This window comes from Panicum virgatum, chromosome 6K, assembly GCF_016808335.1.
Source record: "Panicum virgatum strain AP13 chromosome 6K, P.virgatum_v5, whole genome shotgun sequence".
NCBI lineage: Eukaryota > Viridiplantae > Streptophyta > Magnoliopsida > Poales > Poaceae > Panicum > Panicum virgatum.
Genome location: NC_053141.1, coordinates 34,120,592 through 34,191,439, shown reverse-complemented (window position 1 = coordinate 34,191,439; position 70,848 = coordinate 34,120,592). Strand labels below are relative to the sequence as shown.

The 70,848-nt window shown below is 46.7% G+C and overlaps 3 protein-coding genes and 1 non-coding gene across 4 annotated transcripts; 1 reads left to right on the top strand and 3 right to left on the bottom strand.

Annotated features, from left to right (window-relative positions):
* Window positions 1-22,740: 22,740 nt before the first annotated feature.
* On the top strand, window positions 22,741-24,000 carry LOC120712294. Its single transcript, XM_039998056.1, has 2 exons — window positions 22,741-23,447; window positions 23,593-24,000. Exons 1-2 carry the CDS (start codon window positions 23,035-23,037, stop codon window positions 23,780-23,782), a joined length of 603 nt encoding a protein of 200 aa, XP_039853990.1. The 5' UTR covers window positions 22,741-23,034; the 3' UTR covers window positions 23,783-24,000.
* A 9,176-nt stretch (window positions 24,001-33,176) lies between these two features.
* Window positions 33,177-33,262, bottom strand: TRNAY-GUA. The gene is given in 2 exon segments: window positions 33,177-33,212; window positions 33,226-33,262. It is a non-coding gene; the product is annotated as a tRNA-Tyr (tRNA).
* Window positions 33,263-33,585: 323 nt separating this feature from the next.
* Window positions 33,586-37,592, bottom strand: LOC120712293 (tRNA modification GTPase MnmE-like). Its single transcript, XM_039998055.1, has 9 exons — window positions 37,091-37,592; window positions 36,859-36,997; window positions 36,575-36,696; window positions 35,727-35,930; window positions 35,570-35,629; window positions 35,011-35,149; window positions 34,789-34,907; window positions 34,374-34,598; window positions 33,586-34,237 (listed from the first exon to the last, which is right to left on the bottom strand). The coding sequence occupies exons 1-9, from the start codon at window positions 37,526-37,528 to the stop codon at window positions 34,043-34,045; spliced, it is 1,641 nt and encodes a 546-aa protein (XP_039853989.1). The 5' UTR covers window positions 37,529-37,592; the 3' UTR covers window positions 33,586-34,042.
* Window positions 37,593-38,232: 640 nt separating this feature from the next.
* On the bottom strand, window positions 38,233-43,426 carry LOC120712292 (sulfate transporter 1.2-like). Its single transcript, XM_039998053.1, has 14 exons — window positions 43,097-43,426; window positions 41,407-41,757; window positions 41,284-41,332; window positions 40,971-41,178; window positions 40,730-40,904; window positions 40,571-40,636; window positions 40,364-40,477; window positions 40,120-40,236; window positions 39,910-40,036; window positions 39,532-39,818; window positions 39,263-39,453; window positions 39,104-39,189; window positions 38,944-39,020; window positions 38,233-38,700 (listed from the first exon to the last, which is right to left on the bottom strand). Exons 2-14 carry the CDS (start codon window positions 41,737-41,739, stop codon window positions 38,557-38,559), a joined length of 1,974 nt encoding a protein of 657 aa, XP_039853987.1. The 5' UTR covers window positions 41,740-41,757; window positions 43,097-43,426; the 3' UTR covers window positions 38,233-38,556.
* Window positions 43,427-70,848: the final 27,422 nt, after the last annotated feature.

Below are 70,848 nucleotides of genomic sequence, written 5' to 3'. Positions count from 1 at the left end.
CACTCCTTAGCCTAACAAAAGTACTCTCGTCTAAAGGTTTTGTGAATATATCCGCCAATTGCTCCTCGGATCTCACACCTTGTAGAGATATATCTCCTTTGGCTTCGTGATCACGCAAGAAGTGATGGCGAATATCAATGTGCTTTGTGCGAGAGTGTTGAACCGGATTTTTGGCAATTTTTACGGCACTTTCATTATCACAAAGGAGCGGGATCCTATCTAGTTTCACACCAAAGTCCAAAAGGGTTTGCTTCATATATAGGATTTGGGCACAACATGCACCGGCCGCTATATATTCCGCTTCCGCGGTGGACAAAGCCACGGAATTTTGCTTCTTACTCGACCAAGAAACTAGAGAACGCCCAAGCAAGTGGCAACCCCCGGAGGTACTCTTGCGATCCACACGGCTTCCGGCAAAATCCGAATCCGAGTATCCCAAGAGATCTAAACTAGCGCCTTTGGGGTACCACAAGCCTATGCTAGGGGTGTGCTTGAGATACCGAAGGATCCTATTCACAGCCGAAAGGTGTGACTCCTTTGGGTTAGCTTGAAAGCGGGCACACAAGCACACACTAAACATTATATCGGGCCTAGATGCGGTAAGGTAAAGCAAAGACCCTATCATTGAACGATAGAGGGATTGATCAACCGGTTTACCGTCCACATCCAAGTCGAGATGCCCATTGGTTGCCATGGGTGTCTTGATTGGCTTGCACTCATCCATCTTGAACTTCTTCAAGATATCTTTAGTATATTTTTCTTGATGGATGAATGTCCCTTCCTTCATTTGTTTGACTTGGAAACCAAGGAAGAAGGTCAATTCGCCAATCATGGACATCTCGAATTCCCTAGACATCATGGTAGCAAACTCATGGCTTAGTAAATCATTAGTTGAGCCAAAGATAATATCGTCAACATAAATTTGACAAATGAAAAGATCCCCGTTGACGTCTTTTGTGAACAACGTGGTGTCCACCCTCCCGATCTTGAAGCCTTGCATGATTAGGAAGTCACGAAGCCTCTCATACCAAGCCCTTGGAGCTTGTTTTAGCCCATAGAGTGCCTTGTGCAACCTATAAACATGGTTAGGATTCCTCGGATCTTCAAACCCGGGAGGTTGCTCAACATAAACAAGTTCGTTAATAACGCCATTTAAGAATGCACTTTTCACATCCATTTGATACAACTTAATGTTATGATGTGAAGAGTAAGCAAGAAGGATACGGATAGCTTCAAGTCTTGCGACCGGAGCAAAGGTTTCACCAAAATCCAAACCTTCGACTTGAGAAAACCCTTTTGCCACAAGTCTTGCTTTGTTGCGTATCACCACCCCATGTTCATATTGCTTGTTTCGAAAGACCCACTTGGTGCCGATGATGTTCTTGTCTTTTGGAGGGGCTTCGAGAACCCAAACTTCAATGCGGGTGAAGTTGTTCAATTCTTCTTGCATGGCCATTACCCAATCCGAGTCCTCAAGCGCTTCCTCTATGCTAGTGGGTTCAATACAAGAAACAAACGAGTGATGTTCACAAAATGAAGCATGCTTAGAGCGAGTTCTTACTCCCTTGGAAGGACTACCAATGATTTGACCAATTGGATGATCCTTGGAGATGCGACCATACTTCACTAGCGGTATTTGCGTGGATGGTTGTTGGGGTGGATCTTGTGTGACTTGTACTTGTTGTGGAACACTTTGCTCTTCTTGTTCTTGGACTTGGGGTGTTGGTGTTGGCACATCTTCTTGAGGTAGTGGATCATCTTTTTCTTGATCTTTATCCACTTGGGGTGCCTTGGAGGTGCTTGGTGTAGATGAGGAAGGTCCTCCCCCTTGATCATTGCCTTTATGCACCTCTTCCGGCTTGATATCCCCCAATGGACATATTCTTCAAAGCTTCATCAATCTCTTCATCACCTACATTTTCATAGCCAACAACCTCCTCTTGGGAGCCATTAGATTCATCAAACTCCACATCACATGTTTCTTCAACTAACCCGGAGGTTTGATTGAATACTCTATATGCTTTGGAGTTTGATGCATAACCAAGAAAGAAACCTTCATCACATCTACTTTCAAACTTACCGAGCCTTTTCTTCTTATAGATGAAGCATTTACAACCAAAAACTCGAAAGTAGGATATATTTGGTTTCTTCCCGGTGATGAGCTCATATGGAGTTTTCTTGAGGAGTCGGTGGGGATACACTCGGTTGGATGCATGACACGCCGTGTTGATTGCTTCCGCCCAAAACTTCTCGGACGTGCCATAATCATCCAACATTGCTCTTGCTAGGGTGATGAGTGTCTTGTTCTTTCTTTCCACCACTCCATTTTGTTGAGGCGTGTAGGTGGCGGAAAACTCATGCTTGATGCCCTCTTCATCGCACCATTCTTCAATCTTCATGTTCTTGAACTCGGTGCCGTTGTCACTCCGGATCTTCACAATTGGGGAGTTGTACTCCCTTTGAGCTCTTCTTGCAAATGTCTTGAAGAGTTCCGGAGTTTCACCCTTATCGCCTAGAAACATAACCCAAGTGTAACGTGAAAAATCATCAACGATTACTAGGCAATAGAGGTTACCACCAATGCTCTTGTATGTAGTTGGACCAAAGAGATCCATGTGAAGTAGCTCGAGCGGCTTGGAGGTAGACAACATCGTCTTGATGGGATGATGTGTTGCAACTTGCTTCCCGGCTTGACATGCTTTACATAGCTTGTTCTTGTCAAACGTGACATCCTTCAAGCCGGTGATCATCCCTCTCTTGTGGGCTTTCTTGAGGTTGCTCATGCCAATATGAGCAATTCTTCTATGCCAAAGCCACCCAAGAGAAGACTTGGTGAAGAGGCATGTCATGGTGCTTGTTTGCTTTGAAGAAAAGTCCACTAAATAGATGTTGCCATGCCTAAACCCCGTGAATACCATTGACTTGTCTTCTTCAAGAGTTACTACAACACCATTCTTGTCAAAGGTACACGTTAGTCCAAGATCACACAATTGAGCAATAGAAATAAGATTAAAACTAAGTGCTTCTACAAACAAGACATTAGAAATGGATAAATCTTTAGAGATAGCTATTCTACCCAAACCTAAAACTTTTCCCCTTGAGTTATCACCATAGGTGACATGTTCATGATCGACGGGGTCTTCAAGAGAGGTGAACATGCTATCATTGCCGGTCATGTGTTGAGAGCAACCGCTATCAAGTACCCAATGTTTTCCACCGGCTTTGTAGTTCACCTACACACATGAGAATTCACTTTTGAGTTTTGGGAACCCAAACAAGCTTTGGGCCTTGCACATGTGTGACAAGAGCTTTTGGGACCCAAAGTTGCTTGGGGAGCTTTTTCTTTGACTCCTTAGTGAGTTTGCCAATAAACTTGGCCTTCACCTTGCCCTTCACTTTACTCAAGAGAAAATGGTTATTTTGAAACATTGAAGAGTAATTCTTGGGTAAATTAGGAAGAGGACGTGATGGTAAAGTGCACTTCCTAGTGTGGTGCCCGGTGACTTGGCAATGTTGGCAATATGATCCAACTTCCTTGATGAAGCTAATCTTGATCTCCGGAGAAGGAGTAGTGCCTTGATTTGGCTCCGGAAATGAACCAAGACCTCTCTTGCCATAGTCACGTGCATTGTTGAAGAGAATTTCCTTGTGGATGTATTCTCCTCTTGAGAGCTTCTCCACACTACTCTTGAGGCTTGCCACTTGATCCATCAATTCCTTTTCCCTAGAAGGTACAAGCTTGGGCAAAGCATTAGTGGCATTTGCATTAATGAGTAGGTCATCACATGAAGTAGAAGCATTGACCTTCTCAATAGTTTCATGAGCAAAGTTCTCAAGACTTGGGTCAATTGCTTCATAGGCAAATTCAAGTTCTTGATATTTGTGAGCCAACTCCCTATGCTCTTGTTTAAGCTTTTTGTGGCTCTCTTCAACTTGCTTAGCAAGTACAAGTGACTCATTGTGCTTTTTGAGCAAGTCATTGTACTTGCCAAGCAAGTCGGAGTGGGCAAGCTCTAACTTGGCATGAGTGCTCTCAAGAATCTTGACTTTGCCCTTTTCCCTCTTGATGACGGACGTGTACTCATTAATGAGATTAGTGAATTCATAAGGATCAAGCTCTTCATCACTTTCATCTTCACTATCTACCTCACATACCTTGGTGTTACCTTTTGCCATGAGGCACATTGGAGGTGGAGGTAGTGATGGTTCTTCATTTGTGAGGGCGATGGTGACTATGTCTTCTTCATCACTTGAATCTTCGCTTGATGAGACATCGGTCACCCATTCTTGTTTTTCCACCAAGAAGCTTCTCTTGGTGTGCCCTTTCTTCTTTGGGAAGAGCTTGGTCTTCTTGTCATGGCTCTTCTTCTTCCCAAGCTTCTTGTTCTTGTTCTTCTTCTCATCTTCTTCATCATCACTTGAATCATGGCGATGTTTGCCTTTGTTGTCCTTCTTCCTTTTATCCGGCTTGGGGCAATCGGGAGAGATGTGGCCTTTTTCTCCACAATTATAGCAAGTTTTGTTCTTGACATCTCCCCATGGCCGGAACATTCTTCTTTTGGGGTCAAAGTTGAAACCCTTCTTGTTGATCTTGTCATTCAAGCGTGTGAACTTCCTCATCATGAGAGCAAGTTCTCCATCATCTTCTTCATCGGATGAGCTCTCATGATGATCCTCTTCTTCATTGCTTGAGCTTGATTCTTGCTTGACCATCTTGAGCTTGCGGGATTTGTTAGCCTTGGTTTTGAGAGCAATTGACTTGCTTGTTGTTGGCTCTTCGGTCATACCAAGGATACTCATTTCATGAGCGCGAATTTCGCCCACAAGCTTCTCCCACTTCCATTGTATCAAGATTCTCCTTTTGAAGCATAGCATTGATAATGTTGTCCTTGGGCTTCGGAAGGAGCATGAGAATCTTGCGGTTGATGGAGCCACTGTCAATTTTGGAAACTTCAAGAGCATTAATGTCCTTGACAATGACATTCAAGCGGGAATACATATCATTGCAATTTTCATGAGCAAGCATTTTAAAAGAATCATATTTTGCTCTAAACAAGTGATATTTTTGTTCACGGACTTTTGTGGAGCCTTCATGAATTTCAATTAGCTCTTTCCATATATCACTTGCTAAGTCCATGCCATTTACTCTAGCAAAGACTTCCTCACTAATGGCTTCGAAAATTGCATTTCTAGCCTTTGCATTCCATTTTAATTGCTCCGTGGTGGGAGTTCCGGTGAACCCAGTCTTTGTTGCCAACCACACTTCGGGGGCAATCGCATCAAGGTATGCGGCCATACGAACTTTCCAATAGGCAAAGTTCTTGCCCTCGAAGTGAGGCGGCGAACCTCCCATCTTGGCCATAGCTCTAGGCGGTGAAGCCTAATGATCCAAATGAGCAACGAGGCTTTGATACCAATTGTAAGGATCGATGGACCAAGAGGAGGGGGTGAATTGGGCCTTTTTCAAAATTCTAAAGCAATAAAACAACCTTAACCTATGCAAGGCTAGTAAGGCTCAATTCACCAACCGGCTAAACAAAGCAAACTACACAAGCTAACAAAGATATGAAACTAAGCAAGGTAGAGCTAAGCTATGATCTCTAGGGTCAAGCACATGAAAGAAAGCATGAAAGTAAGTGCTTGAAATGAAAGAGAGTGCAAGAGACAACCGGATTTTTCCCGTGGTGTCGATGTGTTGGCACACACCCCTAATCCACGTTGTGACACTCACTAAGAGTCTTGTCACCTCCCATGTCACCGAGACTTGGGCGCTCACTAAGAGTCTCCGTTCACCATCCCGGCGTGGTGGAGCTCAAGCCACGTACAATCTTCTTCTCCGGGCTCCCACAATCCTTGGCAAGCTCCGCGAGAAACACTTCGATCACCAAGATCGTCTAGGTGCTGCCAAACACCAAGAGTAACAAGTTCCTAAGCCTTCACTTGACCTACACTCAGTTGGCCCTAGCTCAAGCACACTTGCTACACTTGCAATGGATGAGTTCTTCAAGGTTGAAGCACAAACTAAGCACTAGATCTTCTCTCTTTTGCTCAAAGCTCTTTTTCTTCTTCTCAAGGGTGGCCTCAGGTTTTCAAGGTGTCAAAGGCAACTGAAATGAACCAGGGGGTACCCTTATATAGAGTGGAGGAGGTCACATAGCCGTTGGAGGTTTTCTGCAGAAAAACCGTGACCACCGGAAGAACCGACGATATAGAAAATATGGGCATCGGTTCAACCGGTCTCTCTGTGTCAAAGAAGTAGCCGTTGGAGTTCTGACACAGTATCCACGCTTGCGTTATTGCACCGGTGCATGCTCCGTAGGGGCATCGGTTCAACCGGTGCTGAAGAGGTTCACTGATTAACTCAAACAAGCGTTCTGGAACAAAGTACATCCAATGCACCGGTGCTTTGATTCTGAACCGTCGGTTCAATCGGTGCTGAAGAGAAATTGGAGTCAACCAAACATGCTCTCTGGAACAAAAGACTTTCATTGCACCGGTGCTTTGATTCTGAACCGTCGGTTCAACCGGTGCTGAAGAGATGTTTAAATCCATCAAAACATGCTCTCTGGAACAAAGGACTTTCATTGCACCGGTGCTTATCTTCTTGACCATCGGTTCAACCGGTGCTTTACTTGATGTCTGCCTTCATCCAGAGAAGATAGACCGACAGGGCATCGGTCCTTCCGCCATGCATCGGATGCTCCGATGCTAGAGCACCGGTTCAACCGGTGCTACTGATTTTCTTTGTTTTCAGCTGTTTTGACTTGGATTCGAATGTGACTTTGATTGTTTCTTCTTCCAAGAGTTGTGTTGACTTTTATTGACCAACTTTTGCTGTTTTTGAGTGAGTGTGTAATATTTCTAGGGCCAACTCAAGTTTGATCAAGCTACTAACTCATGAACCCCTCTTAATAGTGCGATCACTACAAAACTATAAAACCTATACTAACCTAAGTGTCCTTCTCAACCTTGTGACACTTAGGACTAGAAAGATCCTTAGCCTTGACAAATATAAGTTAAAAGCCGAGGATCGCCTTTTTGAATGACCGAAATTGAGGGGCCTCTTTTGTCATATGACCAAATGAGCGATAATGATTTATTAAGCTGCACAAACTCATTAGTCACAATAATGGTTGTCATTAATCACCGAAACATACCTTGAGAGCCTAGATGCTTACAGCCTCGCTGTTGCGCCGGCTAGAGGCTCGGTGCCATTCTTCGTCGCTTGTTCCTCCCCAAGACAGGGAAAATTGCCACGTAGGTGGCAACGTGTTTGTATCTTTCGATGGCTTCGCGCCGATGACCCTTTGTAATCTTTATTTGCATTGAGCAATAAAGTTCCCTTTCTCCTCTGCGGGGAGGATCACCGAGGGTATAGGGGTGTACATAGAGTCAAGACCCTCGAATATGTGTGAAGTCACCTTCGCAGGGGCGCGTCAGCGCACCCACGGGTGTAGCCCCCGAGGCCTTGGAGGAGAGTTTGTGCTCGTCCAAGGGCTATAAACGCCGTCCCCCTGTGTAGCTTTACTGGGGCGGCTGCCCAGCATCTTTTTTCAGCCGGCATCGGCACTCTTTCAGCCGGCCTCGGCATTCCCAGTGCTGGTACAGTGGCCCGGCGCTTAGCTTAACCATCTGGAGAGCGCACGTTAATAGCGGAGGGTTTGGTTTAAACACGTGGAGTCTTCACGATTGACGGTCGTCGACTTATTCGAGGGTGTGGTTTGAACCGTGGTGCGCGAGGAGCCCCCGAGCCCCGGCCCGTGTAAATGCGTTCAGGGGAACTCTCGACTTCGATTACGACCCTCGTCGCCCTTCCGCAGGGAGGAGGGGTGAAGCGCACCATGGTACCCATGCCCGGGCCGCGAGCTATGGCTTCTTCAGTGAGCTATTAGCGGGTTCTTCAAGCGGACGTTCGTGCCCCGTTCGATAGGGGTCGGCTCGTGGTCCATAGGCACGTCTCATAAAGCGCTCGCGAGGGTTCGCTAGGCGGGGCTCGAACCCATTCGGTAGGGTTCGAGGGCTCGATGCTCTCCCTCGATGGGATCCCCCTCTAGGCACCCTCGCCTGGCCTTGAACACTGCGTAGGATGTCTCGAACTCCGCGTTCGAGGGTAGCTTGTATGGCACATCCCTGCAGTCCCTGACTCTGGTGATCTGGGGCGTCTGTCGAACCCCCTGAAGGGCCAGGCTTTGACCCCCTGATCAGTAAGGTCTCGAAATGCGATTCCTTCGAGGGTAAAGAGACCCCATGAAGGAATATTCCATCGTGATATGAAAGCGTCGCAGAGTCGCGAGCCACGCGCGCGCGGGTCTTCTGCCGGTAGTGGGCGATGTGGCCCGATCTGTGCGGTACGGTGTGGGTGCGCCTTTTCAGGCGTCAGCCTCGGGCAGACGAAGCGGCGTGGGCGGCGGCTGACGGATGGGATAGCACAACAGTCGCGCCGCGCCCGCCGATTACCGTGCCGCATTTATTGCTGCGTGCGTGCGTGGGAGACTCCGCGGTCATGGGGCCCATCCGTCGGTGATAGCAAAATCTAGCGCATTCAATGCGGTAGATTTGGCCATGGCTACGGATGCGCCCGTCATGGTGAATAAATATGAAGAGAAAGGGGATGTTTTGGGTTCACATGGCCATTTGCCTCCATCCTGCTTTGCCTTCTCCGCCTCCGTCGCTTCCTGAACCCGTAGCCAAGAGCGAGAAGGAGGAGGAAGAAGGAGAAAGAGAGAAAGAGAGAGAGACTTAGCCGTTTCGGTGCCTCCTTTCCCGCATCCTCCCTCGACTCGCGGAGATGTCGGACATCCAACAGCCTCTGCCGTGGGGGAAATCCTCCGCCACCGTGGCGGTTCTGGAGCAGCTGGTCGCCGACCGGCTGCTGCCGCAGAACCCCGACTCGGGAGCGTCGGCGTGGATTTCCCCGCACCCAGACGAGACCGAGCCGAAGCCCCCGCAAGGCTACCTCGTAAGCTTCGTGCGCCTCCAAGAGCGAGGCTTCGGCATCCCCGTCAGTACGTTCATGAGGGCCTTGTGCGAGTACTACGGAGTGGAGCTGCACAATTTCAGCCCCAAATCCATCTCGCAGGCGGCGGTCTTCGTCGCCGTCTGCGAGGGGTACCATGGCATCGAAGCCCACTGGGACCTCTGGATCCATCTGTTCCGCGGCGAACTCTTCGTCGAGAACGCGCGGAACCAGCCGAGGCGGTTCGGGCGCGCCGGTGGCCTGACGCTCCACGTCCGCCCGACCCGGAAGAACTTTTATATCTCGAGCAAGATGACGACAAACAACTCCGGGTGGAGCCGAGGGTGGTTCTACCTTCGGAACCACAAGGGTGCGCTCCCGGCGTTCACTAACAAAGTTCTCCGGGAGCGACCGCCGAAGTGGGACTGGGGGGTGTCGCCCCCAGCACAGCAAGCCAGGCTCGAGGGCCTCACCGACGCGCTGGCGCGTTTGGTGAGGAAGGGGCTGACGGCAGTGGCCGTTATCGCGAACTTCTACCGGCAGAGGGTTATCCCTCTCGTGGAAAGGGCCCTGCCGATTTTCGAGCTCACCCCCGGGAGCAAGGTTGAAGGCTCGAGGACATCAAGCAAGCTCCTCTCCCACACCAACGCCGCCCGGAGGGCGAAGTACGCGGTGGCGGAGTTTCCCCAAAATCCCGAGGATCTTTGGAGGATCAAGATGCGCCCTGAGCCGGGGTATATTTCCCTGGTAAGTTTTGGCTTCGAACTCGTCGTGTGTCATGTAGTTCCCTTTTCCTGACCCCATCTCGGGTGTGTTTTACAGGGGTTGAGGTGCAGCATCTCGAGGCCCCCGGTCCTAGAACAGTGCCTGATCAATCGCCTCCACGCGGAGAAGATGAAGAGGCGGAAGGACGCGGCGGAGGCGAAGGTCGAGAGGAAAAGGAAGAGGAAGGCGAGGCACGACAAGGCGTGCAAGCTCGCTCGTGCGGAGGGGAAGCCGCAGCCCGCCACTCCCGAGTCCTCGGAGGAGGACGAGGAGGAGGCCTCGGGTGCCGAGGACCACGCTTTGAGGAGCGACGGGGAAGGTGCGGGCGCGAGCCCCCCTCCGTTCTACCTGTGGGATGAAGAAGAGGGAGCGCCCATGGCGCCAGAGGAGCCGAGGGCCGTGGCGGGGTCATCGGCGAATCCCTCCCTCGAGGGCGCGGCGCGGGAGTCATCCCCGCCGGCGGCCGGCAAGGAGACGCCCGCGCCCCAGGTGCTGATCCGTGGCGACGAGGCGGCGGCGGGAGAGGAGTTGTCCGTGCTGGCAGCCTCGAGCCACCAGGCCGACACGACGGGGGCGCCCTCGGGGCAGTCTTCGAGGGACAGCACCATGCCCCGGGCTCGAAGAAGCGCCGCGAGGAAGCGGAGCATGAGTGCTCGATCTGGGTAAGTATTTTGGATTTCATTTTTGTCACGTGTTTGGTGGATTTCTCGATCCTATTGTCCTCAACTCGCGTCTCTTGATTTCCAGCCCCGGGGCCGTCCCCAAAGATGCAGTACAGCTTGCCCCGGCCAAAGCTCTCAAGACCGGGGCACGCAGCACGCCGCACACGGCGCCGCAGCCCCTGCCTGCCGTGGATCTTGAGGCGGCAGCCGCGAGGCTACGAGAGGCCATGGCTCGAGGGGCCCAGGCGGCGCAGCAAGCTCGGGCACAGGAGGAGGGCGACATCATGCAGAGCGACGCCGGCCAGAGCGGTGCCGAAGCGGCTGCTCAGGCTGCCGATGCCGAGGAGGCCGGTCAGGGCGGCGTGGACGGCGCCACCCTGGCAACCGCAGAAGTTGAGGCCGGTCGGGGTGACACGGCAAGCGCCGCCCGACCGGATACGGAGGGAGAAACTGGCGGGGGCGCGCAGGAGCGCCCTGCCGGCCAAGCAGATGGTAGAAGGAGCCCCCGTCCCGGGGCCCACGGAGGTCCGGGACGAGGGTACTGTCACGGTAGTGCCCGTGCCAACGGCGGTGGTAGAGCTGCCGGACAACAGTGAGGAGTACGGGGACTTGATGGACATCGACCCCGCTACTGGGACAAGAGCCGCCGCGCACATTGCCGAGTTCGCGTCGGCCGGCGTGGGCATGCTCGAGGCGGGGACATCTGAGGGGGGCCATCTCGGGGCGATCGTCCCATCCGGGGTCCCCTCGGCGTTCCTCCGCAAAGAGCAAGAGAAGGAGGAAGCCTGGAACAAGCAGATGGGCGTGGGTCGGGAGATCTTGCAAGCCCTCGACCGCGCCTTCCAGCTCCACCAGGATGCGGATTACCAGGTCAGCCAGGTAAATACTTCTCCCCCGAGGATTGCTCAGATTCGGTTTTAGCTTTTACGCGTCTTCACCCACGTCCTTCCCCTTTGCAGCAGCTGAGGGAAATCTCGCGCGAAAAGAGCACCGAGATGACCCGGTTGTACTCCCAGATGAGCCAGCTCGGGCAACACAACGCCGAGCTGGTGCTCAAGAATATCGACGCCAACACAAAAATGGCCGATCTGGGGGTGCGTCAGCGAGCGCTGGAGGAGGAATTGGCGCGGGTTGCCGATGAGCGGGACGCCCAGAGGGCGGCAGCGGAGTAGAAGGCCCGGGAGGCCGAGGCGCAGGCCTCCGAGCTGCAACGCCTTCGGACGGCGCTCGAGGAGAGTGCTCGCGAGGCTGAGGTGCAGAGCGCTGAGCTGCAGCGCCTCAGCACAACGCTCGAGCAGCAGAAGGCCGAGCTCCTCCATAAAGAGGTGACCATGGTTGCGCTCACCGGGACCCTCCGGGAACAAGGCGAGGACCTCGAGAAGAAGGAGGTGGCCCTCCAGAACATGGGGGCTACCCTTAGAGAGAAGGAAGCCTCCTTGTCCTCGCTCGAAGAGGCCGCCCGAGCCCAGAGGGAGGAGGCGCAAAGGAACATCACGGGTGAGTACCTTCAAGTTTTTCGTTGATTTGTTTCTTTTCGTAGTTGACGTTGATTTCCTTTGCTCAGAGCTGAGTCGGAAGGTGGCGGACGAGACCGCAGCGAAGGAAGCGGTCCACACCGCGCTCACGGCGGCACATATGGAGTTTGCTGAGCTGGAGCAGACCGCCGTGAGCGCGTGTCAAGAGCTCGAGGGGGAGGGTGCCGTCTCGGGCAGTTCGGTGATCAGCCGCCTGCGCGTGCTAGGCGGTCGGATTGCCGAACATGCCAAGAGCACCTTCCGCCTTGGTGTCCTGCGGGCTCTCGCCGTGGCCTCGACGCACTACCTCATGGATCTCCAGAGGGTGTCGTCGGGGTACGTCGGTCCCGATGATGTGGATGCGGACGCCGCATCGGCCATCATGGACGAAGCCGATGCAGCCGCGGAGGAGTTCGCCACGGTCCTCGCCGGCAAGCTTGAAGCAGACATCCCTCCCATCGCCGAATTCGATGCCCCTGAGGGCCCGCAAGGGGGGATGATAGCCTGTAGGAAAACTGGGCCTCGGAGCCCATGTAAATAGATTAGTGTTTACATCATAGTCACGCTTTGTAATCGCATCCTATGAATATAAGAGATTTTATTTCGTTGAATTGACTGTGTGGCCCGTCGAGGCCTTGTGCGTTCGAGCCTATGTTTCTTTACTTTATTTCCGTGTTCTTCGTTTGCGACTTAGATAAACATCTGCGAGGAAGTTTGCGTTCGTAAGCAACGTAGGCATAGGGTGGTGAGGGGGGTGCCGTATCCCGGAGGCGTAGGCGGCCCCACGACTCGGCCGGCCCGTACCGTAGTTGCTTACACCTCGCGTCCATTTTCTCCAAGGATACGAGAAGCTTAGGGTCGAGACGGAAATTTTTCGAAAAACATTCGCGACTTTTTGGGGACGTTCGGGGGTTCCCCCCATAGTAGCCCCCGAGGGAAGCTCGGCTTTGCCGAGGGTAAAGCCGAGCGTACCTCAGTGTCAGCGCACATCCTAGCCCTCGAGGGCCCGGATGGTTCCCAAAAATAAACCAGTAAAGCGTACTTTATTATTTCGGGAAATTGAAGATGTGAGTACAAATGATGTACGAATAGCTTGAAATTTTAAGGATAGAAGTGACGTAGCTGTTGTATATTCCAAGCGTTGGTGAGGACTTCGCCTTTTTCGTTTGCCAGCTTGTATGTGCCGGGTTTGAGCACCTCAGCGATTATGTACGGTCCTTCACATGGAGGTGAGAGCTTGTGGCGGCCCCTGCTGTCCTGTCGAAGCCTCAGCACCAAGTCCCCTTCGTTGAGATCTCGGCGCCGGGCCCTCTGCGCTTGATACCTTCATAAGGACTGCTGGTAGCGCGCAGAGTGGAGGAGCGCCACGTCTCGAGCCTCGTCCACTTGGTCCAGCAAATCTTCGCGAGCTCGCTGGTTTCGTTGCTCTTGGTATGCCTTGAGCCTCGGCGATCCGTACTCCAAGTCAGTGGGGAGGATGGCCTCGGCGCCATAAACGAGGAAGAACGGGGAAAAGCCCGTAGCTCTGCTTGGGGTCGTCCTCAGGCTCCAAATGACCGAGGGCAGCTCCGCTGAGCCACCTCCGGCCGAATTTTTTCAGCTTGTTGAAGATCCTTGGCTTTAGTCCTTGGAGGATCATGCCATTGGCACGCTCCACTTGCCCGTTCGTCTGTGGGTGTGCCACAGCCGACCAGTCCACATGTATGTGGAAGCTGTCGCAGAACGCCAAGAACCACTTGCCTGTGAACTGGGTGCCATTGTCGGTGATGATCGAGTTTGGGACCCCGAACCTGAAGACGATGTCGGTGAAGAACAGAACTGCTTGCTCGGATTTGATATTGCCGATGGGTCGAGCCTCGATCCACTTGGAAAACTTGTCGACCGCCACCAGCAAGTGGGTGAAGCCCCCGGGCACTTTTTTCAGCGGACCGACGAGGTCTAGTCCCCACACGGCGAATGGCCACATGATGGGGATGGTCTGCAGAGCATGGCCCGGGAGGTGTGTTTTTTGAGCATAGAACTGGCAACCCTCGCAGATCCGCACAACGTCGGTGGCGTCGGCGACCGCGGTGGGCCAGTAAAAGCCTTGCCGAAACGCGTTACCCACGAGGGTGCGCGGCGCGGCATGATGGCCGCAGATGCCAGCATGGATGTCGTGGATCAGCTCCTTGCCGTCGGGGATGGGGATGCATCGCTGCAGGACACCCGAGGGGCTGCGCTTGTGTAGCTCGTTGTCGATCAGAACGAAGGACTTGGCCCGCCTGGCGAGGCGCCGCGCCTGAGCGCGGTTCGAGGGTAGGTCCCCTCGAATCATCCAGTCTAGATACTGGACGCGCCAGTCTCGCGAAGTGGGGGCCTCGTCGACTTCCATTGCTTCGGCCTCGTCTGCGGAGGTGGTCTCGAAGTCAATGTCCATGGGCTCGACTTCGTCCACCGGGGAGTTCCCGCCGGAGGGCCCAGCGGACGAAGGGCCTGACTCCGTCGGGTCCTTGAACTCGACGGAGGGCTTGATGATGTCTCGAGCGAAGATGTTCGGGGGGACGGTAGTCCACCCCAACGCGATCTTCGCTAGTTTGTCGGCGTCCTCGTTGTACTTACGCGGGACATGATTGAGCTCTAGGCCATCGAATTTGTCTTCGAGGCGGCGCACTGCATTGCAATACGCCTCCATCTTCGGGTCGCGACAGCTAGACTCCTTCATTACTTGGTCGACGACAAGCTGAGAGTCACCGCGTACGTCGAGGCGTTTGACGCCGAGCTCGATGGCGATGCGAAGGCCACTGAGAAGGGCCTCATACTCCGCCATGTTGTTTGATGCTGGGAAGTGTAGGCGTATCATGTATCGCATATGCTCTCCAAGGGGTGAGATGAAAAGGAGACCGGCACCGGCGCCAGTTTTCATCACCGACCCGTCGAAAAATATGGTCCAGCATTCGCCCTAGATCTATAGTGGGGGCAGCTGAACGTCCGTCCACTCGAACACGAAGTCAGCCAAGATTTGGGACTTGATCGCCTTGCGGGGGGCGTAAGTAAGAGTTTCCCCCATCAGCTCCACAGACCATTTGGCGATTCTACCCTCGGCTTCCCGGTTGCGGGCTATCTCTCCTAAAGGAAAAGATGAGACCACGGTGACGGGATGGGCCTCGAAGTAGTGGCGCAGCTTACGCTGAGCCAGAACCACTGTGTAGAGCAGTTTCTGAATCTGCGGATAGCGTGTCTTAGTTGCAGACAACACCTCGCTGATGTAATACACCGGCCGTTGGACGGGCAATGCATGGCCCTCCTCTTGTCTTTCGACCACGATCACCGCGCTGACCACTTGGGTCATCGCGGCTACGTACAAGTAGAGGGGCTCGCCGTCCGTGGGTGGTGTGAGAATAGGGACACGAGTGAGTGATGCCTTCAGCCTTTCGAGGGCTTCTTGAGCTTCGGGGGTCCACGTGAAGCGCTCGGTTTTTCTCAAGAGCCGATACAGGGGTAAGCCTTTCTCGCCGAGGCGCGAGATGAACCGGCTAAGAGACGCTAGGCATCCCATGACCCTCTGTACCCCCTTTAGGTCTCGGATCGGTCCCATCCGAGTGATGGCCGAGACTTTATCAGGGTTGGGTTCGATGCCCCGCTGGGAGACAATGAAACCCAAGAGCATGCCTCGAGGCACCCCGAACACGCACTTCTCGGGGTTAAGTTTTACCCCTTTGGCCCGTAGGCAATCGAATGCGATCCTGAGATCAGCAACCAGGTCGTCCGCCTTCCTGGATTTTACAACGATGTCATCGACATATGCCTCTACGCTGCGCCCGAGATGGTCTCCAAAAACGTGGAGCATACACCGCTGGTATGTGGGTCCAGCGTTTCTGAGGCTAAAGGGCATCGTAACGTAGCAGTACATGCCAAAAGGTGTGATAAAAGAGGTCGCGAGCTGGTCGGACTCTTTCATCTTGATTTGGTGGTAACCGGAATAGGCATCAAGAAAGGATAGGAGTTCACATCCCGCAGTAGTATCTACAATATGATCAATTCGTGGCAAAGGAAAAGGAACCTTCGAACATGTCTTATTTAAACTAGTGTAATCTACACACATCCTCCAGTTTCCACTCTTTTTCTTCACTAATACTGGATTAGCTAGCCACTCGGGATGGAATACCTCTTTGATGAATCCGGCTGCCAGAAGTTTCTGCAACTCCTCGCCGATCGCCCGGCGTTTGAGCTCATCGAAGCATCGTAGGCGCTGCTTCACCGGCTTGGAGTTGGGTCGGACATCAAGGGAGTGCTCGGCGACCTCCCTCGGTATGCCAGGCATGTCCGAGGGGCTCCACGCAAAGATGTCTGCGTTGGCGCGGAGGAAATCGACGAGCACCACCTCCTATTTGTCGTCGAGGGTGGCGCTGATCTGCAACGCCTTGTCGTCGGAGTGGCTCGGGTCGAGGGACACCTTCTTGATACCCTCGGCGGGTTCGAAGCTCCCGGCGTGTCGGTGCGTGGAGTCCAAGGCCTCGCTAGCCATTTTGTCGAGGGTGGCTGCGAGGGCCTTGTCCTCCGCTTGAGCTTCCGCACGCTCAACGCACTCGACGTCGCACTCGTAGGCGTGCTCGAATGAAGAGCCGATGGTGATGACACCCTTCGGACCTGGCATTTTGAGCTTGAGGTAGGTGTAGTTGGGGACGGCCATGAACCTAGCGTAGCAAGGACGACCAAGGATGGCATGGTAGGATCCTCGAAACCCCACCACCTCAAAAGTGAGTACCTCCTTGCGAAAGTTGGCTGCCGTGCCGAAGCAGACGGGCAGATCAATATGGCCGAGGGTTGGATTTGCTTCCCCGGCGCAATGCCATGGAATGGCGACTTGCTGGGCGGAGCTTGTCCAGTCCGATCCCCATGAGCTCCAAGGTGTGGGCGTACATGATGTTGAGGCTGCTGCCTCCGTCCATGAGCACCTTGGAGAAGCGGGTGTTGCCGATGATGGGGTCGACAATGAGCGGATACCGTCCCGGGTGCGGGACATAATCGGGGTGGTCCTCTCGGCCAAAGGTGATGGTATCCTTCGACCAGTCGAGGTAGGATGGCGTGGCTTTGGTGACGGAGAAGACCTCGCGGCGCTCACGCTTGCGCTGCCGGGAAGTCATATTCGTCGTTGCTCCTCCAAAGATGAAGATGGCGTTCTCCACCGGGGGGAACTCGTCATCTCCACCTTTGTCACCAGTATCCTTCTTCTTGTCTTCGTCGCGATGCGCGACGCGATTGTAGTATTTCTTGAGCATTTCGCACTGCTCGAGGGTATGATTGACCGGGCCCATATGGTAAGGGCATGGCTTCTTAAGCATGTCGTCGAATTGGCCACCACCACCTCGAGGGGGGCCACGAGGTCCTTTGCGGTCTGGGGCGGCGGCGAAGGCCTCCTCGGAGTCCTCTGCCTGCCCCGACCCGCGCTGGTTCGGTGGGACCAGCTTCTTTCCCTTCCTCCCCCGCTTCAGTTTCTTGGCGGGGTTGTTGGGCTTGACGTTGCTGCCCTCCGCGGGCACATCGTCCTTGCGCTTGCTCGACTTGTCGTCGAAGATGGCACCAACGGCCTCCTCTCCGGCTGTGTAGTTGGTGGCAGCGTCGAACAGCTCATTGGTGTTGACGGGTCGGCTTCTCGCGAGCTCATGCACCAGGTTCCTGCACGTCGTACCCTCGAGGAAAGCGCTGATGACCTTGACGTGGGTGACGCTGGGGAGCTCGGTGCACTGCTTGGAGAGCGTCGCACGTAGTCACGCAGGGACTCGCGGGGCTTCTGATGACACCCTTTGAGGTCCCAGGAGTTCCCAGGGCGTACGTACATGCCCTGGAAATTGCCCACGAAGATGTGGACCAAGTCGGCCCAGTTGTGGATCTGATCTGCAGGCAGGTGCTCGAGCCACGTTCGTGTGGCGTCAGCAAGATGAAGAGGAAGGTTGCGGATGATGACCGCGTCCTCCGTCGCGCCGCCTAGCTGGCACGCTAGGCGGTAGTCGTTAAGCCAGACTGCAGGATCAGTCTCGCCCGAGTACTAGACGAGGGTGTTGGGTTGTCGAAAGCGCGGGGGAAAAGATGCTGTTCGAATCTCCCGGCTGAACACCCGGGTGCCCGGAGGCTCCGGTGACTCACCCCTGTCGTGCTCGGGGTCGAAGCGTCCACCCCGTCGAGGGGTGTACCTCCTGCCGTCGATGACGTTGCGGGCGTCGCCGTCGCCGGCGTGCCCGCGAGTGTCGCGGATTCGCTCCCTTACGGGAACTCTTCCGATGCGCTCGTGCACCGAGGGTGCCCTCGCGCCGGGCGCTACGGCTGCCTTGCCCTTCCGTGCTGGTGGTGTGTGCACAGAAATTTCGTGCTCCTGGTGCGCAGTCCCACCAGGCTGCTCCGGGGCCTTCGAGCGCATTCGAGACGCAGAACTCTCGGCCTGCTGCACAGCAGCTTGCTCGATGAGCTCCTGTGCTTCGCGGCGCAGGTGTTACGCATCCCAAAGGGGAAGGGCGACGGCGAGGTCGAGCCCCCCCCCCGAGAGACACTGGTGCCGTAGCAAATGATGTTGCCGGCGCAGATGGCGTTGGGGCACGTGATGACGAAGCGGTGGCCCCGTTGGCCATGATGCTGAGTTGCGACATGCCAGCCTCGACCCACATGGGGGAGCTGTGGCGTGCCACACGACACCGCTCCGCGCGTGCTTGTCCCGAACGTTGGCCCGAGCGCCTGTTGCGCTGGGCTGGCGAAGTCGAGGTGATGGGGTTGCGTCTGGGCGAGAGGAGCCGCATGAGGTAACTGTTGCCGGTTGCTCCGAACTCGAGACTCCCAAACCAGATCACGAATCCCGCTGGGAGCGGATTCGAAGCACCCATAGGGTATGGGTTGGATCTGCCCGCCATCCCTGGAGATCAAATGGGAAAAAGAGAGAAAAATGTCACGCGGCTCCCCTACCTGGCGCGCCAACTGTCGGTGTCCCGACCTGGGGGCCTGGATCCCAACTAGTAAATGCTGCGTGTTTCCTCGTCCCAGATGATGATGCAAGAGGCAATTACAGTAACGCACGGTTTATCCTGGTTTCGGCCGCGAGGCCGTACGTCCAGCAAAGGGGGTGTGCGAGGGCACTGAATTATCTTGCACCCGGAGTGCTTGTAGTAGGGGATACAAGCAAGGCGAGAGAGGGAGGGAAGCTCCCAAGTCTCTGCTAGGAGTGGAGTCGGTTGAGATGAGTGCTCAGTAGTCCCTGAACATCCTCTTGGAAAAGAGAGAACCAGAGAAGGTTTAGCCAGAGTCCAGTGTTTTCGACCCGGCTAAGGGGAGCCCGCCTCCTCCTTTTATAGTCACAAGGAGGGGCGGCGTGCATGAGTGGGGCATGAAAGTCGTTGTTTTCCCCTGAATCGCGGGGTACAGTGGTCGAACACTGTAGGAATACACTGTGGGAAGGTGGCGCGCGTCGCAGTCGTCCTGGATGTTGTCCTTGGCCCTGCGAAGATCGCGCCGGTCGTCCTGCAGTGTCCCTTCAGGCGGCGTGGTGGTGGTGTGCAGTGGGCCCTGCGAACTAGGGTCCTGGACACTCCAGCGGTAGTGGTGGCGCGACGGCCCCGGACCCCCTGGTCGGAGTGCGGGCGTGCACACTAGAAGGTCCGGGGGACACGTGGAAGTCCTGGACCCCTGAAGGGGAAGGTCCAGGACTCCATCCATCTTGTACTGGGCGCCCCTCCCGGAAGGACACGTGACGTTACCGGACCCCTTCCCCAGCGGGAGGTGAGTCCGGATGGTCGGAGTCGGCAGAACAGTAACGGGAGCAGTGCCGAGCCTATCTTGTCCCGCGTTGCAGGTCCCAAGGCGCTGCTACAGCATCCGGGATGGTGGAATGGTGACCGGAGTCAGCGGATGGGACCCCGGTCATATCTACTGGGGGAGTGGCAGCTTGACGCCGCCCGTCCTTTGAGCCGTGGCGGAGTGGCTGGCTTTTAATGCCTTCGTACGGCGCGCGGTTGGGTGGCGGGATTGTTTGTCCCTTGTGCCGAGGGGTGGCCTCGAGCGAGGCGGAGATGAGCCACCCGCTCGAGGGTAGATCCGCTACCCTCGAGCGAGGCGGAGATGAGCCACCCGTTCGAGGGAAGATCCGCTACCCTCGAGCGAGGCGGAGATGAGCTACCCGCTCGAGGGAAGATCCGCTACCCTCGAGCGAGGCGGAGATTGCCCAGCGGACCAAGAGGGACCCTCGAGCGAGGCAGAGATCGTTCCGCGGGTCCGAGGGGAATATGAATGGGCCGTACGATGGGCTTCCTTGAGTCCTTTCCTTTTTCCCAAGTAGGAAGCAGGCCGTGGGCCTTTGTGGGCCCAGTTGTTTTAACAGGTGTTTGCGTTTTTAGGGCGATCTTAGTACCCCGGTTAGGGTGTCCCTAATCGTGGTACCCGACATCTTCCTTTGTAGAAATTGGTCAGATTAGAGTTATGCAACTCCCTATGGAATACTACAGCTTTTAAACTTTTTTTATGGGAAGATTAGAGTAGTTTGGTGAAGTAAGGGGAACAATCTATTTGAGGTCTATCACTATATTTTAAGAGTAATGGATTGTGATTCCTTCACTATCTTTTATGTCATAGCTTGGTTAACTTCTTGCAAATAGTAACATAGGAACATAAGTGTTAAAGCTTTTAGCTGGTTATGGTTTAGAAACTGAAAGAGACTCATGGGTATTGAGCTCCAAATAATTGTACTTCTTTGTTCTATTATGAAAATAATGCTGGTCTAACCACCTGGCAAAGGCAGTTTGCTGAGGCAGTTTACCTATTTTTATAATTATATATTTTTTTCATGTTTGGAATATTTTGTCTATTTTCACCGCAATTGAGATTTCGCTGCTTATTTTCACCCTATATAGTTTCTAAAAATGCTTGTTGCCACTAAAATTTAGTGTGGTTATTTTTTCGCAACATTGTTTTTTAGACACGTGCGATGTCGCACGTGCACTCTACTAGTCACTATTAATTAATCCTAACACTTAGCAATCAGCTGCATGTTTATTCTTCTAACAGAACCTGTACTCGTACAAGCATGCATATTTTTCCAACAGTTAATTCTAGGCTCTGCAACGTCTCCACATGGGTTTTTTTTTCTTTCCCTTTTTGCGAACGCAGGTGCGCCATTGATTTCCTTGCACGAGCCATGCCTCCGCGGAGCCACAGCCAGTACATGAGCTGCCCGTTGCTTAGTGATTTTTGTACAAGACGCACATCACTGTTTTCTTTTTTTTCCTTTCGTCTTATGCTTTTTTCCCAAACATGATATACGACATGCTACAAACTTTTCATTCAGGTTATACTTTCTGTTAGGGACGCGCGCTTAGAGAGGAGCTATTTCAAAACTCAAGTAAAGCTTCTACTGCAGATCCTCATGATTCCCCATTCCAACAATCATATTAGAGAGTGCTTAATGCTGCTTAACAGATTCCATTTAACTTCTCTAATAATTATTGGGACGCAGGGGCGAAGCCAGCCCAGCTGATCATTGGGGTCTTCTTCACAATAAAGCTGGGGTCTAAGCTGGGGTCTGCAGACTCGGTAAACACACCTGGCTCCGCCACTGTTGGGACAAGTCAATGACTATAGTAGGATCAAGATGAGATTATTGGAGAACTGCAAAACAACTTCTCTATCTAATACTAAATAATACCCATGAAAAAATATTAGAACATCCATAACTGAATATTTTGAAAGATTTATCAAGAAACTGTCGGGAGGCTCCCATGCACACACGTGTCGCGCGCGAGTTACTGTAACCAAACCATTAGGAGATAACGGAGCGAGGAGGGTCCAAGCCAATCAGCTTCACATCTGCCGTGGTCGATGCTCATCGGAGACATAGGGTTGATTCCAATTTATTTTTTTATAATCTTGTTCAAGTGCATTGGGTGATGTTGTAATGTGACCTCCCGTTGTTCTGGTGACTAATAAACTGCACCTGAAGTCCTGCTGAACGGTACGCATGTGAGAGGCGTACCAGTACCACCGTACCAGCTTCGATCTGTGGATCCATCGTCGTACAGATCCGAGCTAAAAATATCCACTACTATAAATGGAATAGTGCCACATTCATCAGTGGGCACACACACACCTGAGACGGTAGGTCAAAGGTCGCTTGCTATCTGCAACTTGCATGCAAATAACCTTGATGGACCCAAGAGTCCCAGTCGCATTATTTGGGCTTCTAATACTTATCGTTTTTTTCTTAATTTTAGTAATATATAATGAATTTATTATGGCCACTGCATCGCGCACATAGAGCCACATATTCTTTTCTCTGCTATAAACTAGTAGACTAGAGAAAAAATGGCATCAGATCCGAATAAAGCATATAGAGAAAAAAAGGAAAGACATATAAGAAGCCAATTTTCCTTGCAGCACTTGTTTCCAAAGTTAGATTTAAAAATATTAATGCATCAAAACTCTCAGTTAAGTTGTATGATGATATAGCTGCTAAAAGAATCAATACATCTAATTATGTATACTTTAGAAAAACTATCTTGCACTATATTTAAACTTTCAAATCTCGTCATTGCTGGCTATAAGGTGCGTGCCCTTTACAAGTGTACAAGCAATTGTTTTTTTTCTCACGACTGTACCTGAGCATGTTTTTAGTAAGAGAAAGCAATTGTGCTTTTATCGCTGCTCATTCTCATATTGATAAATACCTCCCAAAACAAAAACTCATATCAATCAATCAATAACGCAATCAGCAAGTCGAAGACAAATAGCGTAGGGGAATAAAAACCCCTGGTGGGTGCTGACGTGGATCCGATGGATCTGGAGATTCCTTTCAACGGCCCCGATTCCTCCGCTCCCCTCGTTTTATGTCACCCCGCCTCTCCCCCGTTCCCACCACCCACACCCCTACTGCTCTTCCTCCGCCTTCACCCACCTCTCTTCCTCAGCTCCTCCCCCTCCCCACGGCCGTAGCAGCCATGGCGACCGCCACCTCCTCCTCGTCTTCCCGGCGCAGCTCCGAACCAAGACACCACCTCCTCTAGCCCTCCTCCAGCCGCTGCCAAGGATCACGTAGCCGTACATAGGTTCGGAGAGGGTGGTGTGCAAGTGTATAGAACTACCATACGAGTTGGAAGATACAAACAGCAGGGGCGGCGGAGTGCTAGCGATGATGCTGGGGAAGAGGTCCGGGAGGCCGGCGCCGGCGCCGGTGCGGCAGAACATGCGGCGGACGACGAGCATGACGGAGTTCGCGCCGCCGGACGCGCTGGCGGGCGTGCCCGAGGAGGAGCTGGAGGACGAGGAGGCGGAGCTGCAGCTGCTGCCGCCGCCGCCGCCGGCGCGCGCCGCGTTGCAGGCGGAGGAGCCCTACACGTGGGCCGTCGGCGGCGGCGGCGGCGCGGCTTCGGCTGGCGGGAGGGCGGACTGGCTGGCGGCGTACCGCGCCCGCGCGGCGCCGGCGCTGGCGGGGCTCCGGCGGAACTCGGCCGACTTCTCGGCCGCCGAGACCGCGGCGTTCCTCCGCTCCTGCGGGCTCTGCAACCGCCGCCTCGGCCCCGGCCGCGACACCTTCATGTACAGGTCTGGTCTCGTGCGCATCCCCATCCATCAACCGATTCAAGAAGAAGAAGAAGAAGAAGAAGAAGAAGAAGAAGAAGAGCTGAAGAAGCTTGTGGGTCTGGGTGTGGGTCTGGTGTCTAACTGAGTTTTCTTGCTCGGCGCGCAGGGGCGACACGGCGTTCTGCAGCCTGGAGTGCCGGCAGCAGCACATGACGATCGAGGAGTGGAAGGAGAAGTGCGCGCTCGCGGTCGCGGCGCCGCCGACGGCGGCGCCCCCGGCGGGGGACCCGGTGGTGGTGGTGCCTCCGGCCGGCGCGGGCTCCGACAAGCCCGGCGAGACGCTCGCCGCGGCCTGATGAGGCGACCGGCCGGCCGGCGGGAGCACGCTGGCTGGCGCGCCACGCACGCACTACTACTACCCATCTACCCGCACAAACCTATGCCCGCAGCCTGGTGGGCTCCGCCATCACCAGCCATGTAATATGCTCTCATCAACGATCAATGCAAAAGCACTACTTGATCTTGATGCTACTGTATTGTTCGTCTGCGCGGATGAATTTCTTTGATCTCATCAATCCGGCGCTCACCACGCGCGCATGATTTTATTTTATTTTGTCGATCGCCGCGAGATCGTGTCAGTTTCTACGGTTTCCACCAGCTGATCGATCTCGAAGTCGGATCGCCGCCCATGGCGCGCGGCCGGTGGATGGAGATCTGGCTAGATTCCCCTCTCGCTCACCAGGATGCGAGGCACAGCTGGCCCACATGCCATGCCATGTAGGAGTATGCTCTTGTTTGTTCGCGCGCGTGACGGAACCGCAGTAGAAAAGGTCTTTCTTTACACATCGATCGACGCGCTTGCTTGCTCTCTTCTTCGTTCCAGTTCCCTGTGTCTTCCTTTCAGAGATCTTGCTCTTCTTCAGCTCCGGAAAAGGTACACGAACATCTTGCGAGAGGTGAACTGATCGATTTCCTATGCTCTTGGGTCATTCCTGGGACATGGTGAGAGGACTCACCCCCACATATTATTGTCAAACAAAAAGAAAGTTTTTTATATACATATATGCGTGTAAGATAATTGTGGGGCATGTGCGGGCACGAATCTTCCACTCGGCTCAGCACCACACTGACGACGGGGGAACGAATCATTTTCTTTTCGCTCATGCGTGCTGCTAGATATTATCTGACCGTTCACGGGCTTAATTACTAGTCGTGCCGCTTTTTTTTCTTCTTCTAATAATCCGGGCAAATAATGGAGCTATTTATTATTTTTGGCGCGCATGCACCAACCGGGGGTTTGCCGTGCCTGTGCTCTCCTCACATGGGCATGCAATTTGGATGTACCAAACGCCAACATACAGTTGTAGTAATATATAGGGGGAGCGAGGCGAGCCGTGCAGATAAAGATCTGATTGAACTGCTGGAGTATTTGTGAGATCTCTGTACGCATGCATATGTGTGGTTGTCAAACTTTAATTAGCCTTAATTACCTTATTTTGGATGTCATCACTATATGTAATGCAGCTTTTTGCCAAGCATTTCAGCCTTTTCCCCCTCCAAGCTTTGGCTTGTTGAAGTTATTGAGTTCTTCTTTATTATCATGCTTTTGGTTGCATTTTCTTTCGGAACATATATATGAACACCTACAAGAAAGACAGGGTCGACAGATGTCTTGATACTGACGAAGTTATCATCACAAACATCTCGTTATCAACTAGCTCATCACCCGCCAATGAATGAAATAGACATAATTTTCTAGTAGTCTTTATAAATGAACACATCTCTCATGATAGGCTAGCATGTGTTGCAAAACTATTGAGTTAGTAGCTCAAGGAGATGTTTGTAATGGTGTCTTGTGAGAGGTGTGCCAATTTTTTTCGTGGTGGTAGATGGTTGTGTATAGTTGCCTAGTTGGCGCGTTGTTTCTTTTTCCCAACTACAGCACCACATCACTATATTCTTGTATTTTTTTGTCCTTGTATATCAATGTTTACGGGCACTGCTTGGTATCCTTTAGGGGGTTAAAAGAAAATATTGATTAAATTATGGTCTTAGATTATGAAATCCCCACAAAAATGCAATAAGACACATCAATTGTATGACAAAACTTCACAAGTTGTTCAAAGTAATGGAAATGATTCTCCATAGTCCCGGCGCACAACACTTGGATGATTAGCTCGGTTGATGGGAGTACTGAGGCGGAAACCACCAGGTCGGGAGTTCGACTCCTGGTTCGTACAAAAAAAAAATCTTCTCGCTTGTCCCATGTCCAAAGCATAATTGGAGTCCGGACCTTCTCACGGGTAACATGCCACTATGTATGGGTGGGATAGGGGTTTCGGAGTTTTCTAGATCTGCGTGAGAAGGATATTCTTTTTAGTGTAATGCCGCAAGGGCGGTCTCCATTGCAGGTCTTGTTTTCTTTATGTATTTATACAAGGTATAAAATAAAACTTCCGTTCTTTCGTCTACAAGGTATAAAATAAAACTTTCGTTCTTTCGTCTACAAGGTATAAAATAATCGTTCATTCTTTCGTCAAGTGTGGAATTGGTGCCTGTGGGATGAAAATTATGTATTGATTAGGACTAGAGAGGATGCAAGTTGGTATCTGGGTCACCGCTCGATCAGTTTATTTTTCGTTCTATTTTTCTTGCTTTGATGGGTTTCGGTCGATTCAATGCTCATATGAACTTTCATCCCTAGTTAAGTTACGTAATTAGCTAGATACCCGTGCATTTGAAATAGGCCATGTGCATGCATGTAGTCGTGCCTGCAGTTCTGCACTCCATGCGCAATGGCCACTTTGCATGCTTCTCTAGGCTTTTGGCTTGGTTTTGAAAATTTTTCATAATTAGGTTAGGTTAGATAAAGTTTAGTGCATCGGGAGTAAGATTCAGGATATAGTGCTAAGACTGTGACACCGAACCTACGAATGTTGGAAGCGTATGACCTCGTAGTAATTAAATGCACAGTTGTATGAGAAGATAGTATCATTTTTCTTTTGAGGAGGGCAATACCAATGTATATGGAGCAAGTAGTCCTTAGTGGTGGGCCCATTCACAATAGATAATACTATTGCAAAATTCACAATGTTCATTGTGAAAGTAGGTAGCAGTGACGAGTGAGGTGACATGGAGAAAGAGAAGAAAAGAGAGAGAGTGGAGGTGGGAGTGAGATAAATTGATATTTTATTTTTTATGAGCAGAGCTTATGGACACCTTTAACTAAGAATTACTCTATAGATCACCTCCATTGACTTAGGTTGAATAAAATATTTTAATTCTTAAGGACTGTTTTTGAAGCACATAATGGTCGCTCTAAGTAGGTGCTCTGTTTGTGCATTAATAGTAGGAGAAGATATCCTAATAAATTCATGATTTCAACTGTGCATCCTCCTGAAGGTTTCAAGGACGAGAGTACGAGGCAAGGAGCTAGACATCCATATCGATCGTGGGGCAGACTGCAAATTACTGTGTACCACCATTTTTTTTTGAAAAAGTTGAAAACTGCTGTATACCACTGGCCATGTCGACACCATGTCCACACTCCCACTCCCAGTCATCACGGTGCTTGCGTGGTTCCGGTCCACAGGACCCCCTCGTGGACCAGCCCGTGTCGTCGTCGTCAACCTGCAGCAAGGCGCCAAGCAGCTTGCTGTCTCGCACGAGCAGGAGCGCCGACATGGCGGGCCGGGGCGGCCAGGCTTCACGCCGTGGGCCCGCGTGCCAGTGGAGCAGCTGCCGCGTTGCAGTCTTGCGACTGGTGGGCGATGGAAGGCGACGGGTAGCGCACTAGCGCTAGCGCCCGCCCCCTCACAACAAGTTCCTGCCATTTTTTGCAAACAGTGGCGGCCTCTTCACGATGATGGTGTTGGCGGCTTGGTTTGTGCACATCCATCGGCTGATTCTCTCGAATCCTATGCGATCGTACCACCCAACAAAAATATTCTGAAAAAAAATTATCCCAGCAAGCGCGTAATAATAAGTTTGTGCTATCTGTTATTTTCTCGGTTCCTCTAACCAGATACTCCAAGAATGCAATTCTTCTTTTTTGATAAGTCAAACAGTATAAAATTTGACTAAAATTATATTAAAGAAATAACAATATTCATGATACAGAATAAGTACCATTTGATTAGTACAAAATAAGTACACTTTAATTAGTATAAAATAAGTACAGTTTGATTAGTTATATATATAATAACATTCATGATACAAAATAATAATATTGTACTTATTTTGTAATAAAGTAATAACATTCATGATACAAAATAACAATAACATTCTGAAATTTGTGCTATTTCGGAGATATAGTGCTGCATGCACGTCCTACAACTAGCCTTGCAATGTTTTTTCTCAGAGATATTGTACTATGAATTATGTTTTCATCATATATATAACTCTTTTGTATTTAAGATAATATGGTTGCGGATGTTTGTACTCAAAAGTTTAAAAGTTTGGTTTACGACAATTCTAGATGAACTTTATATATACAATAAGAGAAAGTAACTTCTGCGAATTGAGCAACTCAATTGGCAGTGGCGGAGGCAGATGTTCAGCTTAGGGGCGGCTGACATCTTCTTCTTCTCCTCCACATTTTCTTCCTCTTTTCTTCTTCTTTTCCCCTCACTTCTCCTCCTCCCTCCTCTGTCTCTAATGGTTTATTCATGCTTGTTGAAGTGATGCACATGCAGTGACTATTATTAATCTTAAAGTTTGTCGGCTCGATCAATTTTCTCTTTGAAGCTTGCATAAGGGAAGGATATATGTGCATATCAGTCTCGCAGAGGGTAATGGTGCGCGTGCGTGTGCATATGGGAGAAAGCAAGTTTGTATCCATATTGTGATTCATTTACGTCTCACTATGGAAAATTTAGTAAATTACTTCTCCAAAACACAAGCAATTGGTGCTTTGGGCATTGCAATTGACATATTGGACAATCTCAACATATATCTAAGATCCTGCAACATGTATTGTTTTCATGTTTTCAACCAACCAATATATATTCATGGACAGTGTTGTAATTCAGCAGTTGACATTATGATGCATATAGCCACTAGAGTATGATCAACAAATGCTGTTTAGAAGCTCTCGTAATTTCTGATCCCAACTAGTATGGCCAGACATGTTTTCAAGGCTAGACCCTTTTGACTTGAAACAGACTAACGAACGAGCTCTGGTTTGATATCAACAAGTCTGAATAGAAAAAGGCATATCTACTGATCTGGCTCAAACGGTAAAACTTCACATCTGATAGAGGATCGGAGCCCTCAACAGAAAACTTGGAATGAAGAGGCAACCTGTCAAGTAGCACAACACAACGCTGATCGATTTTAATTTGACTCAGCGCTAACGTACACAAAGCATAAGAGAAGTACCTCTAGGGCAGTTGGTAGAGCTCCTTAGAAGGAGCATGTCCAATTAAACCCGGGTTTGCATTCATGTGGGCTCAGGACCTCCTTAATGCCTTAAGCTGGAGGATATGAGGAATCACCTTCTCCTTTATTTGTAGAGATCCTGTGATATAAATGGGTAGATCGAAATCAAAGTAGAACCACATCAAAAAATTAAACACACTAATACAGGAACGCTAAATAGTACTTCCGAATGGAAAGGGACAACTAAATCCTTCGTTTTATGAGGATTGTAGACGTTATATTTGACATGAACGAGGGAAGAGGTTATTCAAGACAAAACCTAATTAGTTTTGTGTTTATGTTTAGGGAAAAAAAGGAGAAAAAATTGAGCTCGATGAAGCTTTATATATCTAGTAGCTAGTAAGGAGGATTCACATGGAAACGATTCCGGATATCCGTCTTCTTGTTTCCTTCATTCCCGTTCCCATCCCTAGGATGGAAGCAGATCGTATTCACATGGAAAAAGATTCGAATAATTTCAGATATTTGTCTTCCTGTTTTCTTGCCGTTTCCATTCCTAATAGCTAGGCTTACTTCCTTTTCTACTGTATAAGCCTTTGTTGATATTACTGTGGATTTTTTAAAGCACTTGTGCATTTTAAGTTTTGGATTTGATATACAGTTCTCACTGATAAACATCTACTGATCTGTCTGTCCCTATGACAGCAAAATCTTTCAGGAAGTAGCAAGGTTTCCTGGACGACAACAACAACAGCAGTCAGCTTGAAATTAATATCAACAGTTGATTATTCTTCACTCCAAACGTCACGAAAATATATGCGGGCTTTGATTTTCAGGAAGAAAAAACGCTGGTCGATGCATGAATCATGATAGCCACAACCAACAACGACGCTCAGATCTGCGAGGTCCCTTTCAGCCTCGGCATCTCGACAGCCATGGTGATGCGTATGCCACGGACAGCAACACGCGGGCCTTTCCAACGGAAGAAAGGGCGTGCATCTTTGGATGGAGTGCCGCATTGCTTTCGATCGAGCTTACAGGCTGCTAGCTAGCTTCTTCGTCACTGACCGGAGCTGTGGATGCACTAGCTAGCTGCTGATCGCCGGTGGTGCAGTGGTCCCTCAATTCCTTTGGCTTGCCGGGAGACGACGCGCTCTCCTCCAACCACCGCGCGCTATCGCACTCCTCACTCCAGCACCGTCCACTTGTCCATCTATCCCGCCCCAACACTTTCGACCTCCACTACTCTCTCTCTCTCTCTCTCTCTCTCTCTCTCTCTCTCTCTCTCTCTCTCTCTCTCTCTCTCTCTCTCTCTCTCGTCCCTGTTCAAATTCCATGCCCGTTGGCTTCAGGTAAGAGAAAGGGATAGGAGAGAAAGAACAAGCTACAATTACAGAGACGACGGCTTTCCAAGCGGGCCTTTTTCTGGTTCGCAACTTGCCAACATGCAAGTTGCTTGTGAGTGACTTTGTTTGCTCAGAAAGGGTTTGTTTTCTGAAAGGGGAAAAACAGAGAAAGTTTGCTTGTGACGATTGGCAAGTGGCTGCCTGGTGCCTGCTGGTCCTATGGTAGCTAGTGCATGTGTTGTTCCGAGATAGCGGCTGAAAGGAGACGGAGACTGCGCAAGTTGGCTACGAATGATCTGTTCACCGGAGGATCGGCCGCGCGAATATAGGGCAAGATTAATTCTGTGGAAGAAATGAGTAGACTACTACTGATACTGATTTTTGTGTGATGTGGTTGTTGAACAGGAACTGATCTTCAAGATAACAACTGATTACCAGTGGTGTTTATATACAAAAAAAGATACAGTCGATGTGTTTGCCATGATGCACAGAGCTCATTACATTGGTGCCTTTACAGAAAAGAAGATCATGGCGCAGATGATGTGCCACCATTTCTTACCTGAAGTATGCATGAATCCAATCCAGCCACCTATCAATTGGGACCTATCCGAGTCAGCATTCGCTTATCGTCCATCAGACTCTGGTAGCTTTCGATCACCTTTCGGCAAGAGCGTCCACAATGGTAATGGCTAGTAATAGCTATATAGTTTATTGATGTGGAGGTGAGATATAAAAGAAAAAAAACTACTTTATACTACTGGACTCATACACTTCTCTCACATGTTTTTGGGATACGTGAAATAAATCAGCAATTTGCTCGTCGTTAGTGACGACACTCTCTCCTATTTTTTTATTGCCACGTCAGATCTTATTAGCTAAATAGATAATCATTGCGGACGCCTTGAGCATTAGGCACTCACTCCAAAGCGACACCCTCCAACCGGTCACAATATACAAATGGAATGATGATCGATGCACACATCGGACCAATTTGTTTGGAACGAACAGGCGTGATGTCAGCTCTGATCTGAGGCAGCGACGCGGACCTGAATTTGTTTTAACGGGAGGCAGGCAAAGCAGTGACAGGCCGAAAGAGCTGCCTGATAATGCAGGGGTTAGAGGGAGCAGCTTGAAGGTGGCATCATCATTGGCAGCCGCCTGATTGTATATTCGGTGGATTGCCTGTCGCCAGATCACTGAAAGCTTCGCAAAAGGAAAAAAATAGCTTTGAGGGTGATCGCTAGCTAGGCTCTAGCTAGCTAGCATCCATCACCTAGGAGCATTATAGTAGCACTAAAACCCTGCTCCTGATGGAAGATGACATTTGTTTTATGCTGGTACTCCTCCCCATTCTGAATTATAATTCATTTGACTTTTTGATCCCAAGTTTGATCGTTCATTTTATTCAAAAAATTTATAAAAACATAGTCAAATTTAAATTATTCTTGAAAAACTTTTATTAATAAAACAAATCACAACAAAAGAAGTTATATTTTATATAAATTTTTTGAATAAAACGGGCGTTTAAACTTGGGGTTAAAAAAGTCAAATGAATTATAATTTGGAACTGAGGGAGTAGTATTAGTTCACTAGTGGACTCTGTAGCTGCAGAATTGCAATTTATTTCTGCACGCTTCGTGCGTTTTAGTGGACCAATTCGTGTGGTACTGTGGTTCAACTTCCGAAACATCATGTACGTAAAAGAGCAAAAATGTTACTGTCTGTGTGTCTCTGTGAGTGAGGCTACAAGTCGGTGTGATGTACACGCGAGGATCTCAGCAGCACAACTACCAAATTTGCAGATACTTCTATATATACTCGGTGCAGTGGTGGGAGGACCATGATGGCAAGGTATGGCATCTGCCATACCTTGTTTTTCCTACGGTAGCCCACAGCTCTTGATTCCAATTTAGTTCGGCACTTCTGCTAGCAAGTCTGATTGTTTGAGAATCAATTGACTCCGTCACACCTCAGGTCTTGTTTAGTTCGCAAAATTTTTTGAGTTTTGATACCGTAGCACTTTCGTTGTTATTCGGCAATTAATGTCCAATCATAGACTAATTAGCTTTAAAAGATTCGTCTTATGCTAATCATTTAAACTGTGTAATCAATTTTTTTCAACTATATTTAATGCTTCATGCATATGTGTAAAGATTCGATGTGATGGGTACTGCAGGAAATTTTTTGGAAACTAAGGCCCCGTTTAGTTCCCAAAAAATTTTCTGCAGTACCCGTCACATCGAATGTTTGTACACATGCATAGAGTATTAAATGTAGTTGAAAAAAATAACTAATTACATAGTCTAACCGATTAGCATGAGATGAATCTTTTAAGCCTAATTAGTCTATAATTGGATATTAATTATCAAATAACAACGAAAGTGCTACAATGTCAAAATCCAAAAAATTTCACAAACTAAACGAGGCCTAAACGGGGCACAGTTTTTTTCCATCCCCCGACACTGATTCGGGCGTTTTTTTATTTTTTATATTTTTCAAAATCGTTTTTTACAGAAATATATTTTCGGTTTCATAATTTACAGATTTATTTTTAATGTAAATAAAATTTATTTTTAATCACATTTTTACTAAATCTGTAAATTATGGAACCGAAAATATATTTATGTAAAAAACGATTTTGGAAAATATAAAAATAAAAAAACGCCTGATTCGGTGCTTGTTTACCGGCGAGGAATCATGCATCTCCCGGTGAACAAGTCTAGGCCATACGCTGATGTGCATCTGGAAGCCAATGACAGCTGAAACCGACCGTCGCGCGTGGCACCAAAAGGGCTGGGGCCCATTGGCGAAAGACCCTTGTTTTGTGTCCACATGCAGCCGGAACCAGTCAACTCTTTGAGCATTTTGAGCTCGACTGGCTGATTTTGTAGCCTTCAATCCCCAAGTCTAGGCGAGGCAGAAAGGCTTATTTATATTAAAATGAAATAAACACAAAAGATATGAATAGTTCATTGTTTCATTAGAAAAAGACAAAAAGATTAAAGAAAAATTCACAAAAAAATTATCAGACCTGCCGGATTCGAACCAGCGACCTAAGGATTGATCTGCATCGACTACAGTCCTCCGCTCTACCAACTGAGCTAAGGTCGGTTTGTGAAGGAAATTGTAAAGAAACATATATCACTTTTGTATGTTTGGTTCTGAATGAAAAATCTAGCACTTCATCCGTTCAAGGAAACGTGCCTGCTCCTGTTTCAGCAACCATGGACCATGGTACCATGTCTAGGAAGGTAAGTTATCGATGCCCCTGATGTCTCAGGCACACGACATATTCACTTCTAGGAAAAATGGAATGGACCGATCATAAACACACGGTTTGAAGTTTTGAGCGACAGAATCAAAATCAAACCAGTTAGTTACCATTTGCTCATATATGCGCTCGACCGCTCATGATACGATGATCCCATATTTCCCCAAGAAATATGCACTATGCAGTGAGTTCAGGATGCAGTCGCCCGTACAGGGCAACAAGGCCCCATTCTTTGTGCTCTGATCAGCAATCACACTTGGTACCAAAACTCTTAACAGCTACGCGAATGAATGAAACAGTATATTCTTACTTTGATCAGAGATAAAAGTTTCTCCTAAACATCATCACGTATACAAGCTCCGACACCAAGCCAGGAACTCAGCATCTTTGCGACGCGCGCTAAGGTGGACAGTGCTTCAGTTCCTGCAACGTTCTGTATCTGGAACTTCAGAGAACAAGCGTGCCCGTTCACCATAGTTGCATTGTCGGTGCCAGTCAGTCAGAGTCTGCTGCATTGTGCTCTGAGTTGAGGAACAAGCTTCAGCTCAAAAATATTGGATGCACTCATGCACCATCTCTGAGAAGGCAAGTTAGGATCTGCAGGACGTGGAGCTCATGTATCATTTCCCGATGCAAAATTTGCTGAATATGCTGCTCAATACTTCTTCAGAGATGTCCTCTCCACTGATTGTTGCGAGAGCAAGTGCGGCTTCCCTCAAGTCTATGGTCCAAAAATCCATTGGTAACTGCTCACTAATAGACGATTCTAGCCGTGTGAAAGCTTCTTTAGTCCTCAAGAGCTGCTCGAATTGCCTCTGCATAATATGACGCGAAATGAGAAAGCAGTTGGTGATCTTTCACATCAACACATGCAACATTTATTAGGGCAACAATACTCAGGGGACAGCAGTTTGGTCATGTTCTTGAAGTGATGAACACACATAGAATTACCTGGTTTACAGTCCATCGTCGTCCCCCAGAAGGTACGTGCTCAATACCCCTGACCTCTATTACAGCACCCTCCAACTCGGAAATGCCTTTACTAGTGACCGCACATGTCTGGACTTGTTTTGTGAAGACGCCACTGAACTTTTCAAACTGTTCTCCAGAAACAAATGGTGCACAATCGACCTTGTTGATTACAAGGACCATCGGAACTGAAGAACCTGAGGATTTCTATCTCAAACAAGAAAGCAAAAAAGAATAATTAGTACAATAGTTAACCAAGGAGTAGCTCAAAAGTTCTCAAATGGAAATATATATATGTTAATAGTAGGAGGGACGGAGGACATAGTTTTTTTTGGATAGTGGGAGGACAATAGTTAAGCATACAGGACAATTGATAACAAAGCAAAAGAAAATGTACCTTATTTATCAAAACATGCTCAATAAGTTTAGTGTCATCATCAGTCCATCCATCAACTGCACTTATTGTCATTATAATCAGATCAGCTCCCAATGCAGCAGCCTCAGATCTTTTAACGCCTGTGTAAGATCAGAATTGAATATAGATGTCAAGACTAGGATTATCATTAGTCCCTAACTCCTATCAGATACTGAATGCATATTCTAAGGAAAAACAACTTACCAATTTTCTCCACAACATCATCAGTCTCTCTTATACCAGCAGTGTCTAAAAGAGTAACAGGGATGCCATGAATCGAGACATTTGCTTCTACTACATCCCGCGTAGTTCCGGCTATTTCAGTAACAATAGCCCTTTCACTCTGCAAGCTAAACATTTAAATTCCAATATCAACTAATATGGGTGCAATACAAAACAAATTCATCTATACACAACACTCCTTAAGTATACAGTCAGAATTATAGGATTATTGATTTCCAGATAAACTAGGCAACAAGCAGAAATTTTTCTTTGTTCAGTGCAGAATATGTTAAGCACTAGCCTAATTCTTCACACAAATTGCCTGTCATTAGGGTATCTCTAGCTGATTTTTTATAGCCTTTGCAAGTTCATTGAAGAAAATATTAAATACTTTTCCTAAAAAAAATATGAAATACAATACATTTCATGTTGTTGCCCACATGAAGGTACAGCGAATAAGAAGGATCAGTACTGTTAACATAACAAAAAGACCAATAATACATGCTAGTTCAACACGAAACAGGGATATCCATGTACATACCTTACTCCAAGCATTAAGGAGGCTTGACTTGCCAACATTTGGGCGGCCAATTATTGCTATCTGCAATATATTTTAAATGCATTTATTTAATCTTCATTATGTTAATTTCTAAAATCTGAACCTTAAGTATTGCCAACGTATAACATGAATAAAATACCTGCAGACCAGATTGTAATAGCTTATCATAATTGGAAGTGTCCAATGCATCCTGAACTTCCTGCCTCATACAATTAATTTTGCTGATAAGCATCACTGGGTCCAAGGGAGGCATCTCATCTTCAAAATCTAGACGAGCCTCTATCTCCGTTAGCAACTCAATGCACCTTGATCTCAACGACTTTACTAGAGTAGAAAAGCCTCCCTACATTCAAACATGTCAAATTCAGACCTGTTCTGAAGCATTTAGCTCCTTCATGGAGCCTCCGACTTTGGGCTTCTCAAAGAAGCTGACATAGATGAATTTAAGCTTCCAATACAAAAGGAGTTTATCCCAATAAGAATCCGTTTCAGCTGCAGCCAATCTGGAATGGCTTAAGCTTCTGGGGTTCCACGTTTAAGCTCAAAGGCGTGATTGGAAATGCATACTTAGGCCATGTTTAGTTCCCCTTAAAATTCCAAAAAATTTCAAGGGCTACAGTAATTTCGAACGTTTGACAACTAATTAGAAGTCTTAAGTGTGGATAACTGACAAAACCCATTCGATAGCCCCTGGGTGTAATTTCGAGACGAATCTTTTAAGCCTAATTAGACCATGATTGGACAACGTCGCACTACAGTAAATAATCTCTAATGATGGATTAATTAGGCTCGTTAGATTCGTCTCGCGATTTAGAACCCATCCGTGTAAAAAGTTTTATAAATAGATTTCATTTAGTACTTCTAAATGCCAAGATTCCGTTTCCAAATTTTTGGAAAACGGAACTAAACACAGCCTTAAAGGAAATAGTGCTTCCCCATATTCTACCTCTTTACAGGTGCATCAATATAAGCCCATGAACTAATTACCTGGATGCCAGCCAAAGCTGAGTCGGCCGCAGCTGCTGATTTAGCTGAAATGAGCCGTGACACGTTTTCTGCTTGGGCCAAGTCCAATCTCCCATTCAGAAAGGCACGAAGAGTGAACTCGCCTGGAAAGAAGATGCAAATTTGGCAGATTAGAGCATAGCATTTGGTACCACAAACTAAGAATCCATAATCGATTGAAATTATTTCTCAATGACCGATTAACCTGCAATCATGGTACAAGGCACAATGGCAGTTCAATAAGGAGAGGGTAAGTAGCAACTGACCAGGATCAGCGAGCCTGGCGCCCGCTTCCAAGCAAGCCCTGAGCACGCGGCGCAAGCAGAGGTCGTTGCCATGGCACTGGAGCTCCACCACATCCTCTCGCGTGTACGACCTCGGAGACAGCATAGGCACCACCAGGACCTTCAGCAACACACCAAGGTGAGTTTGCAGCTAGCACAAGGAGAAGCATAGCTAAAGCTAACGAGAAGCGGAGCACCGAGCCGCGTTGCCTACCTCATCGATGACGCTGCCGTCCGCGTCGAGCGCGAGTCCGTACTCCACGAAGTGGCTGCGCGGCTGCCACGGAGCCTGCTCCTGCGCCTGCGCCCTCCTGGCGGGCCGGAACACGCGGCCGGCGACGGCGACGGCGTCGGGGCCCGAGAGCCGCACGATCCCGACCGCCGCCGGGCCGCCGCCGAGGGAGGTGACGATGGCCGCGATGGTCTCGGGAGCGCCGCCCCCGCCGCCGTAGTCCTGGCGCGTCTGGTGCGGGGGCAGGCGCGCCGGCGTGGGCGAGCGCTCGTCGCCGGGGAGGACGAGGGTGTCCGGGCGCGCGGCCAGGGTCCTGGTGCTGCTAGGGGTCGGAAGGAGGCGGCGGCGGAGGAGGCGGACCGGCGGCGGGCGCCGCCATGGGAGGAAGAGCGGGAGGAGGCGGGCGGCGGCGCGGGCCATCGGATTGGGATGAGCTGCGAGCCGTGGCGATTGGGGAGGGGTTCGCTCGTTAACTCGGCTGGGTGGCCGGAGCCGGACAGGAAGCCAGCTCCAGCTGCAGGTTTTCATCACTGTCGGATCCTAAATCGACGGGTTTCATCCGTAGAGAGATTTCATGCCATAACATTTTAGAAGTAAACAACCGATTACCGATGTGGCTACTGTGTTCGAAGTTCAAATTTTGAAACTTTCTCAGAGTTTCATGGCATAACATTTTATAAGGCAATAATATACAACACAGACTTTTTATTGGTCCTCCAATATTTTAACTGGAAACTCCTCGTTACTAGTACTATTTATTGCCACAACCTATCCTAATAGCAAATATAGCTATTATTTTTGGAGATTTGAATTTTTAAAATATATCTATCAAAACTGGATGGAGGGAGTATAAGACAACAATTAAGATGATTACTTTCTCATTTTGTGTACAAAGTAACTACACCTCTTTCCAAGAAAATCTCCACACCTTTTTTTTGGCACAAAAAAGTTTTAAAGAATACAAACCTCCATTTCTGTAACATTTTGGGTCACATCGTGAAAACTTCCATCGAAGTTCTAACAGTGCGTTAAGTAGGTTCCTTTTCAAGGAATTACTCTCTTGCTACCTTCATAAATCAATGACAAATGTCACAGAAAGTTGAAACAAAACAATGATGCACCAATTAATCGTGTATATCTAGTAATTTTTCTTTCTTTCATTCATTTCGGAAACGAATGAGGGACTCAGATCACAGCATTTAGCTATACATTAACCCTATCCACTTGTCTGTAAGCAGTGTTCAAAAGTCAAAACAACAGAATTACATCTGTTTGAAATGTTATCGCCCACTCTCGCGTTAAGCAACAGCCGGCACCACCTTCGAAAATATCCTATGATTTGTGATCTTGTAACGTCATTACATGATTTATATACTAGAATGCAGATGTGTAGATAACCAAATTTGGCACAAACATCAGCAAGATGCCTGACGTAAATCCATTTCAGTTCAGGGCTCTTGCATCGACTTTGAAGTGCAGAAACGCACGGCGTCAGCAACTGTCAGGAAAATGTGATTGCTTCCGATGTGCTCAGTTAGTTTCGACGACTGGAGCTTCTCAATGACGATGGAGCCAGGATTTGATAGGAGGAGCTGCCGCATGCACAAACGCACACAATATATCCATTAAAATCAATGCACAGATAATTTCAATTCTTTTATAACAGCTCCTAACCCATATTTTTCCATTCTCAGGTTTCTTGTGTAGGATTTTAGAATGTTCCTCCAATAAGATACTTTGATCTTTTGAAGTGGAATAACAAGTCCTAACATTGACTGAAAATTCTTGGAACTACTTTTAATCAAGTCAGTCAATTTTAGTATCAGTCTACATACCTGAATGCTTCTCTTCTGAAGATTCTTGTGCAGATCTTCAAGGGCATGTATACCACTTGTGTCAATATCTATAACAGCTGTAAGAAACATTTTCATTGGCTTTAATCATTACAATCAGAAGAACACTGATCATATCACATTAACAGGTGATTCTACTTACGTGACATCTCCACTATCAAGAAATTGATTCTAGACAGTCCCTCTGCCTTGACTTTCTCTTCTTCAGCTGTTAACCACCTAAGAATTCTGAAATGGAGCGCATGAAAGTTTATGAGAATACTCAAGCTATACATGAAACATGGTGGTTTTATATTTATACCTCTCCCGGATATAATTGGAGTTGGAGAAATAGATAGCGGAATCAACCCTCACTATTACCACCCCAGGAACATGCCTTGCATCTGGATACTGATCCGTGTTCCTGTAAATTGTGGTGCCTGGAAGGTTTCCGAGCAGTGCAGTCCTTGGTCTTGTTACTTGAAGAAGTATTTTGGCAAATGAAATTGACACCTTTGAATATCGAAAATGTCAAGTAAGTTTCACTTATCCCTACAAGATTGGATAGTAAAGACTGGGATGGGTACTTACAGCAATTAAGAGGCCTATCTCAACAGATTTGAAAACCACACCAAAGAATGCTCCCATGCAGGCGATGAAATCCATTTTGTCAACTTTCCAAATGAGAATTGCTGCTTCATAGTCCACAAGGCCAATCACAGCAGAAATAATGATTGATCCAAGGATCGCATTTGGCGTATACTTAAACAATGGTGTGATGACCAACAAGGTGAGAAGCACAACCATTGACATAACAACATTAGATACTGGTGTTCGGCACCCAGCCATGAAATTGACTGCAGAACGTGAGAAAGAACCTGGAGAATTGCAGCAAACAGGTTTCAGCACAATATTTTCAGAAATATCAAATATCACTGCAACTCCATTCAGAAAAGAAGATATAGTTACCTGTTGTGACATAGCAAGACGTCATTGAGCCTACAATGTTCATTGTTCCAAGTGCTACCATCTCCTTGTTTCCATCTAACTGGTAGCCCTTCACAGCAGCAAATGTCCTTCCGATCGCCACGGCTTCCTGATAAGGCACACAAAGATTGATGCGCATTCTGTCTGGAAAAGAACATGAAGGACCAAGATGGATTTTCATGGCATACATACCGTCAAACCGATCATGCCGCAGACAACACCGATCTTGAAACCTTTTGCAACAAATGGACCGGTGAAATAAATCTTGTGCAGAGATGATGGGTTGATGCCCTTCTTGATATTATTCACCTGGGTTCACCGAGTGCCAAAAATGATTCACTACTTAAAACATGATCTATATGAAGTTGCGGGGTTCATATGATTCTTGTGGTTGAGGTCATGCAAAAATAATTGAGCTACTAACTTGAGTACTTACAATTTGAACACCATGTTTGTCAGCACGGAAAAGGTATACAAAAAGGGTAGCAAGAATGACAGAAGTTATAGGAGCAATAGCTGGCACCCAGAAATACTTCTTATTTCTTTTCCCCTGTGTATAGGAAATATCATTATTAAGTTATAGTATTTCCAAAATCTAAGAAATATTTAAGGTAAATAGTATGGAAAATAAAGGGATTCTCACAATGTACTTTGCAAGAAGAAGAAAAGCGAGGAAAGAGAAGCCAATCACAACTGTCTGCCAGTTCCACTGCATACAAAAGATCACGCCTTATCAGATAACTATAGGAGTCAGTCTGATGGTAATATTTTATTCATACTGTCTTAAGTTCAAGTTAAGTACCCCATGATGAACCGAGCCCCAAACAGACTTCATAACAGAAATTATATCAGTTTCCTTTGTGAAGTTCCTGATTCCCAACACATATTTGAGCTGCTGCAGGGCAATAGTGATTGCTGCTCCTCCCATGAATCCGACAATTGCAGCATGCGACAAGAACTCTATGAGGAATCCTAACCTGAAAAATAGCAAGTCTGAGATTGATTGACCTACATGTGTCTTGCTTAAAAGTACTGTGGTATACCTTAGAAATCCCAGGGCTGCTTGAGTAATACCAGCAAAGAAGGTTGCTGTAAAAGCAAGACACAAGTATTCTTCCTTGTTCTTTTCATGATCAACTTCATTTTGTAGGAGTGAACCTATTAGAAGAGATACCACTGCAACTGGCCCAATTGCTATATCCCTTGAGCTACCCATTGCAGCATATATCAATGGGGGGACAAAGCTGGAGTCTGAAACCAAATAACAAAAAATAATGACAATAGCATTGATAAGAGTCACCAGTCAAGAATTAAATCAAGATTCATCAATGGAACATCTGAATTGATGAAACTTACAAAGCCCATACTGTGGATCCAGATAAGCAAGCTTTGAGTAGCCAATATCCTATTTAATCCAAGACTAGATGTCAGGCACAATAAGTAGCCAATTTATAGTGATAGGTGTAGTCAACCTGATACCTGAGGGATGCAGAGACTTGCGATTGTCAATCCGGCAATCAGATCACCTTTGAACTTGCTCAAGTTGTAAGTCCTACCCCAATCAAAGACTGGGAACAAGAACTGCAAGCCCATTTTAAACTTTGTCGATCCAGATTGGTCCTTATACTGCTTTAGTGGATTGTCATGGAAGAATGTCTCCCTCAGTGTGTTCGTAAACTCTGTGGTGAGGTTCTTCTGAGGAGGATACCCGACTTTGTACACAGGTGGCGCTTGAGATAGATTATAGGAGGGAGGCTGTGTCGAGATGCTGGTTTCATCTGCTGTCGCCTCATCTCGCTTTTGATGAACCATCTTTGGGTAATAAAATAACTGAATTAAGATTAGAAATATAAGATTCTGGGTTGTAAGTGAGACAGTCAATGGATAAAACAAAGTAAATATTATTCGAATTGGAAGGGAAATTATGTATTGCAAATGGGAACAATAAAAACTTTGAACAAATTAATGAGGTGCAACGAATTGCACAAAACTCGATCAATCAACCAGAAATGTTTAGTAAAATTGGAAGAAGAAGAAGAAGATGCCCATAACATTAATGCGCGATGTACTAAGATGAATTGGAGGTATCAATTAAACTTGTATTTTTTTAGCACATTTGGTATGGGCAAAGGATGCTAAATCAGCCTGCGTGTTCCTAATGGACTGAAAACCAGTAGTCTAAGTTAAAAGCAGATATACTGAAATAATTCTATCCAGTTACATGAAGGATGGTGTTGGAGGAATTGACTCGGTCTGAAAAGCCAAGCTTGGTCTTCCCATTTCCAGAACTACATATCTATAAAATCCAGTACACAATTGTAAACTGTGAAAGTATCTTTCGAGCCAATTAAAATGGTTCCCAACTTTGCCTCCATGTATTTTAAAACGCTGAGTGCAGTAGCAATGGCTGACTGTTTATATGTTTGAAAAATCCCAAGTTTCTGGGTGAAAACACTAACAAATGAGCAGCTGAGTTAAGCAACACCGAATCATGACAACCTTAAAATATCGCTAACTGCTCTTCAGGCCAGAGGAGCTGGGAAAAGTTGAGAACAGTATGCAGTTTGCATCGATGGATGAACCAACTTTTTCCCTGAATCGTCAACTACCTACTACTAATATTGTCCATTCTACAACGTTGCAGGGGAAACTATCAGCAGTTAGGTCCGGTACGAAGCCCGAGGTGAAGAGGCTGTTTCTGACAGTCATGCTAATTCGATCAGCACGCTGAAAGACTGAATGGCTATCTTTGAACCCTGAACCATGCTGTTATGTTCCCCAGCTGGGGACAAACAAACAGTAGGTGATTAACGCGATTATGAATTGTGTAATTTTTTTAGAGAAAATTATGAACTGTGCAGTGTGCAATCGATTGTGAAACAACGGTCCACGAGACAGGAGATACTGTGACGCAGGAACAGGTAGCGGGGCTTCTCCGAACTCCACACGGGGCTAGAAATATTGTTCTGCCAAACAGAAAGATGGAGAAGGTTGCAGGAAAATTCAACAAAGGGAACCAGCCCGGGAACCCGAAGAGAAAATCGTAAAATTTCCAAGAGAAAGGATCCCCAAGATCGCAATGAACCGCAGTCCAATCCAAACACCCCCTGGGAACGAGCGAGACGAACTTAAGAGGAGCGCAACGAAGGACCGGGGGTGCGGATTTTACCTGCCGGGCGATTCGGGGGAGGGAGACGGGGAGCCCTTGGGCGCGCGCCCTGCGAGCAAACGGAGCGCCGGCCGCTCAAGCGTCCCACCGGGGCCGCCGCATTTGGCCCGAGGCCGAGGACGCCGCCGGGTCCCGCCGGGCGCGCGGGGATCGAGCGCCGCCGGCCGCCGCGTCCGCGAGAGTAGTAGTATGTATGAGCAGCGAATCTGCGGGGTCAAATGAATGATTTTTCCTTCTCGGAATGGAGAGCGGCGATGATCAATTCATTCGTGGGAGCCTTTCGGGGATTTTGCGCTGCAATTATACCCGAGCGAGCGAGCGACGGAGCGAGCGAGCGACGGAGCGAGCGAGGACAGTGGTATGGTCGGGAGCGGGTGGTGGTCGAGCGGCAAGCGGAAGTCCGCGTGGGCTCCACGGATCCGGGCCCACTACCCCGAAGGCCCAGACGGAGGGGTCGCTGGCAGGTGGGCCCGGTCCGCCCTGGTCAACTGTTTCGCGGGCCACGGAGTCACGGACGGTCGCGACTCGCGCGAGTCGCCGTGGAATGGTAAGCGGGACGACTGGCGCTCATGTCCCTCTGACATGTGGGTCCACCTAGGCGTGATGGCTGCGGTCACGGTGTCTGGTCGCGGTCGCCGTAAGCTTTGCCGGTGGAGCGAGGACTCGCGTCCGGGGTCGTTCGAGGTAACAAACAATCGGCCCGGCTACTGTCATTGGTCACTAACCGATGGCACATCGACGACGACGGCGAGCCTCTCCATACATGGTCCACTCTTATGGCGAATCTAGGATGTAAATGCAGAGTTCATTTTGATCTCTCATTCTTGGAACGATGATACCAGATCTGTTCGGAGGGTTGGAAGTGCAGAGGGAGCACGAAAAGTAGCTAGTAGTAGAATGGTCCTGACCTCTAAAGTTTCTAAGAAAATAGAAGGGACGAGGGACTAGTTGCAGCACAAGGTGCTGAATGCAAGGTTGAAGTTAGAGCGTAAAAGAAGTTTGAAGCTTAGACTTTCTAGCTTTCTTTCTTAGTCTCTTTCTTTCTTGTTTCTTAGAGGTGTGGAGTCTAAGTGCTAATGTATCTTCTGCCTATGTGGTCAGATTTGTTTCGTTGTGATCGTAGACAATCACTTGTGAATAATGTTCAAGACTGAATAATTCCCTTAATCTACTTTTTTTTTTTTTGCTTTCTTCCTCTTCTTTAAAGGGTATTGGGGGTTCCATGGACTGCATGGGGCCGGGTAAGGGCTCCGAGCCCCTCCCCCTGTAGGATCAAGAACACCGACTAGAGGGGGTGAATAAGCGGTTTAAATTCTAAAATCAACAATACTAGAGAAATTTAATTAGTAACAAAGGAAAGCCCTATGTCATGCTACTACTATCTCTAAATGGGTTTGCAACCTAGGGTGACAAGATACAAATCAAGCTCTAGTAAAGTAAATTGCTCAAAGTAAAAACAAGAATTAAAGTGAGCAAGAGAGGTAACCAAGCTTGACACACGAATTTATCCCGTGGTGTCGATGACTTGCCAATCACCCATAATCCACGTTGAGGTAGATTCCAAGAATCAACCGCTCATCTATCAAGAACCTCTTGATTTTGAGCCGGCTTGAATCAAGGAACCACTCCACACCTCGATTCCACTAGAGTTGCTCTTCACCACTCTGGTGAGGTGAGCACAAGACCTCTCACAACTGAAATCGGGGCTCCTCAACAATCTCCTTGGAGGAGCTCCACGAAATCCTCTTCTCCAAGCCGTCTAGGGAGCGGCAACTCCCAAGAGTAACAAGTCGATGACGCTTGCTTGAAGTTTCCCTAGTGCCACAAAGCTCAAACTCTTGATGCAATGCACTAGGAAGCCCCCACACTCTCAAGAATGCAATCTCTAAGCAAGTGTGTGTGTGTGAGAGATGCCTTAGCACTATAGTGTCAGGTATGCAGTCCAAATAGCCAGGAGAGCCTCCCAATGGCCGGGCATTGGATATATATAGACATCCCCTCAAAAACTAGCCGTTACACTCTTTTCTGCGAAGACGCGGACTGTCCGCGGTTCAAAAACCGGACCGTCCGCCATTATAAACCAGTGAGTCAGAGTGCATTTAATGTGTGTCAGAACTATCTGTTACAGCCCTGGCGGACCGTCCGCGCCCCAGGGGCAGACCGTCCGCAGTTATGTTTTCCACACCACCAGAGACGGACATCGTCTCTGGTACAACTTTGAAATTAGCTGGCGGACCGTCCGCACCCCAGGGGCGGACCGCCCGCCGTTCATCCTTGAAAACCACCAGAGACAACACTGTCTCTAGTACAAATAGTCAAATAGCCGGCGGACCATCCTCACCCCAGGGGCGGACCGTCCGCCGCACAGATCATCGCCTCAACCAGAGAAAACACCCTCTCTAGTACAATTTGAGTTAGAGCGGCGGACCGTCCGCCCAGCTGGGCCGGACTATCCGCCAGTCACATCTAATTTCCACCAGAGCCAAACATGCTCTCTGGTACGGGTGCGGACCGTCCGCGCTCCAGGGAACGGACTGTCCGCGCTTGTGCAGTCAGCTCTCAAACTTGTTCCTTTTCAAATCTTGTCAAAACGTCGTTAGCCCTCATGCATGCACCTAGACATTTTGAGCAAAATGACACTAAAGACCCGTCAAGCACGAGTACACAACCCCTCTTGATAGTATGGCTATCTATCCAACAAATCCGGTCACTTTTCATCCACTAAACGCCTTGTGACCGGTAAAATACAAAAGCCCTATTTTATACCTTTGCCTTGAGCCCGAGCTTTGCATATCATCTCCAAACTTCACACGTTCACAACCAAATCCCTTTTATCCGTAGATCAACTTATGCTCATTATCTCGAATGAAATTATTAATCCACAAATCGATGTCATTAATTACCAAAACTCGAATTAGGGGCCTAGATACTTTCAACCCCCCATCCGTCCTTGGGTCCACTTGATCGTTAACGTTGCATTCATTAGTTTCCTTTTTTTATCTAATTGCATTGTATTTCTATTGACAAAGGTCTATTGAACAAATAGAATTTTTAGATAGCAGGGTGTTTTTATCGTCACTCCATATTAGATATTTCTGTCTACACTTGGCTTAAATGATAGAGTTGCCCCCCTGCATGTATTCTCATAGAAGATTTCCTTATTTAAAGAGACTGCCAAAAAAATAAATTTTTGCCATTGTGATAGGGACCGCTCCTTTTTTTTTGCCGTTAGTGAAATTTAATGGGATCAGTTCATTTTGGTATTTGAGTGTTTTTATGGGTGATAAAATCTTTCTTTTGATGTCTTGCTAATTCCAAGTTTTGACAGGAGGGTCCGGTGTAATTCCATCGATTTTTGGATTTCGATCGTGTCTAAGAGATCCTATTTTATCTGGGTTGCTAATTCAATGGCAGAGTGCTCGGCTTTTAAGTGCAACTATAATCTTTTATACATTTGGATGAAGCAACAAATTCGTCTAGACTCTTGGTAGGCACACCTATGAGACTATTGAATGTTCCTTCACACGTACGGAATTGCTAGCCCTTGCTTAATTTTTTTCATCTATCTTTTAGCTCTCGAGATTTTGATTTTTTTTAGATAATAATAATTAGGAAGCCACGATCAGATCAGTGTCGTTGCAACGAGAAGCGATGAAAAAACCTTTTGGAGGAGATTTTGACCATGTAAATCACTTGATCCTCCGCAATATACATGTACATATGGTTGGGACGCGTTAGATTTCTTCTATTAAACATCGCCATTGCCCAGCATATTTTTTGGTTTCCAAGATTTAATGCAAGGTAATTAAGCACAAGTTTTCAATTCAAATATCATGTACTAAGATTGGGTTAGAACTATTGCTTGTTGTGAAATTAGCCTTCACCTTTTTATCCTGATTTCAAGTTGTTACCAGCCCACCATGCATTTTAGTGTCTGTCAAGAGGTACCTTCTTGGCTCCTTTTATGGTCCGTTTGTTTTAGAGCAAATCACAAGAGCTTTATTGAATCATGGCAGAATTACAATCTTTAGTTACAACTAATGATGCAGAATTTCTTGGGTCGACCCAATAACCCGGAACCCAACTCCTGACTAGTAGGGTAAAAACCCAAAGACCTGACCCAAAGAAACGTTTAGTGCTACACTGGTTTAATCTCGTGGGTCATTGGGTTAACCCAAAAATAACCGCCGCAATGGACTACAGAACCACGCGTCTGCTCTTCCTCTCTCTTCACAACGGCCAAGATGCTAACCCGTGCGTTTGGGTGATCGGCCGATGAAGAGTTACCGATAAAGTCAGGGAAGGATAAGAGGACCCGGACTCTACGAAGATCTTGACGATTCAGTTGTAATATTTTAGTATAGTTTAAATTAGGAAGTCTTTTCTTTTTAGTTAAGTAATGTTTGCCGTAATCGGCTAGGACTCAATAGCGCTAGGCTATATATATCGGTTGTAAGGGATCGGAAAAACTTGATACACATCCAATACAACAAACACTTTACAATTCCTTTGCACTTTTTCGGCGACTTCGCCTTTTCTTTTCTCTTTTCGACGAGTTCTTTCAAGTTGATCAAGGACGCCTCACATTCGAGCGACTTGGTTTGCTGGTGAGTTTTTCGTTTTACCGAGTATATTTGAGCTTTAGCTACCTGGCGCATCGCTGTGGCTTCGTTCAGATCTACTCAAAACTTATCAACTTTATCTAGGCTTTGATCTCGGGCGCATCGCTGTTTTCTCGTCTAGATTTATTCATAATTTATTGATATCAGCTAGATTTGTAGATTTTCCTATGCTTTTTGGCCATTATCATATCTATTCGCTAGAAGCATATTAGATCGGCTTTAGGTTTTTGGATTAACATCTTGTTATCTTAAAAGCCGATTTAGATCTGTTTCGAGCATCACATTATCTGAGTTACACATTCGTAACTTAGATTTTGTTATATACGCACGATCGGCTATCTCAAGTTGATTTTGTCGTTTTCTGCATCGGCCGATCCTGCTGATGCGTCTGTTTATTACATGCACGTATTTAATATTCTTTTGTCGTTATCTGTATCGGCAAAGCCTGCCGATATGCTTGTGTGAGAGATATTCGGAATCCCAACTGATATGCTCTCAAATTTGACTTTGTTTTATCTCTAATCAATTACAGGTCAAATTGACTGGCACGCTTGGTTGACTTTCCGGAGCTTGGCGAACACTTGCCTCGGATTCCAGTGTGTTGATTTTTGCGTCAACAATTTGCTTCCCGGTGTACAAACGAAACGCGAAAAGACAAAATGGATCTGCCTAGCTGTTGGATCCCTTGCCAAAGATCATTGATCGTTGATCTATCATCCTCCATCGACTTCAAGGAGTTAGCTAGAGATTGATTGTCCAACTCCAGGATGACCTTGTTGTTGCCCAATAATGCCACAGCCAACAACATGCCATTTTTTGCAGCCAAAGCTTTCACTGTCAAAACATCAGCTAAATTCTCATACTTCCGTCCTTCAGCTGCAAGTGTTTCTCCCCGTTCATTCCTCAAGATTGCACCAGCAGCACCTTTCCCAGATGCAGCATCAAAGGCCCCATCCGTGTTGACTTTAATCCAGCCAGTATCAGGTGGTCCGTAGTGTTCCAACTATGATACACATATCTTGCTAGCGATATCCCCATATTCTTTCAAAAAAAAAGAGAGAACTATGACCCACATAACTTGCAAACATCCTTAAAAAATGTCACGAGTATTTGCCAATTATAACAACTTATGCATTTCAGTGTGCTTGGTGATTAATTTCTTGGAACAAAAAACCCTACTCATATATGTTTAAGATGAAAGACATTTAAGTCTTGTCATAAGTAGAATTTCTTTAGCTTTGACCAAAATTTATAAAAAAACTTATTGAAATATACAATATCAAATAAATGCAGTATCAATCTTTCAATAGTAGGCGACTAGCCCGTCGACAGCGAGATGACCATAATGACTTCGTCAATTATCTGCCGGCTCAATCTTCCGGAGGTGCTAATAAGGGTAATGTTGCATGTGATATCCCCACATGCTATTGTATTCCTTCTCCCCCTACCTCAGGCTGCCGTCATCGTGCCCCTGCCCGAGCAGTGGCCCGCACTGAGCTTCGCCCTCCGCCCGGGCCCTACACTGAGCCACCCACGGCCGGGCAAGAGGCATGCACTGCTGGCCTGCGCCGCCGCTCCCTGCCACCACCATGGCTAGCGCAGAGGCCGCACGGAGGATCCCCATGGCGCCTCCACCTCACCGCCGCCTGCTCTTCCTCCCTCCCCGGTCGGCCCCGCGCCGTTCCCCGCCCCTATTCCGTGCTCGTCTTCTTTGATGTCGCCTCGCTCCACTCCAAGCCCGACCTCCACCTACCCAACTCCGCACTGAGTTTGCACTCCTCTCCGCCTCCTTCCACACCCACAACCCCGGCTCCCCGGCGACCTCTTTCTTCACCAACATCGAGTTCGCCGAGTCACAACACTCCTTCGACCAATTCGGTGTCAACATGCTTCCCCACATCCGCCTCCTCTCGATGCCGCTCGAGCTCCCCGCTCAAGTGCTCCCCAAGATGAGGCCGGGTGGCACGGTTGGAGACGAGGCGGTCGGCGGTAGGGCAGAGCGGTGGGAGGGAGGCGGCGGCGCTGCGCGGCGAGTGGGCAAGAGGCGGCGCTGCAGGTCTGAGGATAGACAAGTCATTTTACCCACAAGACAAACAATCTAATAGGAATAATCAGGGTTGCCAAACGTATCCAGTCAGCAGATTCTCCAGTAGATTATTCTCAGCAAATCCAGCTTCTTATTAGACAATCGATTCTCAGAAAAGCTGAAACAAACGGGCCAAAAGTGCCAACGGATGAGTCAGGCAACGGTCCATGTCGTTGTCCGCAATTGTGCACTTTGAACTGTGAATTACCAATAATGCATAATATAATACATTACAATTGAAAACGGCCATTTGGTTTCATCATGTCATCAACTTGTGAAGGAAGAATTTTATTCCTTTTACACGAGCATATATACTCACTGAACACATTAGTTAACAAACTAACAGTGCGAGTCTGTTACATTATACTATTATAGTGATTGAACAAGGAATTTATTAATTTAGTGTTCTTGGTGTACCGTGCACAATTTTTTTCCACGGGATGACGGTGTTGTCATGCGCGTTGAAAGTTGTTGCCTGGAAGCATGCCATCTCGCTCATCACGTTCAGACGAAAGATGACTGTTGCATACATTAGCTGTACTAGACAAACATGCCCTTGCGACATGCAAAATTGGTATAAGTATCAAATATATATTATTATCTATATGTTAATTTGTAGAAATCTACGTAATTAAATTGTGAATGGAGGTCTGGTCCAACTCACAAAGGATGGACTAAAGCCTATATGGGAATGACATAAGATAGACCAAACTAAAAATTTAGATGGACGAAACTAAAAATTTAGATGGAAATCTTACGTGCTTTAAAAATAGATTTATATTTAGCTCCAAATGGAAGATTGGCAGGCCAATAGCTATACAGAACGGTCAACTACTATGCATACATGCACAATAATCTTATTGACACGTCATGTGGATCGGCATGTTTGCTTGGAAAGGAACGGTCATGTTGCGTTGCCGACTTACGACAAGTCTGAGCCGGATGATAGCTAGGGATTGCTTGCCCAGATTGGACAATTGTGTTCGACGCATATATATGAGCCAGTCCTTGCCTTGTTCTGTGGCGTTCACTACTATAGAAAAGATTTCTAGGAACATTCTAATTATTTTAGGAGCGGACCAAAAATCAACCCGTAACTACAAATAAAATGCGGGGTATTGTGCTAATGAGCCACCCCTTTAAATGCATTTATAGGGGCGGTTCATCCCCTCGGCTGCCCCTAAAATAGGGGCAATTTTCAGGGGCGGCTTGGCTGGTGAGCCGCCCCTACAAATTAAATTTGCAGGGGCGGCTCATCTTACCACCCGCCCCTGAAAATGCTCGCCATTTTCAGGGGCGGCCGAGGGGGTGTGCCGCCCCTGAAAATTTAATTTGTAGGGGCGGCCTATGGGGTGACCCGCCCCTAAAAGGGTGTATAAAAATCTGGGCACTTCTTCCTCCTCTCGACCCCCCCATTATTTGGTCGGGAGAGGAGCTCCCCCAAGATCCAAAAAAAAAGAAAAAAAAGGGGGTGGGGGGAGGTTTTCAAGTTGAATTCCTTGGAGTTGGAGGGTCTAGGAGGTAAGTTGACGCTAATTCTCTCTCATTTCTAAGCTCTTTTGTTAGATTTATGGCTCAAATAGAGCTCTATTAGCCTCTAACTAGATTTAGATCTTCACAGTGTGGATTAGCCATTTGAGACACCATTTCCCTCAAACTTTTGTATGAAGTTGTGCTATTTTAGTAGGAGAACAAGATTATGTCATCATTTGCACTCAATCTATAATTTTTAACCTCATTCTTAAGAAAATAGTGCCCAAGATCTATGGAGGAGAGAGAAATTTTTTTATTTTTTTCCTATTTTACAAAGATACCTGTTAGTTTTTTTTCAATATTTTGTGGTAATATAATATGATCAGTTTTGATTGTTTGTACTTAGTAGTAGTTATATCAAAAAAAAAATTCAACACATATGCATATATATAAGCATATATTTATTTAGATTTAGGGCACTTGATTTATTTGTTTTCATGTATTTACATTAAAACTTGATTGTGTTAATGCATTTTATTTATTTGGTGTTGTTCAGATATGGAAAGCACATGGATGTACAAGGCAAATAGGACGGAACCCTATTTTCGTGGAGAGCTTAATAAATTCATTAAAGTTGCGCAGAACCATGCAAGAAATGAGAAGACACAATGAATACATTGCTCATGCAAAGCATGCAAGAATTTGAGAGTGTTCGGCGACCCAACCATAATTAGATCGCATGTGATAGTAAATGGATTTGTTAAGGACTACATGATCTGGAAGAAACATGGCAAGACGGATGCTCCCCCTCCGGCGAATAATCCACCGGATGAAATGATATTAGACGAGAAGTTTGACAGAATGTTTGATGTTTATATTGATGATGATGGCGAAGGTGATGATGACGGTGTTGGTGGATTCTATGGTGATGATGTTGACGACGGGCCCATCGATGGTGAGAGCAGTGATTTGGAAATTGACGATGGTGATTCTCTGAGCCAGTTGTTGCGGAACACCGAAGCGGAGGTCGAAAGTGTTGGGGCGGGATAGATGGACAAGTGGACGGTGCGGGAGTGAGGAGTGCGATAGCGCGCGGTGGTTGGTGGAGAGCGCGTCGTCTCCCGGCAAGCCAAAGGAATTGAGGGACCACTGCACCACCGGCGATCAGCAGCTAGCTAGTGCATCCACAGTTCCGGTCAGTGACGAGAAGAAGCTAGCTAGCAGCCTGTAAGCTCGATCGAAAGCAATGCGGCACTCCATCCAAAGATGTACGCCCTTTCTTCCGTTGGAAAGGCCCGCGTGTTGCTGTCCGTGGCATACGCATCACCATGGCTGTCGAGATGCCGAGGCTGAAAGGGACCTCGCAGATCTGAGCGTCGTTGTTGGTTGTGGCTATCATGATTCATGCATCGACCAGCGTTTTTTCTTCCTGAAAATCAAAGCTCGCATATATTTTCGTGACGTTTGGAGTGAAGAATAATCAACTGTTGATATTAATTTCAAGCTGACTGCTGTTGTTGTTGTCGTCCAGGAAACCTTGCTACTTCCTGAAAGATTTTGCTGTCATAGGGCCGGACAGATCAGTAGATGTTTATCAGTGAGGGCTGTATATCAAATCCAAAACTTAAAATGCACAAGTGCTTTAAAAAATCCACAGTAATATCAACAAAGGCTTATACAGTAGAAAATGAAGTAAGCCTAGCTATTAGGAATGGAAACGACACTACTAGAAAATGGGCCATCGGTCCAGGCCAAAGGACCTTTGGCCTTCGACCGACCTAGTGGAGGACAATTGGCACCGGGTGTTGGTTCCAACCGGTTCCAATGCGTCAGCATAGGAACCGGTTTGAACCACCACCCGGTACCAAATGAAGGCGGCGCTATAGGCACCGGTTGATGGTAATAACCGGTTCCTATGGTGATGAAACGTGGCAGCTGACAGGAGCTCGGGCCTAAGGCACCGGTTGGTGCCTTGACCCGGTGGTATTGAACAAAATTTAGCACCGGGTCATTGAAACCAACCGGTGCCTTTGGCCCGAGCCTATAAATACCCCAACCTCTCCCCCCTCAAGCTGTCGTGAACTCACTGTTCATGGCAGCTGAGTGAGGTGAGGGGAGACGAATTTTTGTTTTTTTAAAAAAAGATTAGTTATTTTTCTTTATAACTTAACAATTAATTTTTAGAAACAGTTATTACTTGATTTAGTTTATACATGTGATAATTATTTTTATTTGTAGCATCTTATTGTAGTTATATGCGTTATCAATTTATTTGATATTTGAATACTATCAAATTATTGTATTTATATGTTTTATTAATTTATTTGATAAGTGAATAGTATCTATTTATTATAGTTATATGTATTATCAATTATATAAATATATTGTTATAAATTGGTAGTATGAATGAACTATTTGTACAGTACAATGATGTATATAAATGTATTGTGGACCCAGATGAGTCGGCAATGGATGTACATGGCCGACCGGCGTTCAAAGGAGTTCATGGATGGCGTGCATGAATTCATAGAAGCGGCCGAGAAACACAAGTATGGCGGTTTCGTTCGTTGTCCATGCAAATTCTGTAAGAATGAGAAGGATTATTCATCATCAAGAACCATCCATAGTCACTTGTTCAATAGTGGTTTCATGCCGAACTACTATGTTTGGACCAAGCATGGCGAAAGAGGAATTGTGCTGGATAATAATGTAGAAGAAGAGGACAGGATTCCTGACTTTGCAGCCAATTATAATTCCTTTTTCAACGACACTGCAATGGGTGAGCCTGAAGAAGATACTGAAGGATATGTTGTAGAAGATGATCTTGGTCAGATGCTGCGCGAAGCTGAGGAAGGTTGCGAAACAGAAAAGAAATCGAGAGATCTGAAGCGTATGTTGGAGGACTACAGAACATTGTTGTACCCTGATTGCAAACAAGACCAAAAGAAGTTGGGTACCACATTGGAATTATTGCAATGGAAGGCATCAAATGGTTTGTCTGACAAGGGATTCGAGGAGTTGCTGAAACTTATAAAAAACTTACTCCCTGAGGGTAACACCTTGCCGGAGACAACATACGAGGAAAAAAAGTTGTTTGTCCTTTAGGATTAGAGGCATAGAAGATACATGCTTGTCCTAATGACTGCATCCTATATCGAGGTGAGTATAAAAATTTGGATTCATGCCCTGTATGCAACGCATGCCGGTATAAGATCCCTCGAGATGATCCAGGCGACGTTGAGGGGATGCATGTCAAGAAGAGGGCGCCTGCCATGGTGATGTGGTATTTTCCTCTAATACCACGTCTGAAATGTTTGTTCATGAACAAAATGAATGCTAAATTGATGCGATGGCACAAAGAAGAACGTAAGCAAGACAATATGTTGAGACACCCCGCTGATGGGTCGCAGTGGAGAAAAGTGGACAGAACATTCCCAACATTTGCAAATGATGCGAGGAATATAAGATTCGGCTTAAGTACGGATGGCATGAATCCTTTCGGTGAGCAGAGCAGTGGCCATAGTACCTGGCCTGTGACACTCTGTATATACAACCTTCCTCCCTGGTTGTGTATGAAGCGGAAATTCATTATGATGCCGGTGCTTATCCCTGGCCCGAAGCAACCCGGTAACGATATAGATGTGTATCTGAAACCACTGATTGAGGATCTTATATTGTTGTGGATAGAGGAGGGTGTTCGTATGTAGGATGCGCACGCAGAGGATCATTTTAACATTCGTGCATTGCTTTTCGTAACCACCAACGATTGGTGTTGACGCTCCTTAGCGCCCCAATTTATATACCGCAAGTGCACGGGATCGTGTAGTTTTTCCCTTAGAGTATTCCCCAAGGTTTATCAATCCACGGAACCAAAGATACAAGAAACAATCTACTAACATAGAGAATCCTTTGTGTTGAGGTGGTGTAAAACGAATCTAATCTACTAAAAACAGCAAACACCGAAGGTAGCAAGAGAAAGTTAGAGATAACCAATCTAGATCACCTAGATCATGCATATGTTGTAGTTCAAGCCAGATGTAGTGAAGCAAGACAGATGTGAATCTCAATGAAAAGCATCTTTAAACCCAAAATCTCCAATCCGATCCTTCGATACCCCATCTACTAAAGCAATACCCGGTCACGACGCCCCCCTTCGGACGAAAGCACCTTGAAGCATGTCGAACCCCCTTTGGTAGTTCCGCCATGAACCTCTAGCCACCATGACTACAAGATCATGCTAAGCGATCTATCTCGATAATAGATCTAGGATGAAGCAAACCTAAAGAAAAGAACGAAATCGAAAGAGAGAACATAGTCGCTAAAAATTCGGAATCACAAGTAACTTCACCATGAATGATTGTACATCACAAGATCACAACCGGGGCCCTACCTTGATCTTGATGATCCTAGCTCCAGAACTCCGACGTGGTCTTCCTTGCAAGATTCCCACGTCGGCTAGGGAAGCCCCTAGACAACTAGCACGACCCTCGGCTCTCCGAGAGGTGTCCCTCTATCTTCTCTGCTCCTTGGCGTCGTCTCCCCGAATTGTCTTCTGCGTGAGCCTGGGGGAGGGGTCTTTAAATAGCCTCAGGAATCCCTAGGTCGAAGGGGAGGCTGAGACTCCCCGAAAAGGGACTGGGCCGGCCGGCTCAATGGGCCCAGGCCGGCCGGCCTGGCCCATTTTCTCGCCGCCTCGCGTCCTCCTTTCTCCCCAAGTCTTCTGGAGTTTATACCTTTCACGATTGCACCCCGTTGGACGTCGTTATCTTCGAGATTTCTTCGAGGGAAAGGATAGGACGGAGAATCCTTCCTTAAATCTCTATTTGCTTTGCTTAGCCGCGAAGTATCACGATCTCATCTTGTGGGCTTTGTCCTTTGGGCTTCATTGGAGGGTGGATGTGCATGAATGAGCTTCTAGTCGTCATGGCCTTTGGTCCTTTGTTTGGCCTTTGGCCTTCGTCTTTCTTCGTGTTATTTCGTGATCATGGGCCTCGTCATTTCATGCTCTAAAATTGTTCAAAAACCTGCTAAAACGAAGTACCTCCAAAATATATGTGCAAATGCGAAAACGACCAATAATCGGGCCTGAGGTTAGGATGGTTAGTGATTTTGATATTAAATTCATGCCATTATCAAAGTTAAACAGGGGATAAAATGGATACTTAAGGAGCGCCAACATTCCCCCCATGCTTAAACCTTGCTCGTCCTCGAGTAAGTCTTTGATAAAAATCAGTTTTGCCTTTCGGTGTCCAATCCCTGCACTTGATCATACACGAGAAAACACAATGCTCCCAAAAATATTTTGCAGTTAATAGTTCAAGTTGTAACCAGCTTTTTCAATGTGGAGGGTAGATACAAGTTAAATGCTTCACCACAATTATAAAACACATGCTCTCAAAATTAAACAAGTCTCAGAATTAAGAAAGTAAGTTCCATAAATAATGCTAAACCAAGATCAATAATTTAAACCTCATTGCAATTTGCTCATGGAAACTCTCAGCTCATCTTGTCTCTCAAACTTGCTAGAACTTTCTCCTTTCTTTCTCTCATATATATGTGTGAGGCTTTATCTAGAGCTCTGGAAAGGTTAGTCCTAACAAAAGATATTATAATCAAGATATTTTCAAAACAAGAAATACTTCTTATGGATTTACCGAGACTCGTCAAAAAGACCATTGGAAAATAATTTCTTTGTGGAGAGGGAGAGAATGAAACACACACTTTAGATGGTGGACATGTGCAAATGGCAACAGTTGATCCCAAGGCACAACTGAAGTCCTTGTTATCGGATTGCACATGGTTGGAGTTTAATGAAGCAAACGGAACCGAGGAGCTTTTCATCATCATATATTTTTTATTTTCTTCTCTTTTTTTTTCTTTTTTTCTTTCTTTTCCTTTCTTTCTTTTTGCCCCTCAGAACCATTGGCAACACTACGCACTTACTCCACCTCCCCCCATGCTTGAACTTTTGCTTGTCCCCAAGCAATGAAGTGATGATAATTTGGAGTGAGTGCACAAAACTCGTATCAATTCTCTGAACTCAACTTTGGAATTCAATGGGGCACCTCCTCGTAAAAGATTGAAGCCAACAGAGGAGGAAAAGGACCAGGCCGGCCGGCCTAGGGGTGTTGGGCCGGCCGGCCTACTGCCTGTATATAGGTTGTGGTCAAGGAGGTGTTTCACAAAGAGATGTTTTTGGTTAAGGGTGGATATCCAGCGAGGTTTGCGATGTTCCCGGTATAGAAACTCACAATGTATGGATAGAATGGCTAGCAAAACAGAGGTACACAAAAATACGGAATGGTCAGCTTCTTAGTCTCGTACCAAAGAAGATAATTCTTGAATTAATTCACCTGAAAATAAATCTTGCTCTATGGTTTGTCCTGATATAACATTTAGGCTTTTAGAAGGGTAGAGCAATTGCAAAAGGTATTATTGACAAGGTTAGCTCAAAATTAAATCCGAATTAAATTTTCCTTGACAAGCTTAAGTAAGAGAGCAAGAATAGAAAGATGTGGGTCTTAATTTATTATAACCTCCACAATTGAATTAGCCGACATTTAATTAATTTTTCAGATTATGTTAGGGAGAGCATTAGTTTAAACATGCATAAACCAAGCACAAGAATGTAGACAAGGCGGAAACGATCATCATATTTTAACATGACACAAACTTTCTATCATCATTACTAACCATATCATTAAAGCATGAGTGATGCATTTATTTATCATGGTGATTAAAGCAAAAGAAAGCAAATTGCACATATGCTGAAATAAATAAAACAGAAAATTGCTACGCACACACAAGCTTGCACACATGCTGAAAATAAATGAAAAGAAATAGAAAAATCCAAACCACACGTGCGAGCATTTTATTCATGGTCTTGTCGTCGATCACTCTCCTTGATTGCCTCTTGCATTGTATCCTTGGTCATAATATTGTTGAAATGCTCCTCCATTAAATTGTTCCGGTGGCGCTAGGCCTAGAAGTCCCATTTGATATGCAATTCCCGCGGTTCCATCTTCTAGTTGGCTTGTGTGCCTCCGGATGGCGTCTATATCTTCCATGTTTCTTCTTGCATAGGCACCCATGATTCTCATTCCTTCTTCCGGTTGAGGGAGGTCAAAAAATTGTGCTCCAAATGACGGGTCGGGCATCTCTCCTTGGTATGATGGGGGTGGGTAGCCATAGTTGCTAAATGGTGGGGGCGCCGGGTACACCGGTGGAGGCGCCGCCATCCCATGCCCCCATGCTTGATCTTGGTTTCCTTCCCATTGACTCGTCCATCCTTGCGGGTGTCCTTGTCCACTTGATGCACCTTGAAATTCATTCCTCCAAAAAGCGGAACTTGGTGGTGGAAGCTTTACTTCTAAATTTTCTTGTTGTGCCGACTCCTGATGTTCCTTCAATTAACCTTCCTCGTTTTGTTTTCTTCACTTTTGCTCCAATATTTTCAACTCGCCAATCGGTCCTTCCTCTTGCGAATAATTTAAGCCTTTGATCGGGGAGGGAAATATCCATCTCGGAAATAGTGAATCCCTTCTTTTCATCCCCTCCGATATAATGGCCTTGCCTCAAATGTTCAATCCCTATATCTCTTCCCGGGACATATTATTTTTGGATCACCGCTAACCCCGGATTCATGGCTCGGGCTATTAATGTAAGATAACACCCCGAATCAACTTCTCCCGTGCCGGATGATGCTTCACAAATCCATCTTTCAACCATGATGTAGGTGGGATCAATCACTTGCTTCTTCACCAATGCTGCATACATCCAATTCAATTCTTGGTCGATGACCTTTGATTCTCTCATCCTCCCGAGAATTCTTTTGCTCATCCAAGAGTGGAATATTTGGAGGATCACATTACTTATATTCCTCCTTTGGCGATTGACATCTTTTGCTATCTTCGTCCAAAACTCATCGAGCTCTCCATCTTCGACTTCCACCATTTCATTTGCATTGCTTTTGAACCCGAGCAAACTCCCTATTTCTCCATAGGTGATGACTTTTTCTTCATTCTTGAGCCAAAATTTCAGACATGGCACTTCTTCATCATCCACCACCTCTGTTATTTTCTCTAGTGTCATGAACATCTCCAAAGCCACTTCTTCTTGTATGTCTACTGTAACACCGTCGGAAAATAACTTCCAACCGATGTTCTCCAAGAGCTGGTAGATGTCATGATGGAATCCCAACTTCTCCAATGCTTCATCATCAAAATCATAGTTTGCTCGCAGCGTTCCCTTCATGAACTTGAGCCTTTTTTCTTCTTCCATTGACAAGATGGTAAACCCATATTCGGAATGCTTGGGCTTGTATGGCGGTGGTGCGGATGACCTTGTCGAACGCCGTGGAGGAGGTGGCATCCCTTCGGTGAATCTCATGGAGGAGCTTCTTGGGTCTCTCATCCCACCAAGGAGCAACATGTCGCTCCTTGGTGCGGGGTTGTCTTCCTCCATGCTCTGCGGAAACCCGGAGACCGAGTGCCTCCGCGAAGAACTTGCCGATGCGTCGGGTGTTGATGAACGCGTTCTTCTCCTCCCGGTGACAAACTTCATGAAGCCACTCATGGTGACTCTTTGCTGCACACACTTAAAAATAAACACACCGGGGGTTTTTTGCCAGTGGGAGAACAATATATCGAAGAGTGGAGCAAACTAGGATTTGTGGTGAATTTTCTGAGTTTTTTGGAGTTGACTTTAGTGGACGAATTTTTCAGAGCTCTAGCTTATGTTTCTGGGTGAAGAACTTGAAGAACACGAACAAGGAATTGAGTGAGGAGCATACCTGTGAAAGGGGAGCACTAGGGGGCTTAAAAAGAGGCCAGGCCGGCCGGCCTAGGGCCATGGGGCCGGCCGGCCTAGGGTGTTCCTGGCCCTCCTCCACTTCATCTTTCTCTGGTGACTTCCTGGCGTAATTTCTTGCCTCTGTCCATTACATCTTTTATGCTTTGCACCGTCCAAACCCGTGCACCACTCCTTCCTTGTCCTTGTTGTCCACTTGCAACATTATTTCTTCACTTTGTGTCATTCATTTTGTCTCATACTTCATCATTCATCACATGGTGCCATCTTTGCTGAAAATTTCATGTCCTTCCCATGCATGGTTGCTCCCTTCTTTGGATCATTTGCATGTGGTGGTAGGTAGAGAGCACAATTCCTTCCCGTGAACTCACTTTGATCAATAGATGTTAATCAAGCACATAAACTCTATCCAAATCATGCTTAGATGTTGAATCCTCCTCTAACTTTGAAATTTCAGAATTAATTCAAAGCATGCAATGAGCTTAAATGAATAATCAGAGGGGAATCAAAACATCTTTACATTTGTAAGTCAAAAAATATTTTCTGACTACATTAATTTTGGTTGCACCGGAACCATTCACTTTCATGAATTGATAGCGAACAATCTCGAATTCAACGGTGGGTCTTGGGTTTAGGTTCTAATTTTTGCCAAAATGAGAGAGAAATTTTTGAAAAAAGGGAACAATTAAATTTAGGAAAATTCTAGTCCTATGATAATGAAACTGAAAATTCTCTCTATGTTTGAGCGAACCTACGCATCAAGAATTTAAATAATATAAACATAGCGCGGCTTTACTCGTGTCTTTTATCTCAACTTGGTCCGGCCGTCATGGAGAGGAAGGTCGCCAAAAATAGTTATGGAATTTTGGATGTGGCTTTCTCAAAAAGAGGCAAATAAATCATAGGATGGCTCATGTCATTGGTTTAAAATAAGAAACAACATCGAAATGACCGAGCGAATAAAATCCAAATCGAATTGTTCGACCGAACGACCAATTGTTCAAAAGTTTATCATGTCCTTGCGTAGCAAAATTCTTGACTCACCCAAATCTCTCGCGGGTTGTCCTCCCGGCAACTTATTCTTGACTCGACGAACGGGTTGAACTCCCGGCAGCTTTATTCTTGACTCAACGAACGGGTTGAACTCCCGGCAGCTTTATTCTTGACTCGACGAACGGGTTGCCTCACGCAAAGCGCTTCGTTTATAGTCTATAGGTAGACTTTCTTCTTCTTCACTTCGGACCAACGCTCGGTGATGGCGCTGCAGTCTTGGGTACCCACTTCCGCACAATCCTTGGTGCGGGTTTGTCTTCCAGGTTAGCCGTCTTTTTGGTCTTCACAGGCGTGCTTCTAGCTTCTATCTTGGCGGGTGCAGCGATCTTCTTTGTCGTGATGGACGCGACGACTTCTTTCTCTTTCTTCGCTCCCTTCTTGTTTGGCTCCTCTTCTTTCTTCAGCTTCTCCTCTGTGACACGGCGGTGAGGCAGAACATATTTGACATTGATCATGTTGCATACCTCGAGGCGTGGATGAAACATGAACTCGCTTGTGGTGCCATTGATGTCGAACTTGATCTCCCCCTTGCCAACATCGATGTTCGCCCTTGCGGTCTTGAGGAAAGGTCTCCCAAGTATGAGAGGCGCCTTGCTCCCTTCTCCCATATCGAGAATCACAAAGTCAACGGGGACTAAGTGTTCTCCAATCTTCACGGGCACGTCTTCGGCGATTCCCAAAGGATAGCGAATGGAATTGTCCGCTAACTCTAGACACATGGCGGTGGGTTCCGGCTCCGGTAAGCTTAGCTTTTCGAACACGTTCTTTGGCATGACGCTCACACCTACACCGAGATCACAAAGTGCTCTTTCGAACATAAGAGATCCAATGGAACACGGGATGGTAGGACATCCGGGGTCCCTCTTCTTCTCAAGAGCTTCATTAGCGATTGCCGCGCTACACTCCTCGGTTAGCTTGACGGTGCTTGGCGGTATCTCGCGCTTGTTTCCCATGATGTCTTTGAAGTAGCGAGAATATGTTGGAACTTGTAGAGCATCCAAGAGAGGCATGTTGATGCTCAACCTGCGTACCATGTCAACAAATTTGTTGAATTGCTCATCTTCATGTTTACCTTTGCGGTATCGTGGCCTTGGCAGTAGAATCTTGGTGTCTATATCATCTATTTCAAACTCTGGCTCTTCGGTGACTATCTTTGGCGTAGGAGTAGGTGCCTTCTCCTTGATGATGGTCTCCACTTCAACTCTTGGCTTAGGCTTCCTTGCTCCCGCCGCATGTTCGGGTTCTTCGGTCTCCTTTCCCGAGAGAGTTTGAATTGCCTTAGCCGTCTCCGGACCTTGAGGTTGCCCGGGCAATTTTCCTTCATTGTTAGATAAGCGTCCGGCGAGCTGGGCTACTTGCGTTTCTAGCATCTTCATCATGTTGAGTACTTGAAGGTTAGAGCTCCCGACCTCCATCATCTTGCCATCAATGTTCTCCAAGATCTTGTCCATAGCCTTAAACTTGGTGACGGTGTCCTTGTTGATCTTGCCTTGCTCCTCCATGAACTCCTTCAATTGTATACGAAGAGGCACCGAGTTTTGAACGGAAGAGCTTGCATTAAATTGAGGTCTACCTTGCTCGTAGCGGAAGTTGGGTTGCGGGATCCATTCTCCCTTCTTCATGTAGTCGAGCATCTTGGCTTCCTCCGGGCAATTCTTTTGGACATGGCCGTACTCTCCACATTCTTCACATGTAGACCTTGCTTCGGCCGCCTTCAAATCAATAGCTTGGGCTTCCCTCTTTTCCACTTCCATCTTCTCCAACCTTCTCATGAGCGAGTCGATCTTCCCTTCTAGCACTTCTTCACGTTCCACTTGCAATACACTCTTCGCGGTGCCCACGGCTTGGAGTGGTTGTTGGCGCCCCGATGATGCCCATGCATCATTGTCCGCCACCTTCTTGAATAGCTTGAAAACTTGAGTCGACGTGAGCTCAATGATCGATCCTCCTGCCGATGCGTCAATAATCCCCCTTGATGCAGTAGTGAGGCCTTGATAGAACTTCTGGACCACATCTTCCCTTGAGAACTTGTGATGAGGTACGGCGCGGATGTAGTCGTTGAAGCGCTCATAGGCTTCCGCAATAGTCTCCGTCGGGGCTTGCGGGAATGTAGCAATCTTGTTGCGCAAAATTTGGGTCTTGCCCGGTGAGTAGAACTCTGTCATGAACTCCTTCATCAAGGACTCCCAATTTTGCACCGTGTGTGCCGGTAGAGAATGAAACCATTGCAGCGCTCTCCCAAGTAGAGAGAGCCTCGCTCTCATTTGATCTTGAGTCATCCCTTGCATGTCGAAGGTGCGGCATAGTTGGAGGAACGCTTGAAGATGTAGATTAGCGTCTTCTTTTCCAGTGAAGGGCGAGCTTTGCACCATCCTTATGATTGAAGTCTTGATCTCGAATGGAGCTCCGATGTTGTCGAGATTTTGGATCGGCAAGTCCCGAATGTCCGGAGTGCATAGCTCTCCGATCGTACGCTTCTGCTCCGGTAGCGCCATCCCTTGGTGAAGTGGCGCCTCCTTTGGACTTGTTGGTGGAGTCGCTTGAGGTGAAGACGATGAACCGGCGACTTCTTCTTTTGGATCTACTAGTTCCAGCTTCCTTGATCGTGCTTCTCGTCTCCTTTACCTGTAAATTTTTTCTGGATCATCCACAAAATTTTCGAGTTTGTTGGAGAGGCTCCCGTCCATCTCCTGTTAGGGGTTAGTGAAAAGAAAAATATATACGAGATCTAAAAGATGAATATACAAGATCTAAAACATAAAAGAAAAATAAAGCAAAATAAAGCAAACTCTAGATTAGATTGATTTTCGTGGAATAGATCCGTTTTTTTAGTTAGCACAAAAAATAAGAGATCTAAAAAGGTCAAAAAGAAAAATCAAGAAAAAGAAATATTTACGAATGCAAGTAATATTGGATCTTAAATCGATGGTTCCCCGGCAACGGCGCCAGAAAAGCTTGTTGACGCTCCTTAGCGCCCCAATTTATATACCGCAAGCGCACGGGATCGTGTAGCTTTTCCCTTAGAGTATTCCCCCAAGGTTTATCAATCCACGGAACCAAAGATACAAGAAACAATCTACTAACATAGAGAATCCTTTGTGTTGAGGTGGTGTAAAACGAATCTAATCTACTAAAAACAGCAAACACCGAAGGTAGCAAGAGAAAGTTAGAGATAACCAATCTAGATCACCTAGATCATGCATATGTTGTAGTTCAAGCCAGATGTAGTGAAGCAAGACAGATGTGAATCTCAATGAAAAGCATCTTTAAACCCAAAATCTCCAATCCGATCCTTCGATACCCCATCTACTAAAGCAACGCCCTGTCACGACGCCCCCCTTCGGACGAAAGCACCCCGAAGCAAGTCAAACCACCTTTGGTAGTTCTGCCATGAACATCTAGCCACCATGACTACAAGATCATGCTAAGCGATCTATCTCGATAATAGATTTAGGATGAAGCAAACACAAAGAAAAGAATGAAATCGAAAAAGAGAACATGGTCGCTAGAAATTCGGAATCACAAGTAACTTTACCATGAATGATTGTACATCACAAGATCACAACCGGGGCCCTACCTTGATCTTGATGATCCTAGCTCCAGAACTCCGACGTGGTCTTCCTTGCAAGGTTTCCACGTCGGCTAGGGAAGCCCCTAGACAACTAGCATGACCCTCGGCTCTCCGAGAGGTGTCCCTCTATCTTCTCTGCTCCTTGGCGTCGTCTCCCCGAATTGTCTTCTGCGTGAGCCTAGGGGAGGGGTCTTTAAATAGCCTCAGGAAACCCTAGGTCGAAGGGGAGGCCGAGACTCCCCGAAAAGGGCCTGGGCCAGCCAGCTCAATGGGCCTAGGCTGGCCGGCCTGGCCCATTTTCTCGCCGCCTCGCGTCCTCCTTTCTCCCCAAGTCTTCTGGAGTTTATACCTTTCACGATTGCACCCTGTTGGACGTCATTATCTTCGAGATTTCTTCGAGGGAAAGGATAGGACGGAGAATCCTTCCTTAAATCTCTATTTGCTTTGCTTAGCCCCGAAGTATCTCGATCTCATCTTGTGGGCTTTGTCCTTTGGGCTTCATTGGAGGGTGGATGTGCATGAACGGGCTTCTAGTCGTCATGGCCTTTGGTCCTTTGTTTGGGCTTTGGCCTTCGTCTTTCTTCATGTTATTGCGTGATCATGGGCCTCGTCATTTCATGCTCCAAAATTGGTCAAAAACCTGCAAAAATGAAGTACCTCCAAAATATATGTGCAAATGCGAAAACGACCAATAATCGGGCCGAGGTTAGGATGGTTAGTGATTTTGATATTAAATTCATGCCATTATCAAAGTTAAATAGGGGATAAAATGGATACTTAAGGAGTGCCAACAATTGGCCAGCACTAAGTAACCTTTCTGGATAATCCAATAAGGGTTATAGGGCATGCACCCATTGTTTAGAAGAAACCGAAAGCATGTGCCTCAAGCACTGTAGGAAGATCGTGTATATGGGTCATCGTCGATTTCTTCCGATCAAGCACCCATTAAGGAGGAGGCATGCTCACTACGATGGAAAGGCAGATCATCGTACCAAGCCTAGGCACCGTTGTGGGAAAATAGTGTTTGAAATGGTCAAAGATATAAAAGTAGTATTTGGAAAAGGACCCAGCAGCAGATCAGTGCAGACTGATGACGGACGTGCACCTATGTGGTAGAAGAAGAGTATTTTTTGGGAGTTACCTTATTGGGAAGTCTTAGACGTCCGCCACGCAATTGATGTGATGCACCTAACAAAAAATCTTTGTGTGAACCTTCTAGGCTTCCTTGGTGTCTACGGTAAGGCAAAGGATACATTGGAAGCGCGGCAAGATCTTCAACGTATGAAACAACGGGCCGCCCTACATCCAAAAAAAGGGATAAATGACGTCATTATCTAGGTCCTGCGTGCTACACTCTTAGTAAGGAAGAGAAGCAAAGTATGTTCGACTGTTTAAACAATATCAAGGTCCCATCAGGCTACTCTTCGAATATAAAGAGGCTACTGAACATGAAAGAGAAGAAATTCACACACGTAAAGTCCCATGACTGTCACGTGTTGATGGCACAATTGATTCCAGTTGCACTTAGAGGTATTCTACCAGCTAATGTTCGAGCAACAATCATAAAGCTATGCTCCTTTCTCAACACAATTTCTCAGAAGGCAATCGATCCATCGAGTTTAAGCAGGCTACAAGAGAATGTTGTCCAAAGTTTAGTCAGTCTTGAAATGATATTTCCTCCATCATTCTTCAATATTATGACACATCTTCTAGTTCACCTGGTCAAAGAGATTGGTATTCTCGGTCCTGTTTTCCTTCATAATATGTTCCCTTTTGAATGATACTTTGCAGTCCTAAGAAATACGTTCGTAATCGGGCTCGTCCAGAAGGAAGCATTGCGAAGGGTTACATCACAGAGGCAGTCATTGAGTTTTGTGTTGACTATGTGGAAGAACTCTGCCCAATTGGGATTCCAGTATCACGTCATGAGGGGCGGCTGATTGGAAAGGGCGCACTTGGAAGAAAATCAGTAAATGCCACAGATCATGCCACATTGAGCAAAGCACATCTCACAGTTCTGTAACAATCAGCCTTGGTGGCTCCATACATGGAGGAGCACATGTAAATTGTGCGAAGCATATACCCTTTGAAGTCTGAGACATGGATTGCAAAACATCATAACGATACATTCGCCACCTGGTTGCAGAAGGAAGTCATGGCTAACGATCAAATTCATGAGCAGCTAGCTTGGCTGGCCAGGGGTCCGGCAAATTCAATCTTGATGTACCAAGGATATGAAATTAATGGTTACACGTTTTATACAAGAGCCCAAGATAACAAGAGCACCAATCAAAATAGTGGTGTCCGTATAGATGCCACCGACTCTAGTGGCCAAACGAACTCATATTTTGGTTACATTGAAGAGATCTGGGAACTCGACTATGGGCCGTTGAAAATACCTCTATTTCGTTGTCAATGGGTTAAACTCACAGGAAAAGGTGTCGATATCGACGAGTACGGAATGACAACGGTAGACCTCAAAGAGCTTGGCTATCGAGACGAACCATTCGTCCTAGCTAAAGATGTCACTCAAGTTTTCTATGTGCAGGACATGTCTAGCAAACCGAGAAAGGACAAGTCCAGGAATAAATCAAGATTTGTAGGTGCCGGAGATGAGCCAAAGCGCCATATTGTTCTGGCAGGAAAAAAGAAAATTGTGGGAGTCGACGATGTCACAGATGAAGAAGAATACAATAAGGTTGAAGATATGACTCCGTTCGCAGTGGAGGTTGACACAAGTATTCTTTTAGCCGAAGAGGAGGCTCCGTACGCACGTCATGATCATAATGAAGGGACGATTGTAAAGCGAACCATCGTTAATATTCCCTTAGTTGAATGATTATGTCTTGTAATATTTCCCGTGAACATGATATTAATGATTATCTATGATTGTTATGGAAATTATCAGATTTATTATGCAATTATCCGCTTTATTGTGCATTTAAATCATTTATTATGCAATTATCAGATTTATTATGCATTTAAATTATTTATTATGTAACTAATAGAATTATTATGCATTTATAATATTTATTATGCATTTAAATGATTTATTATGCAATTATCTGATTTATTATGCATTTAAATGATTTATTATGCAATTATTTGATTTATTATGTATTTAAATGATTTATTATGCACTGAAATGATTTATTATGAAATTAACTGATTTATTATGCATTGAAATGATTTATTTTGTAATTAAATGAATTATTATGCAATTATTTGATTTATTATGCATTTAAATGATTTATTAGCAATTATCTGATTTATTATGCATTTAAATGATTTATTATGCAATTATCTAATTTATTATGCATTTAAATGATTTATTATGCACTGAAATGAATTATTATGTAATTAAAAGAATTATTATGCATTTAAATGATTTATTTTGCAATTATCTGATTTATTATGAATTTAAATAATTTATTATGTAATCAAAAGAATTATTATGCAATTATCTGATTTATTATGTATTTAAATAATTTATTGTGCTTTTAAAAGATGTATTATGCAATTTTCAGTAAAACCTATTGGCACCGGTTGACATTTTCAACCGGTGCCAATGTCTTTGGATAAAAGAAAATAGGTGACCTGGAGTCGAACCCGGGCCACGGCGAATAAATATCTTTTTCTTTCCATTGAGCTATGGTGTGATTTCAAGTTTTAAGGCGGCAAAACATCTAAAGTAATTCTGAAAAGAGCCTAAGGCACCGGTTTTCTGATTCCAACCGGCCTTAGGCCCTTTTCATTTCCCGCCCGTTGAGGCTTTTGGCACCGGGTGATATCTCCACCCGGTGCCTATGGCTCTCCATTGGCACCGGGTGGTCTTCCAACCGGTGCCTTAGGACCTTTTTGGCACCGGGTGGTGTTTTCACCCGGTGCCAAAGGCTCGATAGTATAAAAAGCCCTGTTTTAAAAAACGTTTTAAAACTACGTTTAATCTTGATTAAACTATAAACTTTGGCTTAGCGTTGCGTTTAATCACAGTGTCGTTTAATCACAAAAGACGTTTAATCTACGTTTAATCACAAAAAACTCTAAACCATAGGCTAGCGTTCACCTAGCGTCTAGCGTTTTTTAAAACCTTGATAAAAAGTGTGCCATGTTCTCTCTTCTTCCTCACTTCTCCCTTCCACTGCCGGCCCTCTCGACGCCCCCGATCCTCGACGCCGTCGTCGCCCCCTCCGACGATCGTCCACCGCCGCCGCCCGGTCGTCCATCGCCGCGCATCCTCGACGCCGCCGCCGCCCACTCCTCCAACGAAGCGCCTCCTCCTCGACGCCCCCTCCTCGACGCCCCCACGCGGCCGCGCCCGTACAGGTGCGCCGCCGCCCCTCCACCTCAACGTCGCCGCCAACTCGACCTCAACGCCGCCGCCCTCTGCGCCTAGAACGACGCGCCCCGGCCGCATTCGACGACCCCGCGCCTCCTCCTCAACGGCGCTGAACCCGCCCTGTGTCGCCGCCCCTTCGCCGCCGTCTGCCTCGACGCCGCCGCCCCTACCCTGCGCGCCGCCTCGTCGTCGCCGTGAGATCGTCCCCTGCGCGCCACCACCGCCAGGACCCTCGACGCCGACGCCGCCAAGTCATCCCGAGCCACCGGAGCAGCTTCGCCGTCAACTCCGCCGCCGGTGCGCCGCCGCCCGACGTCGAGCCGCCGTTCCTATCCTCCCGGACCTCAACCCGGAGCACCAGAAGGTGCGCTTGGAGTCTCTCTTGCGTATCCCCTACCCAGAACACGCCGCCGAGGCCTATCCTTGCCGGAACATCGCTGGCAAGGGAAGCTCTGCTCGAGCTCCGGCGACCAAGGGCATATCTGCAAATAAAAAGGACTTAAGTCTTAGATCTAGGGGCTGAAATGTAAAGATTTCAAGAAACTTTCTAAATTCAAACCTGTGAACTTGTAAAATCGATATCAAATGGAGGAAAAATCCGAAAAATGCAAACTCAAATGTTTTGGACTCTCTGAAAAGATTCTACAACTTTGTATATATCCACTTTGGCTGAAATCGAATAGTTTTAATTGTATGTTAAATGAAAGAATAAATAAGGGATAAATGTTCTAGGAGTTCTACTTGTGAACTATAACTGATTTTTGGATATGTTATGCTCAATGCCAAGAATAGCTCTGTGCAAAATTTGGAACACCAATGGACAACTCTAGCTAGATGAAAACCCACACCTTGTTAGATCTAGTAATAAAGTTAAGGATTTATTTCTGGTTGATCTGCTCCAATGCTATGAATGAAACTTTTTCCATGCTCTTATAGCACTAAAAGAACACCAATGAAAAAGTTTGATTTTTTTTTGAATATTGTGACTATATATTCCATTAAATCTTGATTAGATGCCATTTAATTAGTATAAATAGTTCCTCTAGTAGGGAAAAGCTAAGTTTTATTCCAGTGCTTGATTTTAGTGATATTTGCCTGCCTGAAAATTTGGAGCATCAGATAATGGTTAGAACTAGAGGTACTAAATTACCATGTTGTGATATGGATGATTTTGTTATTTTATTTCTGCTAGTTCTACTACATTTCTAACCATGAAACTTTCTCCATGATCTAATATTTGTACGAAGAGGCTATGGTAAAAGTTTGGGATATGATGCATGATAAGTTACAACTCAAATAAATATGCATGGTACAAGATGAATATATAGCTTACGAATTTTAATGATGGACATTAGGGTTGATAATTTTTCTAAGGCTTACTCACTACTAGAAATTTCTTATAGAGATATTTCTTAGAATTATATAGTGAATTATAGAGAATTATAGAACTAGAATTATAGAGAATTATAGAGAATATTTGTTATAGATATATTTCTTAGAATTATATAGTGAATTATAGAGAATTATAGAGAATATTTCTTATAGAGATATTTCTTAGAATTCAATTATGGATATTCTTAGAATTGAATTATGGATATAGTTTTTCCTTTAATTACTTTTTCTTTACATGTGTATTTCTATGTCAATTATGAGATGTAAATATCTATGTCCTTATTCAATGTAAATGTCAATTATGTAATTCTGAATTCTTAATTCAAATGTGTCAATTATGAGATGTGCATGTCCTTATATAGTGAATTTTTGTACTTTCATTTCAACTAACTCACGCAAACACGTGCA

What these genes read in the sequence shown, in the direction of transcription:
- LOC120712294 (XM_039998056.1), top strand. Translation starts at nt 23,035, where the DNA reads ATGATGCTGGGGAAGAGGTCCGGGAGGCCGGCGCCGGCGCCGGTGCGG. An exon ending in CGCGACACCTTCATGTACAG is followed by an intron (nt 23,448 to 23,592) that starts GTCTGGTCTCGT and finishes CTCGGCGCGCAG; the next exon opens with GGGCGACACGGCGTTCTGCA.
- LOC120712293 (XM_039998055.1), bottom strand. Translation starts at nt 37,528, where the DNA reads ATGGCCCGCGCCGCCGCCCGCCTCCTCCCGCTCTTCCTCCCATGGCGG. An exon ending in CAGCTTTGGCTGGCATCCAG is followed by an intron (nt 35,931 to 36,574) that starts GTAATTAGTTCA and finishes GTTTGAATGTAG; the next exon opens with GGAGGCTTTTCTACTCTAGT. An exon ending in TGATGTTGTGGAGAAAATTG is followed by an intron (nt 34,908 to 35,010) that starts GTAAGTTGTTTT and finishes GATCTTACACAG; the next exon opens with GCGTTAAAAGATCTGAGGCT.
- LOC120712292 (XM_039998053.1), bottom strand. Translation starts at nt 41,739, where the DNA reads ATGGTTCATCAAAAGCGAGATGAGGCGACAGCAGATGAAACCAGCATC. An exon ending in CAAGTCTCTGCATCCCTCAG is followed by an intron (nt 41,333 to 41,406) that starts GTATCAGGTTGA and finishes TGGATTAAATAG; the next exon opens with GATATTGGCTACTCAAAGCT. An exon ending in TCCAATTATATCCGGGAGAG is followed by an intron (nt 39,190 to 39,262) that starts GTATAAATATAA and finishes GCTCCATTTCAG; the next exon opens with AATTCTTAGGTGGTTAACAG.